The 72,089-nt window shown below is 29.4% G+C and overlaps 9 protein-coding genes across 14 annotated transcripts; 3 read left to right on the plus strand and 6 right to left on the minus strand.

The window, feature by feature from the left end:
- Window positions 1-275: 275 nt before the first annotated feature.
- On the plus strand, window positions 276-2,452 carry LOC119661863 (putative nuclease HARBI1). Its single transcript, XM_038071368.1, has 5 exons — window positions 276-420; window positions 477-537; window positions 588-1,151; window positions 1,681-1,896; window positions 1,959-2,452. The coding sequence occupies exons 1-5, from the start codon at window positions 382-384 to the stop codon at window positions 2,243-2,245; spliced, it is 1,167 nt and encodes a 388-aa protein (XP_037927296.1). The 5' UTR covers window positions 276-381; the 3' UTR covers window positions 2,246-2,452.
- Window positions 2,453-5,043: 2,591 nt separating this feature from the next.
- On the minus strand, window positions 5,044-39,000 carry LOC119662307 (nicotinate phosphoribosyltransferase). Of its 6 annotated transcripts, none has more exons than XM_038071900.1 (13): window positions 38,690-39,000; window positions 30,173-30,627; window positions 24,526-24,696; window positions 24,335-24,461; window positions 24,185-24,268; window positions 23,077-23,204; window positions 19,762-19,902; window positions 19,536-19,707; window positions 18,676-19,164; window positions 8,933-9,198; window positions 5,713-5,839; window positions 5,362-5,644; window positions 5,044-5,298 (listed from the first exon to the last, which is right to left on the minus strand). In XM_038071900.1, exons 2-13 carry the CDS (start codon window positions 30,264-30,266, stop codon window positions 5,221-5,223), a joined length of 2,160 nt encoding a protein of 719 aa, XP_037927828.1. In that variant the 5' UTR covers window positions 30,267-30,627; window positions 38,690-39,000; the 3' UTR covers window positions 5,044-5,220. The 6 variants fall into 6 exon arrangements, with proteins under 6 accessions (XP_037927828.1, XP_037927827.1, XP_037927829.1 ...); XM_038071899.1 differs by having other exon boundaries at window positions 38,654-39,000; XM_038071901.1 differs by having other exon boundaries at window positions 18,676-19,161; window positions 38,590-39,000.
- Window positions 39,001-40,369: 1,369 nt separating this feature from the next.
- LOC119662308 lies at window positions 40,370-43,398 on the minus strand. Its single transcript, XM_038071903.1, has 3 exons — window positions 43,299-43,398; window positions 40,753-40,970; window positions 40,370-40,697 (listed from the first exon to the last, which is right to left on the minus strand). The coding sequence occupies exons 2-3, from the start codon at window positions 40,963-40,965 to the stop codon at window positions 40,605-40,607; spliced, it is 306 nt and encodes a 101-aa protein (XP_037927831.1). The 5' UTR covers window positions 40,966-40,970; window positions 43,299-43,398; the 3' UTR covers window positions 40,370-40,604.
- A 2,215-nt stretch (window positions 43,399-45,613) lies between these two features.
- LOC119688148 (putative tRNA pseudouridine synthase Pus10) lies at window positions 45,614-47,310 on the plus strand. Its single transcript, XM_038102809.1, has 3 exons — window positions 45,614-45,827; window positions 45,885-46,618; window positions 46,670-47,310. The coding sequence occupies exons 1-3, from the start codon at window positions 45,708-45,710 to the stop codon at window positions 47,289-47,291; spliced, it is 1,476 nt and encodes a 491-aa protein (XP_037958737.1). The 5' UTR covers window positions 45,614-45,707; the 3' UTR covers window positions 47,292-47,310.
- On the minus strand, window positions 47,300-48,198 carry LOC119688149 (probable proteasome subunit beta type-2). Its single transcript, XM_038102810.1, has 3 exons — window positions 48,016-48,198; window positions 47,712-47,937; window positions 47,300-47,656 (listed from the first exon to the last, which is right to left on the minus strand). Exons 1-3 carry the CDS (start codon window positions 48,104-48,106, stop codon window positions 47,353-47,355), a joined length of 621 nt encoding a protein of 206 aa, XP_037958738.1. The 5' UTR covers window positions 48,107-48,198; the 3' UTR covers window positions 47,300-47,352.
- A 5,870-nt stretch (window positions 48,199-54,068) lies between these two features.
- LOC119662107 (tRNA selenocysteine 1-associated protein 1) lies at window positions 54,069-55,462 on the plus strand. Its single transcript, XM_038071658.1, has 2 exons — window positions 54,069-54,237; window positions 54,293-55,462. The coding sequence occupies exons 1-2, from the start codon at window positions 54,199-54,201 to the stop codon at window positions 55,274-55,276; spliced, it is 1,023 nt and encodes a 340-aa protein (XP_037927586.1). The 5' UTR covers window positions 54,069-54,198; the 3' UTR covers window positions 55,277-55,462.
- Window positions 55,463-58,525: 3,063 nt separating this feature from the next.
- On the minus strand, window positions 58,526-60,284 carry LOC119689128 (minor histocompatibility antigen H13). The gene is made up of 3 exons (XM_038103876.1): window positions 59,944-60,284; window positions 58,805-59,655; window positions 58,526-58,747 (listed from the first exon to the last, which is right to left on the minus strand). Exons 1-3 carry the CDS (start codon window positions 60,142-60,144, stop codon window positions 58,612-58,614), a joined length of 1,188 nt encoding a protein of 395 aa, XP_037959804.1. The 5' UTR covers window positions 60,145-60,284; the 3' UTR covers window positions 58,526-58,611.
- A 2,503-nt stretch (window positions 60,285-62,787) lies between these two features.
- LOC119662655 (ubiquitin thioesterase OTU1-like) lies at window positions 62,788-64,371 on the minus strand. Its single transcript, XM_038072329.1, has 2 exons — window positions 63,487-64,371; window positions 62,788-63,423 (listed from the first exon to the last, which is right to left on the minus strand). The coding sequence occupies exons 1-2, from the start codon at window positions 64,225-64,227 to the stop codon at window positions 62,893-62,895; spliced, it is 1,272 nt and encodes a 423-aa protein (XP_037928257.1). The 5' UTR covers window positions 64,228-64,371; the 3' UTR covers window positions 62,788-62,892.
- A 2,451-nt stretch (window positions 64,372-66,822) lies between these two features.
- Window positions 66,823-71,517, minus strand: LOC119662062. Its single transcript, XM_038071606.1, has 2 exons — window positions 70,632-71,517; window positions 66,823-68,153 (listed from the first exon to the last, which is right to left on the minus strand). Exons 1-2 carry the CDS (start codon window positions 71,400-71,402, stop codon window positions 66,954-66,956), a joined length of 1,971 nt encoding a protein of 656 aa, XP_037927534.1. The 5' UTR covers window positions 71,403-71,517; the 3' UTR covers window positions 66,823-66,953.
- Window positions 71,518-72,089: the final 572 nt, after the last annotated feature.

Below are 72,089 nucleotides of genomic sequence, written 5' to 3' on the forward strand. Positions count from 1 at the left end.
AACAATAATATTTGTTTCATCGAGAACTTAATATATAATGGTTGAAAATAAAAACTGAAAAGGGAGCAAACTAAAAATGTATGAGCACAAACTTATTCGAAAGAGCAATAATTCCCTCCGCCCGAATTGGTTCATACTTTTTTGTTTCATACATAAACATAGCATTGCCAATATTAAAAACCTTTGTAAGCAGTAAATTAATATATAAGTCTGGGATGTGAGTTAAATATATATTATAAATTACTACTGGCAATATTTTCACCAGTAAAAATTGGTAAGTGTAAAGAAACATTCAAAAACAGCTGATTTATGTAAACATCGGAATTCTTTCTTCATTGAAATTTGCAATAAGTTGAAAATAAATTTAAAGAACTGGAGAAAATGAAAAAAAGGGGTGGCAATAAAATTAATTTGAGAAAAGTAATTCAAAATTTAGTTGAAGTGAACTTTTTTGATAAATTTAATTATATTTTTAGGTACCTAAGAAAAAACACCGCATGGCAGATAGTGAAATATATAATGTAGGAATCAAAAAGGGTATTTATCCCATATTTGGTACAGTATTACAAATAATTTTTTTTTTTAAGGTACATGTATTTCTCGAAAAACTGCAGTCAGTATTTTATATAAAGCCGCGCTGGTTTTATTACGCTGTGATTCTGACACTGAATCCGAAAGCGAAGAAGAAAATGATGATGAATTTTTGTACCACCTGAGTAAATATGATGAGCTAATTGCAATTATTTGCGCACAAGATGAAATTAAGAATCATAAAAACTATATTGAAAATATTCTACAGACTTATACAGAGGAAAAATTTCGATACCGTTTTCGGTTGTCGTCAGAGGTTTTCGCAAGCATTGTAGATATGTTCGGTAAAAGCGACACGTATATAGCCCTACGCGCAGATAAACGCTTAACAGCAAAAACATATGTTGCTGTTTTCTTGTGGTTTGCTGGCGACGATAAATGCAACTTTAGAGTTCTTGCTAATCGTTTTAAACTGTCTATATCTAGTATATCAAGAATAATTGATAGGGTGACCTTCTTTTTGAGTTCTTTGAGTTCAAAAACAATTAGTTGGCCAACTAAACAAAAAAAGATAGAAACAAGTGAATTCTTTAGCGAAATGGGTTTCTCCAAGGCGATTGGTAAGTAAAAATTGTTTTTCTGAAAATATAAATTATTAATGTTAATTTTTTCTTGCCGAGAGTAACGCGTCTTTATGACGAAGAGAAACTATTTAAAAATCAAACGGAATCGAAAAGCAAAGAAAAGACAAGGACAAAAATTTATTTTAATATATTGAAATTTGGCTGACCATAAAACGCTGTTTCGGGTATGGCCAAGTACTTATCATCAGTGGTCTTAGGCAATAATCAAATTTTTTATTTAGTTTATAGTCCATGTATAATTTGTTTGGACTACAAGTGCCAGGCTTTGAGCCAGTGCCTGTCAAATTGGAAGCGGTGACAAATTGTGTTTCTTTCAATGCTCAAGTTCCAGGTTTTTTTGTCACTTTTTTATTTAATTAGTGACACTAACCAAAGCACTTGCCGTACTTTTGATCAGCTAAATTTGATCAAAGCCAAGGATAAATTTTTATTTTTTTATAAATTTTTATCCTTGGCTTTTCTTTGCTTTTCGAATCCGTCTATAAATTATTACGTTCTTATAAAGGTTGTATTGATTGTGCTCGTATCGCTATTGATACACCTGCCGATCGCAAGCATAATTTCATAGACACGGAGGGCCAAAGTACTATATGTGTGCAAGGAATTTGTGATGAGAACAAAAAATTTTTGGATGTGTTTGTAGGATATCCAGGCTCATGCCGTGATAAGTTGGTCTTTCAAAACTCAGTCATCTACAAACAACTGCCAACCAACTGTAAAAGTAAAATATCAAAATATATATACAATAATACTGATTTCAGTAATATCAAAAATGAATTACAGATTTTTACCTGCTAGGGGATTCCGCGTATCCATGTCTTGAAAATTTGATTACTCCATACAATGATAATGAGCGTTTGACAAGGATACAGAAAAAATTTAATATAAAACATAGCTATGCACGTATGTCAATAGACAATGCATTTGGAATGTTGAAACAGCGATTCCGACAATTATATCACTGCAAGTTGAAAGGAACGCAGAAGCTGTGCCATTTTATAATGGCATGTTGTGTATTGCATAACATTGCTGACGAAAATGACCTTCAGTTTGTTTATGAAATAAATTAAGAGGACCCCAAACTCTCTGATGAAACTGGACATATCGCCGAGAGATGCTACTCTAAAACAATAATTGAAAAGGTAAATGTTAGATTTCAGGCGTGCAACGTATACTTATTGCTATTTCGTAATTTGCATCCAATTTCGTGAATTAAATTAAATTTATTAAAAAAAGTGTGGGCACAATAAATTTGTAATTTAATTTTAATTAAAATGTTAAAAATTTAAAACTATTTGAGTTTTTTTTGCTTTTTATCTTATTACCAAATCTGCAATCTTGTACATTCTTTATTTGCGAGTAAGGTGAGAGGTTTTTAACGCCTTTTCAAAACCCTATCTCTTTATTAATAGTTTTCACTGGCAAAAATAAAGGACCATACCTTACAACTATATATGTTATTAAATTATATTATTAAATTATTTTATATTGTATAACAACAGTAGATTTAAAGATATAAAGCATATTCAAATGCCAAATTAAATGTAATTATTATTATGTTCATATCTAATAATAATGACCTGAGGATATCTATAATCAAAATAGACTAGAATTGTTATATTAAATACTCAGTTTTTTATATACATAAAATATGTACTTAATATTCCAAAAAATCAACTGTGAAACAACTATTCCATATGCATACCTACGACCTCCATACCTGTTCATATCTCATTGGTTGACCTGAGGATATCTATAATCAAAATTTTATTGCCAGAATCTTTTGCTTAGTAGTTTACATAGACCAGCATTGTTATATTAAATACTCAGTACATATATATATATATATCAGTATATATATAATATATATATATATATATACTATATATATATATATATATATATAATATATAATATATATATATATATATATAGAGCAATCGTATGTAATGTGGTATAATTCAAAACTTTATACACTGTTTTAGTTTTTGTTCTTCCTTCACTTCGTTACAAACATCTAAGCATACTTTAGATACATTTTTTACACTTAAATAAATGTAAAAATATTTTATGAGTTTTGGATGACATAGCACCTACGGTACTATATTGTAAGAAATATCGCCTTAGTAACATTAGCAATTGAGAACAATGATAAAGTACATTCTAGTTTTATCCTGTCCTCAAATAACAAAACATATTAACTCTTTCAGTATTACGTTCTTAGATTAGGTTCTATACATAAGAAAGAATATATAAATCATGCAACAAATCATGCCTCTTCCAACAGAATAGTATTGAAATTTAACAATTAGAAATAAAAATATAATTAATTTATTTAATTATTCTACAGCTGGTTTATGATTTCGTTCTTATATAAACACAGCTAGCGAATAAAACTTTCACAGCTAATTAACAAAACTCCAGCTTTGGGTCAGTTGATTAAGTAGCGCTGACTCTGAGCTTCAAATTTGGCAGGGTATAAGTTGGTTTCCTGATACTTCCAGTCTCAAAAAATTATTTACGAATAATTGATGATGAATTTTGCAACTTTTATTAAAATTTTTTAATAAGTCTTTAACTAATTCTTATTTCATATTATATCATATCATATTTATTTAGAGGGTTTTTGGTTTGTTTGTATATTCCTTAAATCCAATCATGTTGTTGTTGTCATAACCCACCCTTTGGTGAGTGTTGAACGGTACTTGGACGTCGCTGACGACGAGTGGCTCTGGGAAATAGACCCAACCGTTCCTGGAACCTTAATTTAATAATAACATATGGCAGCATATTATATGTATAAATATCATAAGCAGATGTATACGTGAAATATATTTAAAAAGTATTTAGCAGGGACCGAAAATAACAATTATTTCAAAAATGTTTAAGAAAAAATTTAGCAACAAAAAACTCTTATTTAAGCATATAATTATCATTCTAACAATTTTCATCCTTAATATTATGCATGCTTTATATATATGAACGTTTAAAAATAAAAATAAAAAAATAATTAAATATATAAAAATATCAGGCACGCCATGTGAGTTATATTTTGTGTTCAAAAATAAACGTTATTCCTGATTTTTATATTTTTAAGGCAAAAATAACACCTATTTTTGTGTTATAAAATAAAAATAAAAGACACAATAATTTTTTCTGAAAAATAAAAATGAAAATACAAAATATATTAAAAAATATTAAACAAACGTTTAAAACGTTTAAAAAACATTATTTCTAAAAAATAAGATATGAAACAAATTTAATTATTATTTTTTGAGTTTTATTTTAAAATGCAAAAGATAAAAGTTATTAGTTGATTTTTATGTTTTAATGATAACTGTTACGGTCCCTGAAATCAGTCATTAATATTAACAATAAATAAGTAATTAAAATAAATGGACACAGTTCAACAGTTGGTGTAAATTTATTTAAAAGATATCCAAAATCCATTTTATATATCATATTTTATTATACACAACTTAGAAAGTGGGCTTATATTTATATTTGGAATCGATTCAAAACTGTAACATATTCACAAAGTCATAACAAATAAATTAAGTCAGTGAAAAAACTTGAACTAATCGTATATTAAGATCAATATTGCACAATTGTATAATAATAGAAGCTATATTTTTTAAAATATATAATTGATTACAATATAGATTTTTTAATTAATAAAATTTCTATTCAATAATCTTCAAACAATTTTTTATATCATAAAAAATCACTTTTCAAAACTTTAAGATATTAACAAAATTAATGGAAATCTTAAATTGTGTTATTTAACGATACTAATTTTTATTTTTTATACATTTTTTAATTATTTCTATATTAATTAACACTAATTTAAGCAACTTTTGCGAATCCTTTATACATACTCGTATATAATGTCCCCTACAATATATGCAATTGTTAAAAATTATATATATTTATTATCTTATATCAGCAAATAACAATGTTTGCTTCGAGAAATTGTTCAAAAATTAATCATTTTTTTATATAAGTTAATTTCAAAATTTGATTTACATAACAATTTTTATATTGATCATGATAGCTCACCTATCGGAGCATTTTGCAACCATAAATCATGTATAAAATTGTACAAATTATCGCTGACTGCCACCTGTAATGTTAAAAATTAATAACAAAATTTTAAATATATATATATTTATACTGTGAATCATACCTTGTAAGGGGTAGGATTTAGCGTACGTTTATGATCATTGCGCAGAGTTTTTAATGAAATCTGAACTTTCTCACGCACTTGCTCCAGTGTCGGAAGTTTCTGATATATTTTACCATCTTGCCAGTAAATCTTGTACAATGATTCTACATGCGATGGAATTACGTATGCTCGTTTCGACTCTTGAAACGGATGCCTGCAAAGAACTTTCTGTCCCACTGCTGGTGGCATTTCTGTTACTTTTTGTAAAAGATCAATTAATGCATGACCATCAGCACTATATAATCTATTGTAGAGATAAAAAAATATAACCCGATATAGATATGTTTATATTTGTTATAAGTAATTTGAAACCTGTATGCATTTTTATGTCCAGGCATTGTCACTTTCTCCACATCTTGACTGAGTTTGATACGTGGCTGTCCATTTATCTCTACCAATTTGTAAACGCAACCCAATGCAGGTTGACGTTGACATGTAACTAATAATAGAAAAAAAAAATTAAATTTTTTCCTTTTAAATAATTATAATATAATATAATAAAATAAATATATTACTGTACATAAGCTTCGAAAAAAATTTCGAATCTATCATAACATAGATAGACAATATTAAAAGATATTTATTATAGTTCAAAAGTTTATTTTTTATAAACACATATATTAGCACTCGAGCTGTCTGGAGGTGCAAACAGCAAAATATTCGAACACAATATGATGTTCGCACTTTAGCTGTTATACGTATTTATGTAAACGAAATCAAAACTCAATTAAGTATGTCAGATTTTCTCAGTGTACCCAAAACGTGCTAGTATACATACAAGGTACTTCAACAATAAAATAGACCGCATCTAAGTTAGTTTGTGTGATCCAAAAGCGTGTAAATTGTGGGCTTAGATGTTACTATTGCTTTACCCATCGCTGACCTTTAAAACAATCTTATGAAAGAATGACAAGATACGTATTAAGGGATAGAACAAATTGAGGATATCGGAATGTGTTTCACAGCAACCGGTTGTCAATCGGGACAACTAAATGTCATTCCCTAACAAAAACAGAAAAAAACATATACATTTTAACTTGTGACGGGGTATGTTTTTCAGAATGTCGGGGCTAGACTTTTGAACGGTTTTTTTCACAAAACGCTTTACTTGCATTAACAAATGAAGGGTTAAATGTAAGACGTACGTTGCAAAATTAATTAAATACGGGAAGTGATATATAGTTTAAATACGATTTTTATTTAAAAAATTCTGTTCGAACCCGATAAAGAGAATGCAGCAAGCGTTTCAAAACGCCAAGATAAATTTTACATCAATTTGTTGGCGCGGTGGAACGAAGTCGTTGTAAGAATACCTCTAAGCAATCATAATTCTTCAGAAAGTAAACGCTATAATATATAAATAAATATTAATGGTTCTGTACTAGGAAAATCTTGAAATAATAATATTTTGTTTTTATAAAATTACAAATTTATTGAAATAGATGAGGTAAAATATAAATTTTGGTGTTTACAAAACATTTTTTATTCTACAATGGAATTGCTTTAAATATTAGAAATATTTGTATATAATGTGCAAATGTGCTTTTAATTTTTAGAATAAAATTTTTGGAGTATATAACAGACAATGAAACGCAGTCCAAATTGAATTATTTAGCAATATAACTAAATTTTTACTTTACACATAAATTTTCTACACTAACTTTCGCAGTGCGACCTAACACTCTAAAATTGCTCTCTAACCATATATTTTATTTTTGAACAGCTGTATCATTTTCTAATCGTACCAAATACCAGACATTGCACTGTAGCTTTATTACTCACATTAAATACGGTGTATAATTTCTCGCTGTATCTTACTGACTTAGCTCATATGCGAGCCCAAGTATTTGACGTTCAACACCTATTTAATAGATCATTTGTCAACTTTTCGCTTTATTGCCCGCATCTCGAAAACTGCTTTAGTGTTCGGATACGTCTTACCCATACCCCATTGGGTCGGTAGTGTTTACACACTTATACAACTTTTTTGACTTTATAATGTGGAGGAAGGACAATACAGTAGATAATCAATAATGTCAACGGAAGGGTTTCCAGTAGTTCCAGGTTTAAAAGTTCTATCACTAAGTTAAACAGCAACGGACTGAAAGCTGAGCCATTTACTTCAAAACTTCTCAACACATCCCGAAAAAAGTCTTACTGTGTGAAATGTGTGAAAAACCAGTTTAATCCGGTTGAAAGAAATATCTTAAGCATGGTACTAGTCACTCAAAGCTAAATATAATTCACTTTAATGTTTCAGAGATTATCATATAACACTTTCGTACCTGCAAATCAAAAAATTGATATTACGATGTATACCACGTTAAACGGATGCTTTAAAAAATTGTATGTGTGCAGTAACCGTACAATTTTACTAGTCCAAAGCTTTCATTTTTTATAAAAAATAAATTCTTTTAAACTGCTAATATCCGCTTCGAATAACTTTACTCTCTAATAACATATGTTTAATGCATTCCATGATCAACAGGGTTTTCATTCAATGAACCGGAGAATGTGCGAACAAGTTAGAATATTATAATAACATATTATTAGTACTAGCAGATTATAAACGTTTGTATTTTTTTCTTATTTGGAGTCATACCAACAATATTTTTCACTAAATTTATGGTATAGATAGATTAAGTGCGAATAGACGACTACATATCTATTGCATGCTGGGCCATTAAGACATTGAGGAAAATGAAAAAGAAGTTAAGATTGCTAAAAAAAATTCTGTGTGGCTGGCACTTGAACAAGAAACCGACATACTAAATAAAGTTCTTGAAAATCCACACAACGAAATAGACGAAATTATGATAAGGCGAATAATGGTGAGGTGAAATAAGTAAAAAAACATTATATTTGTACTGATGCTGTTACAGAAGTATTACAAACCTATCATAGGAGGCACAGGAAGTGCAAACAGCTGGAAGAAGATATAACTTTAGAAGTTTTCTTTTGTTTATGTAGACGATTTGGGAACCTTTCTGAACACTCCCTTATTTCGCAAAGTACAAAAAGAGTTTGCAAATCTATTTAAAAATTTTGTTCCTTTTGTACTGTCTTAACTCAATTTCAGTCACAACCATCCCAATTGCACCCCATTCCATGAAATTCCCCCTACTCTCACTCAACCATCACCCATTCACATTCTAACCCATTTATTGGTCGTGTATTTCTATCATATTATCTGCTTTTAAGATCCCTACGAGCTCCAATAACAACAATATATATTGATAACATTAACAAAAACGGGTACCAAAAATACACTCACTATGTTAGATATTACAAATGAGCAAACAAAGTAGTTGGCAACTTCTTCTTAAAAACTAAGCTTTAGTAACATATGGTGTACTAGCAAAATCTGTGCAGTATAACTGACTCTACTAAAATCTATTACCAAATGGACAAAATAGTGACTTAAATAAAAATAAATTAATTAAATTAATTAATGTTTGAAAGTTTTTAATTCAAGAATAATTTTGATATTTTTAGTTTGATTAAATATTTAATAAAATAAAATATGGCTCACCCAAATGAGTACCAATGCCAAAACAGTCAATCTTATGTCCTTGTTCATTTAAGCTCAAAATCGTATCCTCATTGATATCATTGGAGGCAACAATTGTGAGTTTGTTAAACCAGGATACTTTGAACCGTTCTGCGATTTTCTCGAATGTTTCGCGAGCCAAACACGACAAATAGGCCAAGTCTCCAGAATCGATACGTATGCCGACTGCATAAAAGCCAAAGTCATAAAGAGCTAACGCAACCGCGGAAAAATTTAGCAGCCCACTCCTTTATACAAGATTTGGAAATATTGAAAATTATAGCATTATTATACTTAAGTATTAAAATATAGCTTTTTATTAAAAAAATTTATTTATAATTTAAAATAGAAGCAGATATTACAAATTTATAAATGGTTTGATTAAAAAAATTTGTGGCAATTTTCAAATATCTTTTTAAACAATTAAAAGCGTGCAATTTTTATAACTTTTTTGTAGTTTTGTGAGCTCTAGAAGATTTGATATAAAGTGGATTCTTAAGTATTTGAAATCTGATTAAGGCGAGTGTACATTAAAAATGTGTTTTCTCCGAGCTAAACGTTAAATGTAATTGTTATCAAAATAAATTGCTGTTCTCTAAACTATTATTATGATTATTATTATTATTATTATTGTATTTAAATGTTTTGAAAATATTGGTAAAGTATTGCCTTTTTAATACGAAGTTAATATTGAAGCCATGCAGTGTGTTCTCTCGGACCAACGAAAAACCAAAACTTTTAATTTAAACAAAAACACACATATTTAATTTCAATTTTGAATTTAAAACATTCTAATAATACATTCTTGTACATATATAATACTTTTTTGTCGTTCAAATTATTTTTATAATTATTTTTTTTTTTTTGTAATTTAGACAAGGACATTCATCAAATTTTATAACGTATATGCTATTTAGTAATAAAACTGATGATAACTAAATGAACAAAGAAAATAATATTAATTAATTATAGTTACAAAAATTATGTCCTTTTATAATTCTAAGTATAAAAACGGAATGGGTAAAGATACAATTTATTAATGACTTAGTTTTACGTACCTCTGCCAAAATATTGTCGGGAAGTCAATTTGATATATAATATTCATTTGTTAGATAGGTTTTTATTATTGTTGCATTTGTTTTTAAGAAAAAAAAGGTTTAAAAATTAGATAAAACAAAATAAGAGCAAATAAAATATTTAAAAAATTAAATAAAATTCATAATATATGCTCTGTGTTATTAAAAAAAAAAAAACTAAACTATATAAAAAAATTATTTAAGAATTATTAAATAAATTTTAGAACGGGCGAATAAAGTTAATTCAATCATAAGTTTGGTCATACATATCATAGCAATATATATATATATAAATATATATATATATGATAAACTAACATAACAAGCAATTGTCCATACAAGATAATCACAAAATTAGCCAAGACTGATAAAAAAAAAATATTATTATATAAAATATACAATAAAAATAAAAAATATTAATAACAGTTTTAATTAAATAATTGAAGTTAATTAACTTAAAATTGAAATATATATAAATTTATGTTCTTAAAAAAATTTAATAGTAAGTAAATAATTTCTTTTGAACTTAACAAATCTGAGTGAAATTAATTAAATACTTTTTTTTTAATTTAAACCGCTAAATAACATGTTAATATATATTTTTTAAATACACTGATTTAATAAAAAAAAAAAATTTTTATACAGCACTTTTCGCTCAAACCGAACTTTAATGGAGATAAAAATAGTTTTAAGCGACTTGGTTTTAAATTAAGATTTAAATAAGAGAATTCAGGGGAAAGGACCTGGTAGTCCAATTCCTTATTCTTAGTTAACTTTAAAATTAATTTTACTGTTAACTCACAAATAAATAAATAAGAGAAATAATTATTGAAATTAGGTTCGATATAGCCAAAAGCTTGTTTTAAATTAGTTCGTTTTAAGCAAAAAATACTACATACATACATGCATACATTCCTTTTAACGTACGATAAGATCAAGGGGGAAGTATTAAAATAAAAATCTATAATAAATTTAGGAGAGAAACTTGAGGTTCCATATTAAATCTAAATCAGACCCATAACGTTAAAGAAGACTCTATTCAAAACAAAACAAAAACAAAACATATGGGAAAGGATACACATTTTTTGTTTTAATTCAAAAAATAAGTAAATAAATGGATTCTATAAGAAATTTTGATCATTTAAATGGGAGAGTAGATACATTTTCTATTATGGGAGAGTACATCTCCTAATTTTTTGTTTTAATTCAAAAATAGTTGAATTCTACAAGAAGTTTTAATAATTTGAATGAGAAAGTAGATAAATTTTATATTTCAATACACCAAATGAACAATTAAGATCTATGATCATCAATCCTCTTAATGGTCCAACAATGGTGCAGTACGAGAAAAAAATATTAGTAATTAGAATAGAGTAGAAAGAGAATAAATTCAGGAATACTAAAATTCATTTGAAGGATTCTAAAACAAGACGTGTAAATTTTTAATAAATGTTTCATAAATACATGTCAATCATTTTTTAAATAAAATTCAATTACTTAGACATACTTCTTACAGGGACGGTGCTAGACTAACATTGAACGTAAACAACATTAGCTTAGCGAACGAACCCCTTTCATATCTCAAAGTTAGAAAGAAATCTTAAAATGAGCTGATAAATATACAATATGTTTGCTAATCCAATCATGATATATAAGAAAAAAATCCACATTAAAGATAAGAAGTTCGAAAATCGTTACTTTCCAATTTTTAGAGTAACTGAAAACTTATTATTGATATATGACACATTTGCAATTTGCAGTTTCTGTTAGGAGGGTTTCGAATAGTAGTAAATTGCAACAACAAAAAAAAAATTTAGAGTAACTGAAAACTTATTACTGATATATGACACATTTGCGATTTGCAGTTTCTGTTAGGAGGGTTTCGAATAATAGTAAATTGCAATAACAAAAAAAATTTTTTTTTTTATTTATAAAAAAAACTTATTTATTTAAAAAAAAACTTTTTTATTTAAAAAAAAACTTTCCTATTTATAAAAAAAACTTTTTTTATTTATATAAAATTTTTTTTGTCACAATTCAAGACTATTCGAAACCTCTTTAATGAATACAATAGCTCTTATTAAGTAAAATAGTCACTGCCATCATAAGAGACGTTAAAACCAAATTCAATATAGTTTTTGATAGATATACCTATTGTATCTAAAAGTTTTTATGTTATAGTAATCTATAAAAATAGGATATATTTTAATGAATAAATAATAGATTATCCATTTTGTGATATAGATTTGATAGCACAGTTTCCGTAACATGTGTCATCAATCAACCATTTTATAATATACATATATTGTGTGTTGCTAAAATTTTTGCTGATTTAACGCTAGGACGACAGCGTTTGGAGGACGATCGAATTCAGTGATCACACTCATTTTGCATTTGTTGGATATGGGAACAAACAAAATTGTCATATCTGGGACAGTTAAACAGTGAAAATCTGAAAATCAAGTGATTCTCGCAGAAAGTCAATGTATGATTGGTGTTTGTTTTGAAGGTATGAACAAAAGCTGTAATTACAAGATCAAAACAATATACTAAAATTTAATCAAAAAATTTGATCAAAATCTCACTCGCAAGTGTGTTTTATTTACGTTTATTTTCCGAATCCAGAAATGGATAACCTGATTCTTTGCCAAAATAAATGTTGAGATTTCATTTTTTGTAATATTATACTATTTCTTTCGTAATCAGTTTTTTGCATGAAATCATGGATTAACATTATCATATAATCAGAATGAATATCATATTATAATAATAGGTATCGCAATAATAGTAATAAAAGTAGGTAGGTATAATAATAATAGGTAGGTATAATAATAATAGGTATCTTATATAAATTTGATTAAGCAAAATCACATTTCTCCAGTAATTATAATTAAATTTTAATTGATATGTAAAACGTTCTTGCCACTAATTCCTTAGATAAATAACCAGTCTGAACAGATAACAGCGTTACGTGGGAAGGCAATTAAATTATTTTTTTTTATTTACACTCTTAATTGTGTTATGTATTGAGTCAAAGCAATTAAAAAACAGCAAACAACATAGAAACATTGCAATTGAGTGCCTTTTGTAGTGAAAATGTGCCAAAAGTTATTCTTTGCTAGCTTTTATTTCTTGTGTTCTTAGAATATATGTAAATTTTGCTATGTGATTTGATTTTCAGAAATTTAATTTTTCAGAAATCGACTCACGTACTAAACGCTATTATCTATATTATTTAGACAGCAAAGCATGTTAACACAGAAACTGGTATTACAAAAAATGTAACATTAGGACCACAAGGCAGAAAGCTATTGAAATTGCTTAACCCATCACATCAGTATGATACCATTGTCAAGTAAATAGTATATATATTTAGGTTAAGGTAGGTTGTACCGGGATCCAGTAATTCATATTGGGGAAAAAAACAAAACAAATACAAAAAAAAAACTCAGAGTTTTAAAACCACCTCAAACCTTTGGCAGAGCTTAAAATGATATTTAATAGGAGGTCTTGCAGTTGACTAAAATTTTTAAAAACGGACGCCCTTAGAGTAATAACGATATCTCATATCAAACCAATTCTGGCATATCATTGCCAATACGTTTAATAAAACTTTTTCCCGTTTCATTTCATTCGAGTTTATGCTCTATATAGCAAATAATCTATTAGTTTATGTTCTCAGAAATGTTGACTTAATTAGAAATATTATACGAGTAGTGTGTTATCGAAATTCACAAACAATTTTAAAAAGTAAATTGGTCAACATTATTAAAACATGATAGAACAAATATATTAGATCCATATTGAATAGTTCAGATTGAATTCAAAAAATTAAAATAAATGACGAAGAACAGCGATATAGAGGGATACTGTATTACAGATGAGTTTGTCAAAAAAAGAGCTGCCAATTAAACTATTTTAGTAAAAAAAACAAATTAATGTTTTTTAACGACATATAACTAAAGATACAAAAATATATATCTAAAAAAAAGATGAAAGATAAAATCAAAAAATAATATGTACAGGAATTCATCTATCTAAAATAGGATATAGAAAAGTCCCAAAACCTTTTACAATGACATTTCCATTTTTATAGGCATTATCAATGAACGCTGAAGTCGACTGATCTCAAAAATGAATATTGATTACTATGATGAGAAGAAAGAATAAACTATAAAGCACTTTCTCTATTCTCATATACAGCGCATAAAAAAAAGTATGATAACATTTAGTTATATTCAGTTAAAGAATATATCACATATTACTAGTGTTTTAGAATTTGTTAAATTGACGAAATGGTACCACAATGAATAATGTTTTACGGCTCTTATTGGAAGTATGTGGTTTCACAATGGGTCCATTTGTGCTGAATTGATTGGCTATTAATTTAGAAAGTCAAAGACCATGCTAACCAATCCATCTACCTATGCACTATATGGAGTAACGTATAACACATTTTAAAAATAATTGTAAAACATTTGACAATGTATTCGCAAAAGTAAGAATGGTTATGATTAAAAATGGGCACGAATAACCTAATTTAATTAAATCAACTTAATCTATTTATAAAGATGCCTATATATAAAGAAAATTAAACATATTTAGGCGTTTTCTTTTTTAGCTAAATACCGAAATAAACGTAATTATTAAGAATGCACTAAAATTCTTGTAATTGGTTAATTAGAACATGCCTCTATATCATATTAGCTTCCATCTTCAATTTTACGATGTAAATGGAACTTTTGAATTAACACCAAAAAAACAAAAGGTTAAAGGAATATACACAAAATTATATACATACAGTCAAACTTTCATAGCTCGAATTTTTTATAACTCGAACTAACTAGAGTACAACAGGGTTTAGAGAGCAAAGTACATACAATTACAAAAAATTCTTTCACTTAATGAACCTTTTCTTTGCAAAATCCTACTTTAAGTTATGGAAGTTTGACTGTATATTGATTATACATATAGTCATAGTTATATATCAAAACATTAGGGAAAAATTTTTAAGATCAGACTACTATGATTGTAAAACACGTAAAACTGCCTGTAAAAATAAATTAATACAATTTAATATATATTATTCAATATGTTCAAGGTAAGTACGATAAAAATTATATTAAAATATAAATTCATTACATACAGACAATATATACAAGTCATTTCTACGAAATAAAATAATATTTAGGGAACTCGTTTTATATCAAACACCCAATTTTAAGAGTTGATAACAATAAGACAGAGGAAGGAACCTCAAAAGTTGGTAGCTAAGATATAAAAAAAAAGTTGTTGGAAACTTTTAAAAATAAAAATTAATAAAAAAAATAAATAGTGTTTTGTTTTTTTTTTTTTAATTTGAAATTTCAGCCCGGAAAAACACAGTTCAGTTAATAATAGAAAAAAATCGGATATGGAACAGATGTTAATTTGAAAATAAATTAACAAATATTTAAACATAAATCAATATAATTACATTTAAATCAAATGAAAATAAGTTAATGTGTTGAAAATTAAAATTCTTATGAAACATCACCTTTTATGTCATAATCCGCAATTTAAGTTTGTGAGACCAATTTTCTTCCAATTGTGTATCGTACATGTTTGTATTTATAAATATAAACATATTTACTTAAAAATATACAAATTATAAAATTATTAACGAAACAATCACACCACACAATATTAAATTTTAAAGGGTATACATTTATAACAAGAAACAGTCTGTTTTGAGTTTGTTAACACTTTATTACCTTTCACACAGGTAGTTATAATAAAAATATATAATATTCGTCAGTTCGTATTCGATTGCTTATTTGTACGGGCGCTACAAATTTACCCACAATCAGACGGACAGTTATCGGTAAATCGAGTCATATTTTCATAGTGATTAAGAATATATCATTTCTGATTTACAGTAATATTAGGATGTTAAAACAGTAAAAGATATGAAAGGATGTATTATAAATCAATTATTTACTATTTACTTAGCCATATGGCTGCATGTTTAAAAAATCAAATCCAAACTTTTATTTTAGTGTATAATATATACAATACAACATATCACTCAGTAAGTTCCAAGACTGACTACGAATGTATTAAAAGATATTGGTACAAAGTAAAATTTACTTATAAAGAAGGCTACGTAATTCCTATACAACTATGCCATTCCGTTCTCTTATTGTAGAACGGTTTATTATTAGTCGCAAAAAGTTGAGGGAAACCTCACTATACACTATACGATCTCTTTGCATTGTAATAAATGTATTGAATGAGGAGGAACCAATTCCAAAAAGTAATTCATCCTATCATAAACAAAGAGTTATGGCACGTAACATTCTCTTGAATACAAATAAATTTTTTCTCCATCATATAGGACCTTCTTTTTCTAAATCCGCAAAAGTTATCGCATATAATTTTCACTCCTGATGGTTTTTTCTTTCCCATATTATATCGTGCACATCCTAAAATATGGACTTTTTGTTTACTTTGAAAAAGTTTCACTAATTTTTCTTCACTTAAATAACTGACGTTTTAATTGCGCTGTTAAATAGTTGATAATCCATCTGATGGTTTCATCTGTTTACCAATAGATCACATTTGAAAGTACTAGATATCAATGTAAAACACCATATTTATTAGAGATAGACTGCTGCAATAGCATCCGAAAACGTAGACACGTAATTGTTTATCGAAGACTGTAAACGAAGCGCCTCGCTATACACATTATCGAAAGTACTGTTTGCAGTCTGATATCTTTATGTAATATGTCTGATATCTTTATGTAAGTTGTCTTCTCGAACTTTACTCTTAAATCATTTAAAATAAAAAAAAAACCAACGATTTTAGATTTCCAAAGTATTTACAGTTGTCATGTTTATATATAAACATTCAAACTCAGCAAATCACCGACAAATAGTTTGAAAGGATCAGAGTGGTCCTAACACTTAACAGATCATTGTTAATTTGCACTGTATTTTTCGCCAACAAAAAACGTATGAATTTGTTTTTATTTTATACTTTTTAAATATCAAAAGTAGCATAACTTAATTAGCTATAAGTCAACCATTATATGACTAGAAGATTATAAAATTTTTAAATACCGTTTTTGAAGGCTACCACTTTATAAAAATCATATATATAATTTATATGGATGGCGTTGCCTGGTGGTAAGTTTTGGAACTTACTGAATGAACTGAAAATGAACTTCTCATTTTTTGTAGTTATTTTAATGTACGATTTGTTTTCAACAAATGTTTAAGAATATAAAACAATTATTTTTATATATATATAGACTTTGTTAACAAACATAGAGAAAGACAAGCACACCAATTTGTCTCATTGGATTTATCAAGGTATAAAGTTTTTTAAAAAATAGATTATAGTAAGGAGATTTGCAATTTGCGAAATTCGCAAAGATTTATTTTTTGATCAAATGAATTTTAAAATTGACCGTACAGATGTTTTAGATACTACTACATATCCAACACCAGTGGACATGAAATATTTTAATTTGCGTTTACATAAAATTATTTTAAGATTTATTTAAGACTGAAACGCGGGGTGTCACAGCATTTTTCCTCTTGAATTACTAAAATTACGCTCACAATTTTTGAAATATATATATATAAACTTTATGAAAAATGCTCTCTCACAATCCACTACATCACCTTCATTAATGTGTATCAAGTGACACTCATATGAGGCTAATGAGGAAGTATTTCCTCATATAAACCTTATGCAAAATGCTCTCTCACAATCGTTTAAATCAGCGTCATTAATGTGTATCACGTGACACTCATATGAGGCTAATGAGGAAGTATTTCTCCATAAAGCGAGACTTGCAATTTTAAGTGTCATTCAAGAGAGAAAATTCATGACTGACATTCAAAACTGCAAGTGTACAACCAACTTGGTGGTGAGCACAACAATCAGCTTCTCGCCAACATGTTGTGAATGATAGTCTGTCACCCAATAACTTGTATTCCGTTAGTCAATAGCATATTTTTGCGTAGTTACACAAACACACTTACAGCGTGCACAAACACCCTTATTCTTCAAAAATTTTGCTTGAATGACTCACCTTGACTGTGAGCACGTTTAAGTTCGGTCGCCAGAATAAATTTGAGCAAGAGAGAGCGCAACTTGAATGACACTCAAAACTGCAGGTCTGCACCGCACTTAAGATTCGCATCCATTTCAAAAATCGTGAGCATAATATAGATCCTGGTTTAGTGCGTTATAACATATTAACAAATTTCATATATCATTATTCCTAGCGGTGTAAAAGGTATAAACAAAAATAAAAATACTACATATATAATAGTAAATAGAGCAATAAATAGTTATATAATACCAGTATAAGTATTTACAATATTAGATACAAAACAATATGCGGCAGAAATTAAAAACGAGACACACACCAATAGACCAGGTAACGTAAATGTTGTTATGTAAAATGTTGTTAATCTAATTAAATAGTTTGCAAACATTTTTAATAACACATGCACAATAATATCTAATGTTAAACACTTTATAATTTTGATTTCCTCGCAATCATATTTCATGTTGTTTAGTTTTCGTTAGTTTTTCTTTAATAAGAAATAAATGAATGTTGTTTGCTACAATATTTGCCCAGAAGAAAATTACCTGAATGACTTTTCGACATATTTTGGCAGATTCCAAGTAACAAGCGTGTCTGATGCATTACTAGGATTTTTTGGGGAATAAATTAAATTGTGTTTGTTTACTAATGTTGCGGCTGGCGTAACACTTCGTCTCGTTTTCTTAATATTTGAAGCCTTATGATTATTATTTTTAATCGCATTTGACGTCTGAATTTGTACGACCTCATTTATATGTTCAATCAATGATACAAAATCGTTTCCATTGTCTTGAGCAATTTTGATTGCACTGCCATTGCTACAAGTTCGGTTAACATTTGAGTTATACACGCCATTTATTTTACAAAATTTTGATATAAAATTTGGCTTCAAAAGTTCTGGATACGTTGGCTTGGATGTACTGGTACATAACTTGTGTCCATTTTTGCAGGAGCTCGTTGGTGCTACATTATTGCTTATAATCATGTTCGACTTTCGTTTCATTTTATCATTTTGATTATCATTTTCATTTCTGCTGGTAAATATACAGTAATGTTAATGCAAAAAGTTTTTTATTCAATTTAAGATATTTTTATATTTTTATATTTGATTAAAATATTTTTAACTATACAACTGAACACAGTTTTAAAAAGCAGCATGGATTAACATTCAAATGGCAGGACGGAACAGAATTACAAAAATACCATACACTTCGAAAATTACAAATGAATTTCTAAGTAACTAATACTCCTCTTTAACTAACTGTGCAAATTTTTATTCGATTAGAAACAAAAGCTGTACTGGTTTTTATGAATAAATAAATATTTGAAAATACTGAAGAAATTGTAATTAAAATTATAAATATATATGTATAGTTCCGAGAGAATCTGCCTAAAAGCGAAATACCTCTTAACATCATACGTGTCGACTAGGGCCATAAAACCGTCTGGAAAAGCAATGGCGTATGAAACCATTGCAGCTAGTTCGCCTTCACTTGACTCCTCCGTTGATACATCAAGTACGTGAGATAATGCTTGTCGGTGTTTAATCGCATGTTCCAATAAATCTCCAGTTATACCTGTTAAGAAAGATGTTCACATTTTTTCTAAAATGTTACTTAACGAATAAATACCAGTTGTCTTATGCCTAAGAAGTCGTGTTTTTAGCTCACCAATTCCAGAGAAGGACGTTATATAAGCATGTGCATGTGTTCCTTTTACAGGAATGTTAAAAAGCTTACCCGCTAAAACATTTGAGGTGCCATCAAAGCCTCCTAAAAGTTTAAATAAATTTAAAATAAAAATATATAAATATAAAATTAAATTAAAATATTATAATTAAAATATAAAAATATATATAATCAAACTTGTAACGACTATAATAAACAACGACGTCGTCACAACAATAAATTTACTATTATCAATAATTTCCTTGGGTGTAAACTTTATCACTAACAACACTAACCATTTTCCTTTGGGTGTAAACACAAAATTTGTGTTTTTGCTTTATATGCAATGAATTTGAGTTGTGCTACACACCGCAATAACAACAACCGAAGTCCCGTTAGAAGTAATCAGTATAAAAGGCAACGAAAAATCGAACAAACTTCACTTGATCACAGCACTTAGAACAGTGCGCATCGCTACAAGTGCATGGGCTCTTGATCATAGGCTGCGAAGCAGAGCACTTCGCAACTCAAAAAGAAACATTTAACCAGGTAACTAAGTAATTTAGAACACATTGATTCCTAACGTACCTAGTCGGTAACGTTAATTACTTATAAAGAAATTTTCTTGTAACCTTGGAATCCGGCGAGCGAAACCTCGACGGAAACGTTCATTACAAACTTCTATAACACGAAGTACCATTTTACAAAGTGAAGGTTCGACTTATGGATACTTCGAGCTAAAAAATTTTTTTTTGTAATTGTATGTAATTTGCTCTCTTAACCTTGTTGCACTCTATTTAGTTCGAGTTGTAGAAAATTCGATTTATAGAACTTTAAGTTATGAAATTTTGACTGTTATTATTAAATAACTACTTAAAAAATAATATATATATAAATAATATATATATAAATAATATATATATAAATAATATATATATAAATAATATATATATAAATAATATACATATAAATAATATATATATAAATAATAACAACAGTAAATAACTTAACTTTTATATGTTATTCTTATTGACTGTATACACCCGTATAGTGTTTCTCAATCCAAAACATATTGTACACCGAAAAAATATTCAAGGGTTTTTTATAAGGGCTTCAACAATATTTTTTTTTATTATAATTTTCCAGAAAATAATATCATTAAAAGCGAGAATATAGTATTTTACAGAGCGGCTAATGGCGAGGACCAGTACCATTTGAGAACCCTGATCTAGACCAGGAATGTCCAATGAGTAGCACTTTTTTCACATTTGTCTTTGTAATACCTTTTGTTATATGGTTTCTCACAATTACCTGCTTATTGCACTACATATACTAGTACAATTAAATCTATCAAATCTACCATAAGGAATTGAATTGTTTTTTAATGTTCGTTTTGACGAAAAAAACTAAATTCTTAATATAAACTATTGTTTTCAATAGAGAGGTATTTCAAACAGTATTGAATTTCAATCACAATTAAATTACAATGATGATGAGTATTGCCAAATATCCATCATCAGTGGTTTAGAATTATTTCTTGTATTTAATTAATTGTAATTAATTACGTCCCGGGCATACGTCTCGAGATCACTCCTCAATCTAAATGACCAAGTGCCGCTCATTCCACCTAAAGGGATTTTACAAGCAAATTCCTACGGGCTACACCAACAACATTATACTTGTTTGTTTTACAACACTTTCTAAGTATACGTCAGTATTCGGTTGGTTAGATAGATTCAGCGTTTTTAGCAACTCTGCTCTTATTTAGCAGTATCAGACATGTTTTTTTATATACAGTATAGAATTAGACAGTATTTCTTTCCACATATTTCAAAGGTTTATTTTTATAGCACTCTGTTTTCTTCCATTTATTTTATTTTATAAATTGGACTGAGTTCTCGTTGATTGTGAACTTTAAACCATACTGGTAAACTGTTTATCCGTTACAGTTTATCCGGTGCTCCGAAATTTTACCAGTCGCATAGAATACACATGAACGTTTATATACAAATATACATCGTCCGGATGTGATTTATTTTATTCTCTTTTACTTTATATTATATAATAAAATATCTTTAAATTGATTTTATGTTGTTATGATTTCTTTAATGTAATTATAATAAAATAACAGCATATTAATATGCCATTAATATAATATTAATAATATGGAATATATCCCTTATTCCCAGATATCTTAGTCCAATTGATTTCTAAACTCACCCTCTTGAAGTGGCTAAGTTTTTTCGGCTGGACCTGAGCTGATTTCAATTATATTCTTCCTTCTCCCCCCCACCTTTTTTTACCCCAAATGCCACCCACGTCCCAACCCATGTATTCGTCTTGTAATTTTTACATTTTATCTGCTTTTCAGATCCCGGTGGACTACAACAACAACAACTGTCAGTCAAATGGTGGTTCAATGATGGGTCATCATTTTATTCACACATCAGCTTAAACAGAAGAGTTGACATATTCAAATCTGTCTCCCTGATTTTGGAGATACTAACTTCAGAGTGGTAAAACTGTTTCGAAAATTGATTCAATCAAAAGCAAAAATGTGTTGATCTCCATGGAGAATATTTCAGAAAACAATAAAACCACATTACTGATTAACCACTTTGTTTTCATTGTTAGGTGGAAGACCTTAAAGGCAGCCCTCGTATAAGTTCATTACTTTAATTCAGGGTAATTTCAATTATATGAGCAAGAGAATTGTTTTGCCATGTCGTAATCCGAATCGGGTGGGGAAAAAATTCTTTCATATTCCATTACATCATAAGACAATAATTATTGACTATAAAACTAATCAAATGTACAGTATGAAAAACCTTGAAATATACACAACCATTTAACACGAACAAAATAAAGTTTTCAGTGTTTATAACTTAACAAATTTATTGAATATGGTTGCATGCTACCATATCATTAAATCTAAAAGAAATCCAATAGCTATAACATCAAACAAAAACAAAAAAGTATTTTTGCACCACACCGTCTATACGGCTGAATAATTGAAATTGGTGCAAATAAATAAAAGCTATTAACACAGTAAACACCTATGAAGGTAGTGGGAATATATATTCTATTTTAAAAATATTGGCACTAATAGATACAAGTAATGAAATAGGTACATACTCGTATGTTTGAATTTTATTGCCTTTGAAATTCGAATTGAATTACACATATTTAACCTTAGTTATTAATTTATGAATCGCATGATATTAAATAATTTATACAATTAAAAAGAAAAAAAAAGTTTAGTAAACACGATAAGCTAACCTGTATAAGAATATTTGGAAGCTGACAGTCCTCCATCTGGTCCTTGTGCACGACGTAATCCAAATTCGAGCAATTTTACGTGCTTTCCTGCAACCATACGATATCGCGCAGCATTCGTTGCCATTAAACTACATCAATCAAAAAATAACATATATATAAATATAAATATAATCTACATTGTGACCGAAAAGTTTTCGGAAATTCTCATTTAAAATTCGCGCGCTGTATATTTTTCGATATTTTAAGTTTATGTAGTTTGGCAGCACTGTCATTAATTACTATGCAAAAAATGAGCGCGATCTGTCAGACAGTTCGTTTACGGCAGCTGTTGAAACCAGTTCACCTCAGTAGTGCGTTGCGAAAAAAACAATGGAAAAAAATATTGAACAAAGAGTTTGCATCAAATTTTGTTTTTCGAACGAAATTTCGTGTGCAGAATCGTTGCGAATGCTACAAAAGGCTTATGGGGAATCAGTTTTATCGAAAACTCAAGTTTATGAGTGGTACAAAGCCTTTCAGGACTGTCGTACGACCGTCGAAGACATGCCGCGTTCTGGACGACCTTCGACCTCTACCACCGACGAAAACATTGAAAAGGCAAAGGAAATCGTGTTCAAAAATCCTCATGTGAGTGTTAGAGAGATAGCACGAGAGCTAGGCATCGGTCGTGAGATGGCTCGTTTGATTTTGGTGGACAATTTGTGTATGCGACGTGTCAACGCCCGGCTTGTTCCGATTCACCTCAATTTGTTCAACATTATCAACGATTTTAAGGCCAAACATTCAATAAATACCATCGAACAGCCACCGTATTCACCTGATCTTGCACCGTGTGACTTTTTCCTGTTTCCCAACCTCAAATTACCACTCAGAGGAACGCGTTTTGAATCCATAGAAGACGTAAAACAGAATTCGCAGAGGGAACTCAAAGCCATACCGGAAAGCGCCTATAAAAAATGTTTAAACGTTGGCATTTGTGTATCGCTTCTAATGGAGCATATTTTGAAGGAGATAAAATAAATATTGATGAAGATTAAGAATTTTGCGTTTTATTTAAAATTTCCCGAAAACTTTTCGGTCACAATGTATAGTATTTAACAATTCTTGCCTTGCATAATTCACTAATGTCAATAAGGTAGTTTCCAATAATTGTACTATAATCAAAGGCCCCTCAACTTTTATGATAGGTACTCTGTTAAGAATAATAACAAAATCATAAAGCCTAAAATACTAATATAGATTCGTACTAAATGCTTACCTTGGAAACGCCACCGTTCCCTCATCTATTGCATATAAAATTACGTCTCTCGCAGTTAAATTGCCTAAATAATCAAAGAATTCATTTTCTATACCTTCTGGCAAGGTCTGTCGCAAATATTCAATATCTAGTAAAAATTTTTAATTAATTATATAAACATTTTATGAGTTGTGTTATTATATGGTACTTACCACTTTCTGAATAATGAAAACTGTCTAAAAATTTTAAACATTCTTCTAATCCAGCAAATATCGTAAATTCTCCATGAAACGGGTTGTTTCTAAAAAATAAATCAAACACTGCTTGATCATCGGTTTTGCCAGATTTCCAATAAGCGTAAGCCATTGTTATTTGATAGAGATCTGTTAAATAAAACCAAATTTAAATTTAATTTAATTTAATTTGTTGTATAATTTATTATTAGTAATTAAGTGATCGTTCATTGGTGGAAATATTAACATTTGAAGAGACCGTCCCAAGATGATGGACATCGTAAATATCTTCTCTAAAAAATTCAATTTTTTTAGCAAAATAAAGTAGATAGAACTAGAAAGGTCAATAAAATCATACTAAAAAGGTAGCAATCTATTTAGTACATACGCTTAATTAGTTGTAGAACAAAACAAATCTCAGTTAAAACGACATCTTCGAAATAAAACGAAAGAAAGTACAATTTATCCATGAACGGAAGCTCAAAAATAAAAAACACTAATATGAAACTATTTCAAAATATTGGTGGACAGTGTTTGGAGTGTTTTACTTATTTTCCATAGATATGGGAAAATCTCACCTAAAACCAGGAATCTACATAAGTGTTTGGTTCTCATAATGTCATCATATCTCTAAATTATTTCCTATGGGCATATATATATTCACTAAACTACTCAGAAAATTTAAAAACATTACACCACTTAGAAGTCAGTATTCGCAGAGTTACTGCCGACAAACGGCTTGAACTTTCCGAGTAGATGTTTTGAGTAAGTGACGATGTGTTGAGGGCATGGGTTTGTATCCAACGAGGTGGATATAGGCCTGTGGTGGTGACAAACTTCAGTTTCCGAGTTAACGGTTGAACCCCTGGACCACAAATTAAAAACACAATGCGTGAGGATAACGAAGCTTCAGTTTGCTATTTGATGATTGAAGACCTGGACACCAAAATAAAAACAAAATACTTGATGTATTTTGTTCGAACCTCTTACGGCACACATATGCCCGAAATCATATTCGAACATTAGTCGTATACAATATTCTATTCTTAAATAAAAATCAAATCTTTAAAAATCACAAGTTTAGTTCTTGAGAGCACAAAAAAACAAAACGCACATAGTTTGCCATATAATGTAATTATTTTACCTTGGAAAATACGTCCGTGCACGCAACGACAAATGAGTTGAAAAGTATAGTATTCAATTGCATAATACATGCAGTACATTGTATTACCATGAATTGATACATATAACCCAATAAGTAGTTTGATAGTATTGATTTAGCTACCTAACTATCCAGCAGTAAAATAATAAAGGTGTCATCACAACACTTACGTAACGTAATTCATACGTAAGCAAAATAAAACAAGGACTTTTCGAAATAAATGATTTGTAGGTATAAGTAATGTAAATACTTTCATAACATTTTAAACTGCACTTTGAATCTAAAGAGTACCTTAGAATCTATATATATTTATCGGTGGACCTTCTTAGAGATCCGAATTTGTCGAGCTCGTTAAGAAGATTATATTATGTTGTTCAAAAAGTAATTTTATTTTTTCTAACGGATGATTTCAATGAGGAGGAGGTGACCGCAAACTCCTGAGAATAAGTACACAATGCAACATGTCTGATTGCATTTAACCTAGCAAGCGTCAGCGCAATCCTTGTCGGCCACAATCCAAGATATCTCACAGCGCTTACTTGGCATTCTTGGATAGTTACTTGACACCCGCTGGGTAATCAACTACAGTGACCCCTATACCCAGAACTTTAAGATTATGTTTTACAAAGTTTTTTACCCGTCATGTAAAACCAGCCGTTAGTGAAGGGTGTCTGTAACCCGATAACGGCTTGTTATGGGCCGTTAAGTAAGTAAATAAGGATTTCAATGTGACGTTCTTTTATTTGATAAATGATATAACAAGGTTTATTGGCCAAAAAATGTGTATTGATAAAGCACTGAAGCCAAAAATATTTGCCAAATTTTTTTCCGGAAATTTTGATATTAAAATTACGTCACGGGGTAAAAGGCCACTTGAAGCTGATAAAAACGTAATAAAGATATTGATTGATGCAATCAACTGAATAACAACTCGTATTATCGCTAAGAGATTAAATTAATGGAATTAGACTAATGATCCTAAGAAATGTGTCAGATTAATTATAAAACTCGAAATATGCTCTGTCACATAAACGTCTGTGATTTGCTTCTCAAACATTAAAAAAATTATAATGTTTTGAGATGAATAATGACTGGAGACTGCATGAGATTATGGAGTAGAAAAGATGAACTGGCTTAACGCACTTTAATGATTTATTTTTTATCAAGAAAAACTGATACATTCTGTTTTATAAATTTTCAATGGAATAAGTTGATTTGGAGCTTTTACTAGACAATACTGAAATAGTATCCTAGTATCCGTTAAAGCGCAAAATTTAAAAATATCTTAAAACATATATGCAAATATGGCACCTTAAAACAAATAGATTATTCAATTTTAATCAAAATAGTATTTACTTATAAGATATTATGATGTTTGTCAAAATTGTTATTATTTTTTACAAATAAGATAAGATTAAAAAAGTCAAATATAAAATAAACTAATGATTCTTAAGATAAACAATTTATCAACAATTAACTCAAAGATGATTTCCTAAAACATATATAAATCATCATTTTATCTTGAGTCACCAGTCTATTAATTCGCTCACACTAATGTTAATTAAGCATCATATGATAAGATAAACAAGCGAAATTCACTGCCTTGACAATGAATTTATACAAAAAATGGTAATTACAAGAACAGTTGAAAACAAAATACCTTAGAAGATTATTATAGCCTATTCACACGACAATTATTCATCTAGATCGCAAAAACTGGATTAATAGTATGGAAGAATCATTCGAATCATAATATTTAACAGAGATCAGGATATCGAAACAAAATATAAGCATAACAAATCTATCTATAAATGTTATTTGTTATGAAATTAATAATATTTTTGTAATAATTGTTATTATACAGTATAGGCGTATATGATTCCAGACGATTACCTAGTACAAGGTATAAGCAAAGTTTCAATATTTGTTTAAAGCTATTAATCTGTTAATTCATTCATTAAATTAAAAAAATAGTGCATGAAACATATTATTATTACTTATCGAGTAAGCAAAACTGTTATAGAAGAACTTTGTACATTTGAACAACAACAACAAAACTATTTATACCGATTAAAGTCTGAAAGATAAAATTAATGTAACTATATTTGCTATTATACGGACTATATTAAAAAACAGAAAAATTTCTTGCTATGATAGGAACCATAGGAAAGCCTCGTCAATATCTGAAATTCTCAAATCTGAAATTATCTTGAATTATATGCTTACTTAGAAGTGTATTTAATTTATTATCTCAAAATTTATATAATTTTTTTTTATTTATTTTTTATAAGTTGATTCGAATTTATCACGTTGATCTATCACGCAGAGTTTTTCTGCAATGGATATCAAAAGTATGCAACTTTTACTAATACGGATATTTGAGTATATTAAAGATATTCTAAAAACTTTAACAAATAATTTTTTTTATTTTCTTCAATGTTGCAAACTTAATTCATTTATAGTAACCCAAACAGTTTATTTATTTATATCGTTATAACATGTAATAATTTTTTATTGTTTTAAATAAATGAAAACAAGTGACAAATATACTATATATTAGAATTAACATACATACACTTACAGACGAAAAAAATGTAGTCGGATAGATAAAAGTGATAAATAGTTAGTCTTATTGGTGCGATTAAGCAAAAAAGTCGCGAATAAAGCTCTCAACTGATCTTTCTCCCAAAATAATACAATACTATATCATAACTTGTTAGTTACAAAAGCTAAATTGCATAAATTACTCCACACTTCTTTAATTTACTTTTAAATTCAAGTATTCTTTTATTTCAAACTCATTCGTTTGCTTGCTATTCACAAAATAGCAAAAATAACAAAAACAAAATGACTAATAGGTAGTAATATAGCAGTGCTATTAGAGAACCTACTACGGAGTAATTTTCATAACAAAAAAAATATAAAAAATTTTGTTAAACGAAAACAACAAAAGTATTATATTAAAATTTTATCCTTCCTACAGTTCATTTTTTTCTTTCTTGGCGTTTCTTACAACCAGATAGATCCAGAATCGATAATACGATTCTACAACTCTATTTATTAAATATAGACTTTTTTATTAAACTATAAAAATATAGTTTTTATAGTAGTATATATAAACTATGTATATACGATAAGGCAGACCTGCAATGATCAAAAGGACTCTACAACTCTACTTATTAAATATATCTCTAATAAGTTTCAATAAGAGCTCGGAGGTCTCTACGTATGTAGCTTATCCAGGCGAACTAGCACAACCAACGAACCTACCCACCACTAACCTACTAACATTAACATTAACAAAATAATTTAATTTTATTTTTGCTTTTTTTTCTGAAGCATCAAATTGTATATAACCCCTATACTTATATACGATGAGCACAGAAAAAATATTTAATGCTTATCACATCTTATGAGTGGGCGTAACAGAGCTCACTAAATCAAGTCATTAGCAGTAGTCGAAGAAAATTATAAAAAGAAACCAACACAACAAGCATATCAACTCTGCACTCCAACAAGGATATAGTGACATATCCGCTCCGCTGCTTGCTACACTTAGCTACGCTGGCGGTTAGTATGCATTGTTCAATATGTATTTTATAACAGTGTGCAGTGTGCACCGAGCCTAAATGTCTAACCTATTCAAATATCATTCGCAAATGATTCAATCCGCATATTCATAATTTATTTCAATCTTTCCATCTAAATTTATATATCTTTATGTTTAAAATCTATATAAATACAGAACAAATGTTATGAAATCTGGTTACAGATGAATTAATCAACTGAAGTGACTATATTCAACTAAATATATTATAAAAATTATTTATAAATAAGCTTATAATCACACATTGCAATTTAATTTTACTTAAATATGTAATTTCAGGCAGAAAAGTTGAGGAAGAAACAATATTTATAATGATTTTTAATTTTTTTCCAAAAAGTATAAAGTTCTACTGGCTATGGTAAGAGTTTCCTGCCAAGACTTGTGTTTACGTTTGTAGTCAATTATGGCGGTATAATTGAAATAGATTCAAATATGTACATTTCTGTTAATGAATTTTCTAAACACTAAAAATGAGATTTAATCATTAAACTCTTGATGACATAAATTTTCTACAAAATCAATGTTTTAATTCATAAGATAGCAAAATTTTTTGAAAAATCCAAGTCATGATCACCTAAGTAGTTATTTGCTTTATGTGCTGCCTTTAAGTGTAAGATAATAAATAAAAAGAATTCATTATAGAGTATGATCAGAAAGTAATTTAATATTATTTATTAGCATTTAATTATTTACATACAACAAGTGCACAAGACGAATATACAACCGTTTGCATTTGATTATTTCGTAACTCCTTGTTTATAAATAGAACTAGGGATGGTCGTAATTAGAAACGGTTCGAATACTAATGAATAAATGACTTCAAAGAACCAAATGAATGACTTAATATTTATACTCACCAGTCAATAAAGGTTGCACAACACCATTTTGATTCATCCGCCCGCGGTCCATAAACTGCCCAGCTGAATTACAACTTAATTCACGGTCACTCATGCTGATTTAATTATTTATAAATGCACTGCGGTTGCGTTTTTCTCACTGAAAATTGTCTGGAAATGATTCTGTTTCTCTGTAGCTGAGATTGAAGTTCAGTGCTTTTTTCTTATCTTACTTCATGTGTTGGCGGTGATACCGATATTGTTTTTATTGCTAATTTTTTTTATTTAATAGTTTTTTAATTACTTAACGTTTGAAACTACTACCGACATTTAAAAATTATCTTCAACTTCTAAATTAGTTAAGCTCATAAATCTATTTTTAAATTTAAAGTTCATAGCAATTACTCCAATTAATATTTACGATTTTTTTGTTACTAATAGTATTTATCACTGTACCAGCATAAAGGCATATATATCTGTAATATATTTATTAAATTTATTAATTTAAAAGTTGTTCCAAAATTTTAATGAGTTGTTTTTTTTTTTTTTTTTTTTGAATTGACAAACTCGATGTTCACACAATCATAACCTCTAAGCTCAATTAACAATCAGTCACTAAACGTATGCAACATATATGGTTTGAAAAGTAATTATGACAAATGCTAATCGCTCAAAAACCATTCAAAAAAGTAGACTTGCAAGTGAAAAATTTTTATAATTGATAAAACCGTCAGCATTGGCGTAGGCCGAGCACATTATGCTCTCACAAGTGATTAAACAATTAAACAAAATTACTCATCGCAAGTATTTTAAAGTCATTGCCCATAATACGTCATATCTGTCTAAACATATAACAGTGTTGGATGCGTGCGTACGACTTACTGTGTAAACAGATAATAGCGTTAAATGCTTGCGTTTTTTCCGCTCTTTGTCTTTATTTGCTCTCTTTATTCTATCAATTATTCTAGTCGAAGCACTTAGTACCCACTTTTAAGTGCTTTGGTTTTCCAAAAAGAGCAAATTCAATTTCGCTCTTGGATTATGTCAAACATAATTTTGCTATGCGATTTTATAATTGTGTATAAAATCGCTCGTTCGCTCACCCGCAAGCACGCACCCAATGCTGTTGTCTCTTTAAGCAATTAGAATAACAAAATATACAGAAATTCGAAAACAAAATCGCATAAGAAAATTAAAACATGATCGAAGAACAAAAAATTGAGAACTAGAGAAGAAAAATACTCTTTCACACTTTTACTGAGAGCACAAAAAATAAAAAAAAAGGTCTGTTCCACGAGCTACTCGTGAATAACGTTAAGTAACAGTGTGTAAATGGGAAATGGAAGCATCTGAGAGAGCGTAACATCCCTGTCGAAATTTGAAAATGCTGCACAGTCTTTACTCGTACATTTTATTTGGAATAAAATTTGTGTTGATGTGTGAATCAGCTGTTTTGGTTTGAATTTAAATTTTTGTATTGTTTATTTGCGCGGTCCTGGCGCTCTCACCAGACTTTACACAAAGCTGTGCCATGAAAATTTGTATAAAGAGCGTAATTTGGCACTTTATTTGTGTTATGCTCTCAGTTTGTACTTTACTTGTGTTTTACTCGATTTTTACTATGAGTAGCTGGTGGAACAGAACTAATATTTCTAAGTAAAATGCTATTTTAAGGGCTTTAATTCAAATAAAGTTTATCAAAGAAAGATTCTGTATAATGAAAAAGAGCAAATTTTATATAAAAGCTGCACTATACACAGCGATGTTATAGTAAATTTCAGCAAAAAGGAAGAAGTGATGTAACGATGAAACACATTCTTATATTAGGGATATTCACGAGTTCGAGTAACGAGTTCGGTAAAAGAGTAACGTATTAAAAATACAAAGCAGCAACAACAGAATACATGTCGAGTACTGAGATGCAACGTTACTACGTTAATCAAGCCTTTACTTTGACCAATATTTACGTTTCACTTTTACTATGTTTTCAATGGTATATATATAAGAAATAGAGTTGAGGTTGCTGGGTCTGGGTCTAACAAAATGGGTCTGTCCGAGGAGATAGATTGTCGACTCTGTTTAGAAGCAGACGAGACTTCCAGTCACATTCTCTGCGACTGCCCAGCCTTCATCTGTGCCAGGAGAACTACTCTCCCCTTCTGACATTAGGAGGAAATCAGTTGATTAATTTATAATGAATTGAATTTATTTATATGTACGCTCTTTATATGATAAATTGAGCAAAACTGCCTAAATGGGCAAAATGGAAAAATGCAATAAAACCGATTTTCAACTATTTTTGCATATGTAATTTGTCATTGCTCAGCGGTATTTTTTAATGAAATAAACTTTATTTGTTTAGGTATTTGTTTTAGTATATTGAATATATAAGAAGAAGAACTAATGAACTCTATCGTAATCTACAAGTGCTATGTTACTAAAAAATGTGTAAAGTTTTATGTTTGGATATTCAAATTAAAGTTTATTACAATATTACAAAAATGGGCTGGAATGGGTTACTACTAATTGCAATGAAATAAATTGCTATTAGGCAATAACATAGGGAATTCCTAACTGATTTCTATAGTAAGAAACCTATTCAATTCCTTTTGAAATCAATGGGGTTAACTTTGCCTATTTTAAGCATAAATTTAAAAAAAATGTGTAATAATGTAAATGTATTCCCGTAGATAATTCAAGTAAAAATCTAATAAATTTAAAAATAGAAATAAACAATTTCGCTTTTAAAAAACGCAAAGTACTGTATTTTTGTTTATTTGAATTTTTGTTATTGTAGTTCACTACTTTTCGAAACCTCTCTATTAAATAGAACAATTTCTATTAAGTAAAATAGTGTCTACCGTTACATCTAATATTAAAATCAAATTTAATTAACATATTTTAATATCTAACTTTATTATAATTATGGATTTTATATATTATATGTTATATATATATATATTTTCCGCAACAGTATGTGTAAATTATTCCATATATTATTAACAGAATAATAACTGATCAGCAGTTTTTTAATCTGATTTGAATTTTATTTGAACAAATTTATTAAATAAAATTATAAAGTTTCTACAGAACAAAATATTAGTTCCCTCTGACTAAAAACTCTCTTCACTAGTTTTTAGATTTAGTAACACAAAATAGCACTAAGAAGAACGGTCCTATGCTCACTAGGGGAAACGGACACTAAGAAGAAGACAAAACAGCAAAATTTAAGCAACTTTTCGCTTAATATTTGCTATAAATACGTACAGAAATAAAAATAATATAAATCTATTCTCGTACTGCTGTATATATATATATATATATATATATAGACTTGATAATTTAAAAAAAAAAAAACAATTATTGATCGAAATTACTTTAAAAATAACTGATCAGCTAATATTGTTTGCATATTATTATTCAAATAAAACGTTTTTGCCATTTAGAAAATATAGATATAAATTTATTTAGAAGATTAGCAAATTGTTAGTTAATACATGTGATAAAAACCTGCTTAGTATCGTAAATTTTGTTCCATACATCAGAGCAACATTACAATTACAATTTAATATAACCGCAAAACTATGATCTACGATATTACTACATTTAGTTGTATATTAAGTTTTAAATCTAAGAATATATACATATATCATTTGCGACGTCCTATAACAGCATATCTGTGAACCCCTCTTGTATTTTGTTGTTTTATGCTATTGTCTATATTGATTATAAAAATGGAATGGAAGCGGCAACTATATACTTTCGCTTCTAATAGCTAAAAATCAATAGAAAAGAAACTCAAAGAAAAAAGACACAACTGTGGGACAGATGCATTAAATTCCAAAGAATATAGCAAAGATACCGAGCGATAATTGGTATCAATAGGTTTTGGGCAGTCCAACGGTTTATTCGTTTTGATTATCCAAATACACTTAACACAAAAGCGCAGATTGACAAAGCAACGGCAATTCTTGATATATAAATAATTCTTAATGCTAATTTATTGCTAATTATCAGCCCAACGAGAACCAGACAGCTACTGAACAACTTTTTCCTAGTCGCGGTAAGACGACGTTCACAACAAACATTTGATCGAACCTAGCAAAATATAATATTGAAATGTACTCAATCTGCGATAAAACGAATTAATATTAACTTCAAGGATAATGGTTTACAGACCTAGCAAAAACGAAGAATTATTACAGAATTTGTGATTTCTTTAGTAAGTATCTACTGCAATGGGTTTTTATGATTGTGTCACCATTATATCAAAATAAAGCGTATACATGGATACTTTAATTTGCGGTAATTTTGTAATACGGTAATTTTGTAATACGGTAATTTTGCTAATGAATAACAATGCTTTGCCATTGCTATCTTTTATGCATAATGAAATACTATGTAGCTAAAAATGATATCAAGCTCGAAATTGTAGCAATTTCTAAAGATGCATCCACACCAAAGCGAACGTTGGCAAACCAACGAACTTTTACAGGCACGATTACCTGCGAATTTGCTTTGGTGTGGATGCACTTTAATAGATACGAGGGGAGACAATAATTGGCAATACCAGAAAAGACAATAAAGTATATAAACAGAATAAATAAGATTTAAATATATTAAAGATTTTAATATGCAAACTAAAACTTATATACTTAGTTTAAAAACATCAAAAAACAGTTTGATATGCAATCTGATGCTATAAGATTAACATATAATGAATTTATCCTTAATGTAAAGTTGGTTCCGAAAAGAACATAATGCGAAGCTAGATTATGCTTAACTACAATGAGCATTCTACAAGTCATGGAGTGAATCATACATAATCATACATATGCCTTACAATGTTCACCCAGGAATTACATCATAAACACAAATGAAAAGGCAAACCACATTTTGTGTCTCTAACCACCATAAGAACCTATTCATCACCTAATTAAATACTTACTCTAAATACGTGAATAACTTTCTTACGCAACTATAATATATAACTTAGTTCTGACAACGATTGTGTGAAGTTTTAATAAAAGCTATATTTTATGTATAAAATAATGATTATAAACATATAATCACGCTCTCAACTTTAAAAATTTTGAAATATACAAGGTACTTAAGAATCAGCGTTTTCACGCTATCTGAGAGAAATGTATGCCTACAGTCAGAACGAACGACTCTATGCCAACTATAAGTCCGAAAATAGCACTATAAGTTATGCGCAAAATATCAACCGCAATTAAAACAACCTAACATTTTTTAAAATTACTTAGAAATCATTACATAGTTAGTACTGATTTGAATGCAAAAAAAAAGTATTCTAAAAACTCTGAGATATTACAAGGGAATTCGAGTCGCTTTAAAAATACTGAATAAAAACCTACTGCGGTTAACAATGGAAGATTAAATTTATTTCACTTCAACTGTTTATCCAGAAAAGAAAACTATGCAAAATATAGAAACAATATTTCAATAAGAAACAAAAACTCATCCTATCTATACCTATACAGAACTAGTAGTTAAAATTGAAAAGGTTTTTGCTCATAGCAACAAAATAAATAAACTGTTCACCCTACAAAACAACTTAAGTAATCCAATAATCCATAATCCATAAACCATAAACCACCCATTACAACACAAATAAGCACCTGAGCAAGGACGAGGCAAGGAAAGAAGCTAATACTAAGGACATAATTACGAAGAGGCGCCCAATTATATGAAATTTTGCACCAGTGTTACGATAGATTATGACTTTTTCATTTTTTTTAAAAGCTGTTACAGTTTTTTCAAAGTTTTAATCAAATATATAAGAAAACATAAATTTATGTTTAAATAAGAGCACTTAAATCCAACGTTTAACCAAAAGAGATAACTTATCTTTGCAATTTTCAAACATTGTTGTTACAAATAAATCAATTATTACTAATTAAGATACTTCTTTTCAGCTATATTACATTATGCAGAATTTAAAATATTCTGTCCATATTCTCCTTTGGTAAACTCTATACTTATACCTTGTAATGAAAAAAGAACGAGAATTTTAATTTTTGTATTCCCGCGCTTATCCAATCGGTACATTTTTTTTTATATTAACGCTGGCAACACTATTATACATATTCTGTCAAAGTTTAACGCATATCGTACGATTAGTTTTTGGAAAACTCATGGATTTTACACCAGGATAACGTACCGGCTCACACAGCGTTGGTTGTGTCGCAGTGTTTGGCCAAAAACTCCACCAATAGCGTCAACCAAGCACCGTACTCTCCAGATATGACCCCGTGTGACTTTTTTCTCTTCCCCCGACTTAAATTGCTATTGCAAGGAAAACGTTTTCACGCAGCGAAAAAAAAATTCGCTGCGTGAACTAAAGGCCATACCTTCGGCGGCCTATAAAACTTGTATGGTAATTGGATCAAGCAGTGGCATACATGTATTGCCGCAGGAGGAGAGTACTTTGAAAGCGACAATAAAGAAAATTATTAAAAATTAAAATTTTGCGTGTTTTTTCAACTTCTCGTTCTTTTTTGAACAAATGGTATATATAAATAACACAAAATTAAAAATTCCGACCTAAAACTCCTTATATAACATATTATTAAACTAACTAGTATAATTCTAGTATTTAATTACTCGTAAATAATATTTTTGAGACTGCAAATACCAGGAATAGAAATCATGTCCTGCCAAGTTTTTTTAAAATTAATACATAAACATTCTTTCTTTAATTTTTTGGCGTAAATATTGAATATTACTGGAGTCTTAACATTTATAACAGTTTTTTTTAAATTAATACAAAAACACTCTTCCTTTAATTTTTTGGAGTAAGTAATATTTTGGAGAATTTTATTAAACAAATTATTTGCAATGAGAATTTAACATTTCAGAGCAAAATACAATGTTTGCGTTTTTACGTCAAATACGTTCTTTTGTGATCCTCTCACTTCAGAGCTAAATACACGCATTGTAATTTAAGCAGTTGCAATAAATGCGTTGCGAGCCAGAGAAAACGCAAGCAAACGCAAAAGGTCACCAAACTCCAAATTTTCTTTGCGCTTTTTGCGTGCAAAATTTTGTGTGACTAAAATTAAAACAACGAAAATATGTGTTAATTTGAATGAATTAAGAATATTTAATTTATTTATAGAATTTTGTAGAATTATAAAATAGAATTAATTTTAAAAAGAAAATATATGTAAAGAAAATTAATAATTCTTAATTATTATTGTTAATTTCACAATATTTTGTTATTTAAGTTTAAACTTAAAACATTTTTTTAACACAATATACAAAAATGTAAAAACGTAAAAACGCATTCATTGTAACTTGTTTTTCTCATTTTCCAAATGAAAATGCAAAACTTAGAAAATCAACATTTTTGCGTAAAACGTAAGTACGCAAAAACGTAATCATTGCACTTTGCTCTTTAAAAACAACAAAAACAAGCATTCAAACGTTGCTCAACACAAAAAATATGATAATATAAATATAAAAAGTTCAGTATTTATAGTTTATAGAGGATTTATAGTTTAAAGAAATACGCCAGTCACAATAAATAATTTGAATATTAATTAATAAATTAAAAATAATTTACGACTTTAATAAATTTATTAAAGTAAAGTTTTCGGAAGAATAAAAATTGGTTTTTTATGTATAATCTGAGGATCGCTTCACATTCACCACAAATTCAAATAATTAATTGTATGGGACGGCAAGGATATGCAAATATTTTTTTTTTTTTTTTTGTGGTACTAGCGCTAGCATGCATTTTCTAGGCAAAAGTGCATGAATGACAAGTGCGTTACGAAATTAAAATTAATATTTTGTAAATAGATTTCGTTAAGCCGCAAAATTTAATATATTTCAAATTCATTCTTTTTCATCTAATCATCTAGAGTTTGGCTTTAAGCGCAAGTCATTTACTTATAATTGAGATTTTTTTATCACTTTTAATTATAAATTTATTTTATGCACAAAAAAGCAATTAACTTAAATTATATCTTTCAAGTACTGATGTCATTTTACTTTTTTTTCTTTATATACTTTCATTATATTAACGTTGTAATTTCGAAAGAATATTCTAACTTTTGTATTAAAATATTTCCGAATCAAGTTCAACAACACTTAACTTATATTGATATCTAAAATTTTTTAGTACAAAAAAAAAATTTAACAACAAATAATATGGAACAGGCAAATCAGCTGTTGATTTGTTGTCACGGCACTTGAAAAAAAATTATTAACTAAACCTGATTATATTTGATTCACTGAATGAATGATTAAACTTCACTTAAAGAATCCAGCATAGTGACTGTGTTTATAACTTGCCGTTGCCGTATTTTTATTCGAGCTTCGATTAAACTATTAGTAACTTCATTTGGCGCGTTATTTATTTTTGGTTACTAAGATACCAAACACTGTATATTGTTTTTAATTTCATTTACTTTTAATATTGATTACACATGTGAGCCTGATGGTGAAGGTTGTGTGAAGGTCGGAGTCCACTACCATTCGTGTTCATTGCTTAGAGCATATGGAACTAACACGTGCACATCCGCCGCAACCGCTTATAGTATTAAATTCTTTTGGCCAAAGAAATATAGCTATATGAGTCGACTAGTATAAGCAAACACTTTTTTAATATATAAGTAAGGATTGTTACAAATGGCAATATCAAGTTTAAAAACTAACAAATTTAAAATATATTTGTAAAGTGCACACTTTTGTTGTTTTAATTTTAAGTTTTATTGATATTGTTAATATCACGTATTTATCTTGATTCTAATTCAGATTTCATCAGCTCATTGCAGTTTTCCGCATATCTTAACCGCCACCGATGCTCTAAGTAGCAGCAAATAATCACCAATTTATGATAACAACAATGTTGCCAGATTGCGTCATTTAAAAACTGACAATAAAAAATCGATAAGGTAGTTCAAATGCCTAACTTTTAATTCATCATATGCACGTACATGACTGAAATCATTTTCCATATGTATGTAAAAGTATTATTTAAAATTCTTTCAAAACATTTATTAAATTTTCTCTGAATAAATTGTTTACAAAATGTACATTTCAAATGTTCTACAAATCTTGTACAACACGAACATTGCTTCTAAGAAAGATACATACACAATAATACGCGGCTAGAATTAAAAATGACCTCCTACTTCCTCTTTCACCTCAATATTTTCGTTTCGTTTATTTTATCAAGAAGAAACTACTGCTTACGTCAATAGCTTTCTGAAAGAAAGTACACTGTATATATATTTTACTATACATTATCGAAATCATGACAAAAGTAACAAACATGTAACATCAACTTTAAGCATTTCGAAAATAATAAACTAAAGGCGTAATAATGTAATAGTTTGCATTTTATCATACAATGAATATTTTGTTGAAAATTAAACCTAATTATCAAATCTTTCACTTTTAAAATTACAATCAGAAAAACGTAGATATATGAATCATACTCCAACAGTTTTTTTAAAAAATATAATACAGAATTTAATAATAGCTATTGGAACTCCCTGCATATGTGAATAACCCTTCAACAGCATGAAAAAGAAAAATTCTATAACTATTTTATTATATTATACTTGAAATTTTAAATTATTCTTCAAACTTTAAAAATATTGGTATATTACATAAGCAGAGAAGTCAAAGTTAGTGTTATTAAATAACAATTCTATTACAATTGAAGTTTATGTCAGCTTTCTATTATAGGTTGGTATTAAAATGATTATTTATATTAATTATTAAATAACACATCTTCTATTATAATTGAAATTTGTGTAAGCTTCCTATTAAAAGTTAGTATTGAAATCTTTATTTATATTAATTATCGAACAGGCTAGTCATAACTTATGATATATCATTATATTTTTGCCAATGCCGTTGGAATTTTCCGCATATTATAAATGACATACTTCAGCTATTCTAGTGTTCGTATAAACAGCAAATAGTAATTCCGCTTTTTTTGAAAAATCTTTCTAATTCATATCACGTTGTATTTGATCTTTTAAGAAGTTATCCAAATCAATTAAAAGCAAGAAACAACAACATATTCCACCCACCCAACAATCCTCTCCTAATTCTTAATAATTCCCTTTCTTACATCCACTCATCCACATCCTAATCCATGTATTCGTCCTGTAATTGCTTTCATGTTGTCTGCTTAATAGATTCTTGCCAGTTACAACAATAAGAAAAAAACAAATAATTCTACATTATAATATTATTAATATTGATAAGAAGCCAACTTCATTTCAGGATACTTGTAAGTTGTCTGTCAACACAACTGGCTGGGATGTCTTGAAAAACACATTCCAGTATTCACTAATACCCAAGAAATAGTTTTTACAATTTTTAAAATTTTGAAAGTGCTTAAAAGTAAAGCACAAACATTGAATTTGAATTAGTTTTAATTTATTTTCAAAATCTTCTTTGTTCCTAATTAGTAAGCATCAATTTTTGGCGGCGGAGCAAAGGCTTCTTCCTTCGGACGTTCTCCTTTCATGTTTTGCTTAAACCGTTCAAATCTCATAGCCTTTATAAAAAAATTAATTTATTATTTTAAAATTAAAATGTCTTTTTCAACTTACATCATAACGTTTCATTTGTTTGGTCTTATTGGAACATTCAGTGAAATCTGCAATAAGATCAGCGCACTTTTGTCGTCCTCTATCTAAACCATAAGCTTCCATGCATTCCATCATATTCATTTCCATTTCGCCACATGTTTCGTAAGTTTGATGATTTATCAAACATGCTGTTAAATCGGTGAATGGAGTACGTAAGAATGGTGACACCGCCATATTGCCTACAGATAACCAAGTAAATTTTGTATTATAAATTATGTTGTCAATTGTAAAATTATAAGTAATACAAAAATCATAAAACTTTTTATGCAATCTTGTATACAGATGACGGCGCCAAAAAAAAACTGTCCGTCAAAAAATTCTTAATATTTCAAAAAAAAGTGCTTGCGTCATAAATCAATTATTGAAATATATTCGAACTTTCTTAGGAAAAACCCTATTTTTGCACAATTTTTTATTTTTTTTTTAATACATGCTTATTTCTCTACTTTATTTCTATAAAGATTATTTTTGCCTCGACAAAAAATACAATTTTTTTATTACTACTTATACGCTCTAGCAAAACTTGAGACGTTGCTTAAAATAAAAAATTGACTTCTCAGCAACTTTGATATTTATATATAAATATAATATATATATATATATATATATGTTATATGCGAATGCATACATACAAACTTTAACACAATATAATATAATAACAAATTATAAATTCAAAATTATACACAAAACTTGCAGAGTCATTCTAAAACTAACAAACATGTATGTGGATATATCAGAACTAAGCAACGAAATTTTATAAAGCACTCTAACACAGCGCTTATTACGCTTAAGTCACCAAAAAATTTTTGTCAAAATGCAATTTACAGAAATGACTCCATGTGAAAGAAATTATAATATTAAGGGAATTATATCGAAAGTAGTATTTGCATAGCAAGATAATGTAATAAGACTGTGAGGGATACGATTATGATACGACAAGAGTTAGAAGATGTGATGGAAAAATTGAGTCCAACCTACACGAAAGTTTAAGAAGTTGTGGAGTGGAATAACATATATATGAAGCTGATTTGTGTGTATTATGAAACAAACTACACTTTGAACGCACATCAGGAACAGACTATCTTTTAAAAGACATCATTAAAACTATATATACAACAGGAGTCACGAGTTAGCGTCAACAATTCTATCACTGAAAATAAATTCTTTTACAGAAAGTTTAAATTTAGAAGCAATTAACGATTTAATAAAATGAAAGTGAAAACAAAGGTGATATACTTAAAGTTAATAAAAATCGTTCCTCAAGATTGGGAGTATTTTTATATTACAATAAAATAATCACACATATAGTGAGATTTAAAACTAGGAATCCAATAACATACGGATGATTCGGTTTTGCGAAATAATTTAGAGCGATGATATAATTTTTCTAAAACTGTTTTGATTGGAACTTTAATTCAAATATTTCAAATAATGCTATTGCAGTTGGAATTAGTGCGATTAACTCTCTAAACGACGTCACATATTTGCTAAAACGTAGGTCCATGGATTTCGGGTATTTTATGAACTTCTTTAAAGTGCTTCTCTTTAAATGTCACTAATTGGCATATTCAGTGCCTTCACTGGTAGTTTCCTGAACCTGACGTAGTTGTCTCACACAAATGCAAATGAAAACACTTAAATGTCTTTTTCGCGTGAGTTAATGAACGCAAAGTAGCTGCTGCGGTAGAAAAATTTACATTTGAAATTTAAACTTTTGTTAAAATTTCAAGATATAAGAAAATGTATCCATTAATATAAAATAATAATAATTACATTTAATTTTGAACACTTTCTGTAACCACATGCCGCAGCTACAGTGTTCTCCACAGTTGAACTTAATTCTATGCTAGTAATAGTTTAAAAGCATTTTTATTGTCGAAGTGAGGAGCAGAGCGTCAAGTTTAGATATCTTTTAAGCGAACCCATCGCGATTTCACCGAATACTAGAAGACATCATACAAAAGACTTGGGATATTCCGCCGAAATACAATGAAAACAAATGCCACTTTCACGTTTATTGTTAACGCACAGCGTCAGATGAAAAAAGTCAAATTTGTATAATTATTTTACAAGAGAAATTTCATAACATAATTACCAACAGTGCCTCCTTAACACTAAGGAATATAATGAAACCAAACAACCACTTTACTGCTAAATCTTATAAATCAGCTTCTCTGCAATCACGCTATTTTAGATAGAACTGCGAACAGTTAAGACTTAATTTTGCTGTTGTAAGCACAAACAGTTAAGAACTATATTAAATATTGTGTATAAATTTATTACAAATTTGTTTATTAAAAAAATTGATTCGAAGACTAAAATCCAGAAAATCTTACATTTATGTGATTTTTTGTTACATGACGTAACAGTCCAGAAGAGCATTTATAGTTAATACTTTTTCCTTTGCTTATATTTTGAATAAGCTTCATTTTAGCTAAGTTTTTATACATAATATATTCTGACCTACAAATTAATATATAAAAGTTATTATATCTACCGTTACTCACAAAATTAAAAGCAAAAACCACCAAGTTCCAAAACAATTATTGAATGTTGATAAAAATTAAATAGCCTGAACACAATATTTCGGTTATAGAAGTACGAAATGAAAATGAAACATTTTGACAACTAGCATATGTGTCAAAACATATATATGTATATGTATACTGGTAATGCTATATGGGGCTGTTCAAGTATTACGTAACCACAACCTTTGTCATATCAGACGTCTCTCCCTTCTGTGAAACTATATTACAAATTTGTATACTCCTAACGTTGCATAGGTATTGTTCTGTTAGTCCACACCTAGGAAATTTCAAGTTTTAAAACTAATCCGCGTGGTTGGCGCACCAGATCATTTCTTGAGATCCTCGTTTTATGACTTTGAAGACTTCCATAGACTTGACAGGCTTGAGCATTTGTGAAAAAAGTTATAAGTTGTATTTTTTCTCCGTTTTGCAGTTCCTATAATGCTTGTGAAAAGGGAAGTTTAATTTTTTGCATTTTTTTTAGTTCGGTTACTTCGACATTCTCATTACTCGGTAGAATTTTTAGTCTTGCTAAATTGTAGTCTACCCTTATTATTTTAAATTTTTCGCAAACTATTATAGTTGCCATTTATTTTTATTGTTCTGTAAATCATAGAAAATGATTATGAATGAATATGTTTTTGGACACATTTCTATGAGATCAGTATGTATTCATCTGTTGATGATAAGTCTGTTATGATCGCTGCCTAGTTAGTTTTACGCAATTTTATTTTCTTTTATTTCTTGGTGCCCTAGATCCCAAATCAATGGTACTATTCACTGCTTACTCACTGACCTCAATTGAATTTTATACCTTTTACTAGCTTTTGGTTGGTACAAGCGAACCTTGTTATTAGCGTTATATAGACAGCGCGAAGTTAGCATTGAAAGACACTCGCAAAATAAAAGATTCTCCTTATATCCTTTTTAGTTAATCATATTTGTGGTAATATGAAAGAATCTAACTCGGAAGTAATGATATACATTTTGTTTGAAATATCTCCCGTTTGTAGAAAAATAACTCACATACATAATACAACCAACAGACTTCTATTAAAAATAATTTCATAATTAATATTAGCCCTTTTCTTTTGTAAGCGTATCACAAAAGAACAACTGATTATTGTAAAAATAACAAATGACACAAAAACATTGCATGGTTGCCAACACTAAAAATTCGTCTATTGTGAACGAAGAACATACGAAATTTCCAGTTATCTGTCAATGAATGATTTCATTAGTTATTTGAATTTCGTGTCTTCATTGTTCGTAACAAATATGTTATATGTTTTATGTATTATTTTACTAAGCACGAAAAATTATATTTTATTTATAATCATATAAATAAAACTATTCTCATCAATAATTGCAAAGAATTATTATTCATTTTCGAAATTTCAACTTTAAATTTTATTACACGTTTATTGCCAATGTAAACCAAACAAAATCTGCATTTTGTCCACATTTGCCACAGTAAGTAGTCCTTATTTTATTAATTCTTTTGTGACATTATTATTATTTGCGCCTATTATTATATTGTATTATATTATATTATATTATATTATATTGTATTATATTATATTATATTATATTATATTATATTATATTATATTATAATTATATTATATTATATTATATTATATTATATATTATAATAATATTATAATATTTTATATTATTATAATATATGTTATAATATTATTATAATAATATAATGTTATCTATTATTAAAATATTATATATTATATTATATATTATTATAATATTATATATTATATTATATATTATTATAATATTATATATTATATTATATATTATTATAATATTATATATTATATTATATATTATTATAATATTATATATTATATTATATATTATTATAATATTATATATTATATTATATATTATTATAATATTATATATTATATTATATATTATTATAATATTATATATTATATTATATATTATTATAATATTATATATTATATTATATATTATTATAATATTATATATTATATTATATATTATTATAATATTATATATTATATTATATATTATTATAATATTATATATTATATTATATATTATTATAATATTATTATATTATATTATATTATATTATATTATATTATATTATATTATATTATATTATTATTATGGACTTATAGTTATAAATAATTAATAAATTTATGTTCAATATTCAATTGTTGTACATGTGAAAATAATTCAATATCGTTTTGATTATCGATAAGTATCAACGTAATCGATTTTCATTGAAATGTTTCTGACAGCAAACTCTAATTGTCAAATAAATGATGGCAGTTAAAATTTCACGTGTGATAATTTATTAAAACAAAACATACTTTATTAGAAAGTAATTAAAATAACATGAGCAATCAGGACTTGGTCAATTATTTAACGGAATGTGGTGTTTGCCAAATGTGTCAGTTACGCTACTTGAAATCTAGAGGCAATGAGTACCAAGATATAAAGCAATCCTTTAAAAATGTTTGTTGTATATAATTCTAATTATAATATAATAAGTTAATGGGTTTATTTCTTTAGTTAGATCTCAAGTATAGTGACATCATTTGTAACAATGACGATGAATTGCCAAAAAAGAAGCAACGCTCGAATGTTTGCACAACATGCCTTGGTTTGTTTTCAAAGGAGTTTCAAGAAAAGCTGATTGCCGCTATACTAAAACAAGGTTTAGAAGAACATGAGTGCTCTTCTATAGTTGTCGCAATAAGTACACCAATAATACTACAAGTCCGGCAGCTATCCATGTGGTTTGCTTTACGTCAGAAATTTGAACATATAAACACCGAACGTCCGCCAGATGTGCCTTTAAAAGAAGCAATTAAGTTGATTATAAATCCAATCTTGTGTGAAAAACTACATAAAAATTATGATGTAAATGGTATAATGATAAGTGTAACTTTAATGCATAATCAAAATAGTGAAGAAATTTCCAATTTGGAGAAATTAAATAAACATTTGTATCGGGAGAAGCACGAAAATCAGCAAATGTCACGTGTGTGGATAGAAAAGCATTACACTCCTGGAATTGTCGATGTAGATTTATACAAAAAATTCATAACTGTGCCACCTCCAATACCGAACGATTCATTATATATAACATCCATTTCGGTTACCGGACCTACAGTTTATATTGCTGGACGCTATAGGAAATTATCACGCAAGTTATCGCATACACCGTGGTTATTGAATGGAATTCGTGTAATGGAAGACAGTGTAGAAGAGATTATCATAAGAAGCATCGTCCCACATTTTTGGTACATTTTGCAAATTTTTGTTTTAATTATATTAATTTTTCTTGTTTACAGCGCGGAACAGAGTAAGATCATATTTATGTCCAGTGGACGTGAGGATGTGGACGTACGTTGTCTTGGTAAAGGTCGTCCATTTGTGCTTGAAATACCTAATGCTCATCGTACAAAGTTAATTAAAAAAGATGCATTTATGATGGAGTCAAATATTGAAAAATCACTACAAATTTCAGTGCGTGACTTGCAGACTGCGATGAGAGAGGAAACGGTGCATATTAAAACTGGAGAGGAAAAGAAACATAAATTTTACCGAGCATTATGTAAATTGGAAGAACCTGTTACAATTGACGTTTTAGAAAAACTTAATTTGCCTGAAGGATTTTTAATTGACCAGAAAACACCACTCAGAGTACTGCATCGCAGACCGTTGTTAACAAGACCGCGGAGAATACATAGTTTAAGAGCACGGGTCTGTCAAAATAATCTTAAAGCTGTCATACTTGACGTAGTTACGCAAGCAGGAACTTACGTTAAAGAGCTTGTACATGGAGATTTTGGACGCACATCTCCTTCAATAACCTCCATTATAGGAAAACCGATCGACATTATCTCGTTAGATGTAATTGCTGTAGGCTTAGAATGGCCAGCAGAAGTAGATAATAGTTTAATAAATGATTGACAATAAAATAATTTACAAAACTGAATTTTTATTTATTTCATATTAAAATACAATATAAAACTTAGGCCGCTTCTGAATGCTCTTTCAAAGATTTTGAATTAATTAGCTCCAAATTTTGTATTCCGTCTTTATCAACCATTGCCACTTTAAAGTTGTTTAAGCTTACAAGTAGGCGTTTTTGTATTTCTATAACACACTTCTTCATTACGTCGTAAGCTTCTTCCCTAGTTATATCTGCGTGGTAATATCTATCAAATATACTAGAGCAAAACATGCTGCCGTAGCCGTGCCCAGCAAAGTTAACCGAATTAGCGCTGGCCAAGTAATCAATGAACTGGAGTTCGGGTCCTTCTTTTGGGTCAAATCTGTTAAAATATTTATTTATGTTGATTTATCCAGTTCGTAAAATTTATAACTCACCCTGCTACCAACATATTCACATGAAAAGGAGTATGACTACGCAGATAATCTGCCAAATTCCTACGAGTGTAGTGAGCCGCAGATTTTGGAGTCAACTCATAACCATTTGACATTTTGTATAAGGCAACATTTTTCTCAATAAATTCGATGAACTGCACACAGTCACCTGCGTCACCAATAGCAGCCATCAAAATGTTGTCAGACACATTAAAAATTTTGTTCTCATCTAAAATATTTATAATATGAAATATAAGTTGTAAAGTTTTTTGCCGATTGGCAAAATTTAATATTGAACCACATTTACCTTCTTTCATAACAACAATTGAACGAGCATAAGTGGTGTCAGCAGCCACCATAACAAAATCGCGTCCCTTTATTCCTAGAACAGTTTCCATCGTAAATTTATTCTTAAGTTTCTGCTTTTTAACTTGAAATCGTCTCAGAAAAGAATGACAAGCGAGAAAGTTTGTTTAGCACTATGAAGTTAGCTGCAAGTTTTCGGCTTATTTTGACAGCAATTAAATATTTATTTGCAAGGTTGCAATTAACACAACAAAATATGTTAATTTTTAATTTATATTCAAATATTTTAAAAATACTTGTGAACGTTTATGGGTTTCTGAAACTACAAGTATTATCAATTGTGAACACTTTCAATAAGGGGATATAATAGTAGGTCTGTTCCACGAGCTACTCGTAGGAACTTTGAGTAACATTGTGTATACACAAGCGCATTTCACCAGCAAATTTTCGAGTAAATGAGAGCATCTGAGAGAGCATAACATCCTTGTCAAAATTTGAAAATGTTACACAGACTTTACTCGTACATTTTATTTCAAGTAAAATTTGTGCTGATGAGTGAATCAGCTGTTTTGGTTTGAATTTAAATTCAAACCTAGAGAGGAAAAAAGAGAAAGGAAAATGAAATACCAGAGAAACATAATGCAATTATAATCGTATATTGCGTTCGAAGAGTAAATTCTGTTGCGATGAGTAACGCAAATTTATGTGATAACACATTTGTTAGTAATATATAATCATTAAATCAAATATATTTGAATAAAATGATTTTTTAATTGCCAAAAATATTATTATTTTTATTTATTGAATTTAATTTAAAAAACGATATGAAACAAATTTTTTTATTTTAGAATCATCAAATTTATCAATTTATATTATTATTATAATTGTTCAAGTACTACAAGTATATTTTCTATACTGTTTTTATATCTCTGTATTCAAATTCTCATAGCTTTGTTTGTATTGAAAGGTTATTACATATTATACCTAATTGCCAATTTCGTGTGCTAATGTTTAAAATTTAACCAACGTATGTCATGCAGGCTGATGAAAATCAAAATATTTTTACTTTTCGACGGTCGACGATTTATCTTCATTTTTAGACGGATTTTTGAAATTCTGATTTCAATCATTAAGACCGTGTGCAAGTTCAAGTAAATTGAGGTAAAGTAAATTAAAATTGCCTGGGGATTTTTTACACGTGCACTTAATTTAGGTTAAAAGTTTTCAAATTTATTTATTTATTTATTACACATCTTATAAAATTTTCACAATGGTAACACCTAATTTACCTAATTTTTATCTAATTTACCCTTCTTGAAATTCTGGTAAATACCAACATCCGCTGCCATAACGATATATTTTACTATTTCACTCAATTTTCCATCAATTTACGTATGCGAGTACGCCGTAGGAAGGCGTGATAAGGGACTGGTCTACCCCATAATCACTTTTGTTGAGGCTCTGAGGATGGACGGAGACTATGTTCCATCTCATGAGTCAGTGCCCTTCTTTATCAACGATATTCCTGCGGTACCACAATGGGCCATTAGTTTAGCTCAAGTGTGCTTTCTTGAATATATGATCGCCACTCCAACCTATCTCCCAATACAGCAAATGTAAAAAAATTACGAAATGGTAAAGTCTCAAAAGGTGGTCTTTGCAGAATTTCTAACTCTTGTTTTCTAAGGTACTCTTTTTGCCAGTCTGACGACATATTTTCATTTTCCTTGCATTTTCCTTTTTTCATACGGAGTTTTATGAGGATCTGCAATATCCGCGTTCCAGGGTTATATATTCTCCATGTTTCAATGGGCTTGCAGGGCTGTTGTAAGTTAAGAAGTTAGGTTCATTGCTGGATTCACTAATTATTCAATTTCAAGGATAAAAACATCATATCATATTTCATGATATACTTTGGAATTTTTTTTGCAGCAAAATCTGTAAGCTACGTACCAGGGTAAACAGCGTTGATGTGAGCAGAAAATTTAATTTAATTTTAACTATCTTAGCCCTAGCCATCGTGGAGGGCCATGGGTCGTAGCTTCACAACTGAGACACTGCCAAGGTGCTTAATATAGTCTTCTACTCTTGATACCTATCTAGGTTTTGAAAACCTTTCTGTTTCGGCATTTGGACAAATCATGTTTAGAGTCCACACAAAGGTGTGGAATATGTGCAAAGTGTTACTGGTGGGCTGACTTGAAATTTATTTGACTTTCGCTTATGTATATGTATATCCAGATTACATCAAAACATTTAATTTGAGACATTATACTATAAGCGTTTTCTACATCAAACATAGAGCATCAAAAATTTTTTTTGTCAATATTTGTTGTAGATTTTGTGCCAGGTATTAGTTACGTGGAGTACAACGTAATATTGAGTAAGATGAAGTTATGACTGCATTCAAGCAATGATATATCTCTAACTACTGAACATTTTGCTAAATATATAATGAAATTAAGCCTACCAGCACCGTCCGAGGGCGTGTACTGATATAACTGTCAGCACTCAAAGATACTTTTATAATTGCCTCGGATAAGTTAGTTACATTAAACGTTGCTATTTCCTGGTATTGTCCTTGTTAAACTTATTTGATCTTCCAAATAATAAGTCAAGTCAACTTTCGGTATTTTGTCAGGCCAGTAAGGAAACGATCTTCAAAATACTAAAGTCGTTTTGTCTGTAGTCTTGAGCAAAGAAAAATTTAATATTAAGAAAGTGATTAATTATAGTGGCTTCTGCACAGTTCACATGTCGAAATATACCACTATTGAAGTATCGGAGCAATGGCACAGTGCCCTGTTAGTACTCCAGTGAGTTCATGAGGTCCATTTTATCCTGTCTAATCTGAGTAATAAGCTTCTGGTAACCTCACAGTTCACAATTTCTCTGTCATCACAATGATGAATTCTTCTATGCTCCTAAACAATTCAAACAACTTGGTTTTGTACCGATAAGTCAGCTTCATTTATATATATTTCACAACCACTTTTTATAGAGAGACTGTGATCTTTGTGATGGCTGTGATATTCATAAGTAAAGCGCGATATTTCATTCCAATACTTTATTTCATCATCTTGGATTCGATTGACTTCATGGCTGTCTACACATGTAGTGATATTTGAAGTATGAGTTGTACTTGCTTGAATTTTTCGAATGCTGGGTAAAATGTCAAAAGATGTACAGTTCTATAGACCAATAAGCCTATTACCGAAAGCTGACATCTAGATCTAGATTTATCTAGATAATATAATTTATATCCCTAAGTTGCTGTAAAACTATTATTTGCATGTGTTGACTACAATAAGTATGAGAAACCTGACATCACTTATATATATATATATACATATATATATAGTGGACGGACAGACAGACGGATTATACAAAAAATTCATCAAAACTAGATATGCAATATTATTCATTTAAATGTTTAAATGTTAAATGAATTCATTTAAATGTTGAATTTTGCTATATTGACACATAAATTAGTGAATTCAGTTGTTGAAGTTGTATGATTGGTTGCTGTGGCTGATTAGCGTATGCTATTCTGCTTTTTATAAATGCCGATTATTTACCGTTCTAACATCATATAGCCACATAGTTCATGTCAGTTAACACTTCTTGTTAATTAACAGTCCTAAAAACTGTCAAAGAAGTACTACACCTAAACACTGTTCCCTCTGATTGTCACCTGAAATTTTTTGGTCATTATAACGATATTACAAACTCGTTGCTTAAATTGGTGGGATCTAAACTAAGTGGTGTTCAATACTAAAAGTGGTATACTTCATCTACTTTTGCTGATATAAAGTATTTTTGAGTAATTCGACTAAACTATTTGAATTGGTTGCCATTGATGAGTCAATTCGCACTGAAGTCAGAAGCGTCAGAGATCCAGTTTCCTTTAGGTTTGATATTCGCACAGCTTCATTTTGTATTTGTAGTTATTTTAGATCATCAGGTTAGTTGAAAAATATCTGTATTTTGCAGCTGCTTTTTGAAACTCTGGACAACAAGTGCTACCGGTCCCATAGTCGTGTGGGATTAAGTGATGTCATTGCGACATCACTTGATACTAGCAATCCGCTTCTCAATCGTCATAGCGACAGCCTTTAATGCCCCTTAACTCGCCATAGTCAACTATATAACAGTTTGTCCAGCTGATACAAGATTTTTAATGATTTCTGTATTACCTCCCAACAACTTGACGAATGCTGTCTGTAGCCCACGTTGTTTTCTGTTAGGAATATGGACCACAGTTTTATCTGGTTTGCAAACGCTTCCTTTTAGTATCCGGTGTCGTATTTACTTAATTGAGATTCTTTGCTGACTTCCTTAAAACGTTCACAGTTGCTTACTTAAGTACAGCTTTTCTTTTGATTTTCATCGCTAAGAGTCCGCAGAAATTTATCTGCTTTGATAAACTTGAAAATATCAGTGCAACTACTACCTGTTGTGTACAAAATTATAATTCCATCTAATATGGCTCCAGTACATTACCTTTTTTCTGTCAGGCGACTCCGGGATATCTTGCTTCTTGGTTGAATTCTCCGGGTTTGAGGTCGCATTTTGTGGGCGTTTCGCTTGCACAGCCTTTAGTTCCCTACCATTCTCTCGAAGCCTCTTGTGGCTTTCTTGTTTCTTGTACTTTGATAGCCTCAATCATGTCCGACATTAGATTGCTTACTTCTACTTTCCGTCAGAACATATCTTGTTCAAGATCTTCACAAGATGATTAATTTTACCTCCTAGACTTAGGGGCGCGTCATTGAATCTCTCTACTCGTTATATTGAGGTAATGTTCTCTGCTACCAGTGTTATTTGAACTATATGCTGCTCAATAAGAAATGGGGACGTCGGTGTAGGACTAAGTGGCCGTACTATCAACGATCTACAGAACAGATCTAAAGATTAAGGTGCTGTTCTGCTGTTGTTGCTCTGCTGTTGTTAAATTTTTTATACAACCTACTGTTGGTGTTGTTAATGTTTTTGTCCATTTTGTTAAATTCTCACACTACCTCGTTGTCTTATTCCCGGATGTACAGGGAATAACAAGAAAAGAAGACCTGTAGGATAATCGCTCTGATGAAACTGATGACCAAAGTTCTGAAGCTCCTTGTTCTAGTGTCGCCATACACTCTAATAAAACCCCGCCATTGCTGTTTATACTTCATACCTCTTTCCCCCTTTTTTTACAATTTCCTCAAACTGGGGCAGTTCCATGCTGGACTAAGCATAGCAAGAATAGTAATAGAATAAAGATCTAAATATAGACTTGTGACGAATGTTTTAATTAGTTGTTTCTATTGGTGCGTGTCGCATTTGACTAATTTTTGAGGATTAAAATTATTTTTCATAACATATTTTGCACACTTTACTACATGGATTGAGAATTGTGCTTTGATGCTGTTAAAAAATCGTGACACCAATACATGCACAATATTTTTCAACTGTTATTTTTTGATACTTTCTATTTTACATTTACACAGGTATGTGTAAAAGTGAACAATTTATATGTAATTCGTTAATGGCAAAAAAATGTTAAATTACTTTTCTACCATAGAGAGTTCATGTATACACATTTTTAAGAATTTGCAGAATTCTTTAAGTGTAGCAAACATCAAAATTAATGCACTAAAATTAATACTCAAAAATTACTAAAGGCCGCGTGCGAGCTCGAGCAAATTGATGGTAAATTGAGGGAAATAGTAAATTATGTCGGTATGGCAGTGAATGTTGGTATTTATCAGAATTTCGAGCAGGGTAAATTAAATTAAAATTAGTTAAATTAAGTATTACCATTGTGAAAATTGTATAAGATATTTAATAAATAAATAACCATAACTTCTACCAAAAATAATAAATAAGTGCAACAAATAAATAAATAAATATTTACATAAGTGCAGTGTAAAAATCCCTAAGAAATTTCCATTTACTTTAACTTAATTTACTCGAACTCTTACACGGCCTAAATATGGCTTTGAACATTGAACATACACCGCGAGTTATGTCCATTCTTAAAAAGTATTCTTTGACTCAAAGAACATTATTTCAAATGTCTCTTCGGCTCATGTCAAACAACAAATATAACGGAGCGTTTTCTGCTTATTCTTGTGAAGCGGTGTTTTCGTGTTCTAATTTGCTTTATTGACAAACAAGATTTCGTAAACATATTGGAAAGATGGCATCTGCAGTACATTGTCAACTTTGGATGGGCAGCGTAAGTAATAAATAAAACTTATCATTGCAATGTATTTAATCCAATATTAAAACAGTTAGAGTCCTATATGACTGAAAATTTCATAATTGCTGCTTTTCGTAAAATGGGTGAGGAGCCGACAACTGTGCGCCTGATGCGCAACAAATATACTGGTGAGCCGGCAGGTTACTGTTTTGTCAACTTTGCCACGGACGAAAGCGCGTTGGATGCAATGCATAAACTGAATGGAAAGCCGATTCCTGGTACTAATCCAATAGTACGCTTCCGTCTAAATAGTGCAACAAATTCATATAAGCTACCTGGTAACGATCGCGAATTCAGTGTGTGGGTTGGAGATCTTAGTTCTGATGTTGACGATTATAAGCTTTACAAAATTTTCTCCACAAAATATACATCAATTAAAGCGGCTAAAGTTATATTAGATAGTTCTGGTTTCTCAAAAGGTTACGGTTTTGTGCATTTTGGTATTGAAGATGAACAAAAATCTGCGCTGTATGAAATGAATGGATTTATCGGCTTAGGTGCTAAACCAATTAAAATATGTAATGCTGTTCCTAAGCCAAAGAATGAACTAGGTATTGCCTTGGGTACAAATAGTAACTATGGTTATGGTGGCACAGTTAGTGAGACATTATCCTCAGGCAGTACAGATTATTCTCCATACTATGACCCGAGTGCTGTTTATTGGCAAGGTTATAATTCTTGGCAAAATTTCTACGAAACAAATTTAAGCGCAGATGGTGCTGCAGCTTATTTGCAACATGCTATTACTCAACCTCACTCGGACACTCAAACGTTGCAACAGCATGCTGAGGCTTGGAGTGCTCAACGCAATGCAATGTATGAACAACAGCAAGCTGCAGCCGCTGCAGTAGCAAGCTCAACAAACGGACGCGGGGATGAATATACTCTGGTTGAATACAAACAAGTATTAGATGTTGATAAACTTAACCGTGAAGCTATGGAAACCGATTCTCAACTCTATGATGCATTAGAAAGTTCAAAATGGATGGCTATTGACCAACTGGAAACTTTTTAAAAGTACTATGTTAAAACAGACTTGCTCATCTCATGTACAAATTTCGTTTTTCATAATTTCCTTTTTTGTAAAGCAAATTTTAAGAATACATTTAAGCTTTAAATACTAAATACTATAAAGAATGTTATATATTTTTATTTTCTTTAGTTTATTAATGTTTAAGGGGCAGACAGCGTCAAATACTAAAATACCATAAAGAATGTTATATGTTTTTATTTTCTTTAATTTTTAATTGATTCAGAGAAAGCATCAAATTAGACCAAGATAACGTTAACTTTGTTATTTTTATTTATATGTGAGTTAACACTAAAATTAATTTTAAAATTCACTAAGAATAAAGGACTGGACTACTAGTTCCCACGTCTTTGTTCTTTTTGAATTAAATGATTTGCTTGAAAGTTGAAATTTTTAATAATTATTATACATTTTGTTTAGAAAGCTTTCATCTATTTGTTTACTTGTCTGTTCTTTTTCTTGATGTGGATCATGTTAAACGGTAAAATTAAATGTCTGCGAAGAAGTAGTTTATGATCGACGGACAATCATTCAAATTCTCTAATATTGCGAACCGTGAAAAATAATTAAAATGACACACTGTGGTGTGGTCGTTGGCTGTTTGAATTTCTATGAAAACAAAAATAATTTATTTTTATTACAGTTTGTTGTTACAAGTGTTAAATGCTAAACTTCATAATTAAACACATCATTAGTATAGTGTACTAATGTTCAATGTGCACTTAATGTGTCATAGTAAAAATTATGATTGCTTCTAACATTTGAAAACATATCAAATTTCAATGGGATAAGATATGTTCCTACAATAATTGTTTGTATTTTACATTGCTTGATTTCTTTAAATCAGTCAACAAATGTTTTCTTCCATTAATAGAGTTTTACCAAAAGCGATCTGATTAAAGAAGCCGCCATATAAACAACAATTTCTTGATAATTATGTTCTGGTCTTGTTTGCTTTAACAGAAATTTATAATTTCTGTTGACATCATACTAACATAATATATAGTATTAAAAAATTATGGTTTATATTGATTTGCTAGAGTAAATTGTCGTTGCGAACCTCTTGATCACCCACTTGGAGATAAACATAGACATCTTACCATATTTATTATCTTTGCTAATTGTCATTTATTGTTATTTCATTTCTTTATTTATATATAATTAATGAATGTAGATTAAGGTCTGTCTGGTAGATCATCTTCATTGTTTCTAACACAATCTGTATTTTAACGAACCAATAAATAAACAGATAACAATTCGTTTTTTCTTATATTGATTGATAATGTTCATTTCATATATATAAAACAAATCATATACATATAAACAAATAATTTTAATTTAAATAAGTCAATAAATTTTTTAGTTTAATTTTAATCAAATTATTGTATAACTATTTAATGTGATTTAATTTCTATTTAACAATAATGTAATGAAAATGTAAATAAATAAATTTTTAATATTGATTAATAAAAAAATTAAAAACCAATATAGCTTAGAACTTAAAAAATAATAAAAAACCTTTAGTAGAAAATGGGATAAATATTTGTTATTTAATCGTATCTCTTTTGTCATATTTAACTGAAATAAATAAAAAAATATATATTTTTAAAGACATATACTAAGTTATTGGTCTTTTCCTTAGAACAGAGATATGTAACTTTGAGCAAAACCTTCCGTGTCATTTTTAAAGTTAATATTTTAATTACCTCGAATGTCTAATATATATAGAGCATTTTAAGAAATTATCAACGTCGGTGGTTTAGATACTTTTTTATGATATTTCGAAATTCTTCGAAATTTAGTGTGTGATATATCGTAGCACAATAAATCGACAAAGCGGTTTTTTGATCTCTAGGTTTAAATCATCTCTTTATACCATGCTTATGTTCAGCGATTCTCATGCTTACTTTATTCTTTTTTTAGTATACTTGCAGGCATAGCTTGGACCCCTCGCATCTAATGGAGTTCTCCGTATTAACCATCCACTAATTACTTTAGCAATTATTACTTCTTTTATTAAAGAACTGGTGTTTTAATGTATTTTTGGCTTTAAAAGATAATTTTATGTGTATAACCCTTATAACATTTTATTTTCTTAATAGAAATTAAAAGATGGTACGACATTGCTATATAAAATTAAAGCTGAATATTATAGTTTGGTGTACATAAAATTAATATTTGTTTTAGTAATAGATAAATATTCTTTTTAAAAGCAGTTAAGATTTAATTTTTCATAAAAAATTTAATCAGAAATTCCTGATACCTTGATAAGACGTGCATTTGGAATTTCCGATTTCGAAGCTGTGTTTAGAACTGTATGGTAAGGACATTCGTTATTACCATTTACATTAATTAAAATTAACTTTAATTAACGCTAACTTTAATTAACATAAACAATTACCAACCACTGCTTGAGGGTTTATAATACCCATGTATTCACGTTGTAGCTTGCTGGAACCTGCTTGTGTAGACCCTTTGTGGGGAGTCGAACTGCAGTGGCTCCGAGATGTAAACCCAGCCGTTCTTGAAACTCACTCATAGCTCATTTCTTCGTTTAATTACTATTGTGTTAACAATAGTATTTTATAAAGAATTTTATAAAGAGCTTAGACAAAGCTTAGAATGCTATTCAGAAGAAGGTCTTGCAGTGCGCCAAATACTTATATTTTTAGTATTTACGTATATTTATTATACCATAGATATATGGAACCTACCTATTTAAATAATTAGAAAAAAGTGTTTTGAATTTGTTTAACATTTTATTAAGGTTCGGTCAATGCATATCATCGCGTGGATTGTTACTTAAAAATATCTTAATTTTAAGGAAAAACAAAAAATTTAACGAATATTAATAAAATATTGGATAATAGTTGCATTGCAGCTTAGAATATGTAATTTTAAAAAATATTTTTAATCGATACGATTGGGTTGACCTCATTTACACACTAATAACTTATATATTATGCAGTTATTATTTACATAAGGCTTAACCGTTTGCACGATTATTGGAAGTTCGAAATTTAATGTCTGATAGGATATCTCGAGTAAAAAATAGTTTTGTTTCAATATGTTTTCTCTTAATTACTTGTAGAATTAACAAAAAAAAAAAAAAAAAAAAAATAAAAAAAAAAAAAAAATTTAAAAGTAATCAGTGCGCAATCAGTGGTAGTGTTGAACTTGTTAAATTTCGCTACTTTTAACAATTTCAAAAAGATGTCTTGATCCAATTTTAAATACATTAGTTTTAAATTAGTTTTATTTGAACGCGGAAGTTTTACGGAAATGATCTTTAGCAATGACTTAATGACTTGATTTCTTATTTATTTTGCCTTCCTAGATTCCTTTTTCTTAGTATTATTGTTACCAGATGGTTTGTTGCTATTGTTACCATTATCTGCACTTATTTGTTTAGTATTGTTTTTGTTGTTAATTTCTTCTTCTGGGTGATCTTCATATCTGTTAAAATATAAAGATAATACATAGAAATTGCGAATTTAATTTGGTTTAACTTACGCAAATAATGTTTTCAGCTCTCCACGTACTAGTGCTACGAATAGGGGTGTGCCCATGCAAGCGGGTACCAAATACAATAGCGCTGGCTGTGCATGCTTAAAGACATGCATGACGAATATGGTGGTCAGCAGACCCAAAAAGTAGGCCGTTAATGTGGCGTAAAAATAAATGCGACTTTTACGTTTGGTACTGTGATCAAAACGCAAAAGCAATGCAATAAAAATTCCGGGAATAACAATATCTCCCAATCCCAACATAGCAAAATTTGAAGCATTTAAGCCATTTGTTATCAAGTCTTGGGGAAAGACTAGCTTAATAGGTGCTTCAAAACTTTTAGCAACAGTAACCATAACGTTCGTTCCAAATACCCAGAAAATATCGTAGAAAAATAAACCACTAAGTAGTATGCAGCCAGTTACAATATTATTTAAGTGCAACAATTCTACACCGTTCACCGCAAATGCTAATCCGAACAAATTGTTGGCAATCCAGTGTTTCTTCAACAGGTACCATATGCCAATAATTGAAGATAATTTCAGACAAACAACATCATGTGTAGAAAATTTGTAATTGATTAAATCTTTCTTGTTGCGACCTTCGCCTTGAGTAAAATGTATGTGGAATGGTATTTTTGGTACAGCTGCTGGCATCAATGAATTAACTATGGGACTAAGTAAATGTGCCAATGCAATGACTCCGAGAAAAAAGAAGTATCCAGTCAACAAAACATTTATATGATCTTTGGAAAATATTTTAAAGAACATATATAAACCAAAAAGCGCACCGGATGCAATTATTGGAAAGAACATAGCGTCTTTTTTCGTCATTGTGTCAGTCTTTTCGCCGGTGGCCTGCAAATATTGAAAAAACGTCGACATATGTATATATAATATGCGCATGAAAACTTAAAGTAAAAAAAAACGTTTATCAGTTATTTAAAACATCTCTGTTTGTGCTCAAAAATAATTTAATTAAAATGTATTGAAAATACATATAGTGTTCATGTATTTCATTTGGCGAAAATTTAAATTAATATTTTTGAAGTTAATATTTAAGTATCATCAGAAGTGATGATGTGGTTTTAAAACAAATGACGTTTAAACAAAAGATGTGCGCGGCATATTATTTAGTTAATTTACCTTTTTTATCTGGTGAAGTTTTACAGAGCGTATAGATCCAAATACTATGGGCAGCATAGCCATGACAACAAGGCTGCCGTAAGCCATGGCCATTCCTTCAGGAGTGGAAGGAGTCTTTTCATTTGTTATTTTACCGCCCGTAGAATTTTCGACAGCATCTACAACTTTTTCAGCTAGTTGCTCCACAACCTCACTAGACATATTTGATATTTTTTTAGTTTTAGCGTACTTAAGATTACGGTGTTTTCCAATTAATAATTAATCAACTATTAACCACAGCGTAAGTTAAGAAATGACACGCACTCAAAACTTAACACCACATAGAAAAGAAAGTGACAGAGTTATTCATTGACAGTTTAACAAATAACATTCATCTCCGCCAAGTTGGCATCTTTGATGCAAGGTACAAAATAGGAACGAAACAAAGTTTATTCATCGCTACACTGGCGAGACTTCGCCACGATTTTTATATTACAAAACCTTATACCATGTTCAGACAGCCAAAATTCCTTAATTCCGTACAAATGAAATTAACTTAATTTTGAAAGTGTTCATACTGCCTTAATTTGAGCCTTCGTTTTGATGAAATTAAGGCAATTTTCCTTAATTTCGTTCTAACCTTAAAACTAAATTTTGTATGGAAAAAACTACAAGTAGAATATATAAAAATTACGTGCTTCATAAAAAGCTTCATAAAAAAATAAAATGAAGAACATCTCAACTTTTATTTTTTAATAATTACTCCGTAATGTTATGAAATTGAAGTGTCAAAGCGACTAATTTAGTTTTTGATGGTTTTCTTTCACAAAAAAGCATTAAAACGGTAATTGAGAGTAATAAAAGTAAATTAAAATATACATTTGTATTTAATATTTTTTTATCAACATTTCTTTATATCTTCAAACAATAAAAATTCAATTTAAATGTTGTGCAATATTTCATAATAATAAAAATGAGCTGAATACCGGAAAAGTTGTCAGAGTTATTGTTTTGCTAATTCGTTAAGTTGATCACAAATTTTACGAAAACAAGTACATACATATATATAAAATTATCACATTACCGACTTACCGATTATTCGGTAAAGTGATCAAATATATATATACACAATTAATATTTAAAAGAAATGAGTAATAAACATATTGAAGACCTAGATTTTGATTTGTTCAAATTTATTTAACTTACTTGTAGAACTTAAACTGTGTTTAATTGGACAAGAATGATTCTTATGTTTTCAATTTCAAAATTATTACTGTATATAAGATTTATATTATATACATTGAGGGAAATAGTAAATTATATCGATATGGCAGTAAATGTTGGTATTAAACACAATTTGGAATAGCGTAAATTAAATAAAAATTAGGTAAATTAGGTGTTACCATTGCGAAAATTTTATAAGATGATTAATTAAATTTGAAATCTTTTAACAAAAAATAATAAATAAGTGCAATAAATAAATTAATAAATATTTACATAAGTGCAGTGCAAAGAATCCCTAAGAAATTTCAATTTACTTTACCTCAATAAGACCGCACACGGCCTTATTAAAGATACATTGCAGTTTGAGTTCACAACTAAAAATTTCATAATGATCGCGAATAAAACAAAAACTAGAATTAATTTTTATACTCGAATACGTAATTTTTCGAAATAATGTAACATTTGTTAGTGATTGCATATATGTTTGTAAATAACTAATATTAAGGACGTGTGCGAGTTAGGCTAAGTTGATGCTAAACCAAATGGGAGATTTTTTGGGATTTTTTGCACTGCACACATTTTGCCATTTATCAACACGTATCGACACATCAATACATTATCGACACAACTTAGAATTTCCCTTATTTAAAACGCAACTTAGCCTAACTCGCACACGACCTAAGAACAAATAAACCTAATAAAATTGCCTTACCATATAATTTATGTGATAATAATATTATTTTATTCATTATTTCATTAATATTTGATAAAAGAAATGATTAAAAATTATTTCAAATTTACTTTATTTTATAATTCTGGTTTAATTTCATATATAAACTTAATTCACAAGCAAATGCATACAACGAAGGAGCGTCAGATACAACGTAACATCCCTGTCAAAACGTCAAAAATGTACATAAAACTAGTTTAATACAGCGTTCACAATGTGAGATTTAAGGTAGATTAAAACAACAATCGAGATTAAAGTACTAATCTCTTTGTATAATCTCAGATTTCTCATGCAAACGTTAATGTCCTTTTGGTCAAGATTAATTTTTAATCTTCTTAAAAATGGTAATTATTTTTCTGTGCAACTCTGCAATTAGCTTAATATCGTGGATTTTTTACGATCTTAGAAGAATTTGAAAAAAACTGTCAAAAGCTATTCCAAGCAAATATTGATAATTTGAAAATGCCGAAGTGAGTAAATTTTTAATAAATTTGTTTAATAATAGTTTTACAACTAAAATTTGTTAAATTATTGTTATAAAACTATTTATTAAATTCTCATAATAATATTCTCATATATGATGGAAGGATAAGGTGTCGAATAACCAGATTGTATCTTCGACGTAGGAAGGTCATATCTGCAGAAGATTCAGGATTCTTCATTATAATTCCTACTACTTCCTTGTAACAATTTTTTCATTATAATGAATGCATACGATGAAAAGATGAGGTGTCACATGATCTGATGACATTAGGTGCTACCAACTCAAGATAGTCAATCGCCAATCAGGTTTATGGACGTTCGACAATTGCTAGACAATTTTTCATATCACTCATATATTCTTATAAGTTAATTAGAAAAAGTATTTGTTTGATTTATTAAAAATACGTTAATAAATTAAAACTCTACTTATTAATAAAAAATATTTAAAAAAGACTATATATTTTTAAGAACTCTTCATGTCGTGCTGCTTAGTATGAAAATTCGAGATTTACTGTGGGGAAAGCGTAAAACGATTATTGAAAATGGTTAACCGCTTTTTTTAGAATGCTCTTGGTATGACCGACTTGTTGGAAATGACATTGTTTCACAGATGTTTGCACAACTTCTGTCTCCTCTTCAACTTCCTTTACACAGCTTTCATTTTCCACATACTGATGTGAAATTTTTGATTTGATAATACAATCCTCAGAGGCATTTCTATCTTGCATGGAGTAACTATATTGTATTAGAGCTTGCTGTGAATTAGCGTTGGTGTTTTCTCTTGTATTTGGTGTTATTAAGCTGTCATCAGTATCTGATTCTTCTACGTTAACGTCTTCACTTTGACTTACAGCTGTTTGCACACACTCAAGGCTTGTTTTAGTCTTTTTGAAAAGATTGGTCATTTTCACTTCACTTAGTTTGCTACGAACATGGTACAATGTGTCGTTTCTGAAGCGAAACTTTTGATTTCGCTTTTGGAACTTCTTCTTCTTTGCAAACTTAAGTGCTTGTGCGTATACGCCAACTTCGGTTATAGGAAAAAGTGTTCTGCGCAAGGAACTCTGATACAAAAAATAAATTCTAAATTAAATGACAAGCAAACAAAAATATATACCTTCACTTACATTAGCATAAGTCATATAGAGAACATCATAATGAGAGTTTTTTTGAGTAAGGAACATACGACGAGTAAAATTGAGACGTTCCCCAAACCTATATACTACTCCTTCATTTACATGCACAACATCGATTTCCGTCTTATAGTATTCTGCAAATATACTACACTCCACCCTACCGCCACAAGAGCTTGGATTCAATATCCATTGACGATAATTGACATTCGTCATTCCCAATGCTTTTCTATTAAATCTTTCAGGTTGAGAGGCGATTTTTAGTGCAACCATTTCCCTCATTTCTTCAGATGCTTTTTCATTAATTCTACCAGTGATGGCATAGCGTATGCTAGTGAACAGACTCGATGCATTTCGTGCTATTTGTTGACGTACGAATAACCCAATAGTTTTCTTATCAGTAAGAACCATTCGATCGGGTAAAAACAGCTTTTTCCTATGCATTCCCATAACCTCAGTATCTTCAAGTTTTACATCCTCATCTTCAGGCTCCATCTGTTCCAAGACTAACGTTATGTCTTTGTTTATTCCTAAAGAATTCAGGTCATCAGCATTTCGAGATAGATCCAGCAAACGTGGAGGATAACCCATGAACACCAACAAATTCTTCACATTTTTAAATACAAGTAAACCAATACGCAACTTGAAAATTCCGATTGTAGTGTTCTTCGTCAAATTATCAAGGATGTGAGTTTTATTCTCAAACTTAAGCCTCACAGAAAACGATTTAGGCATTTTAGATATCACCCCTTTATTCCTTTTAATCAATAATTTTGCGAATCAATCGGGTATAAAAATTTTGTTTATCGTTAAGCTCAAGTATTTTATCTAACTTTCACTGAAAATTTTATAACAAATTTTTATAACAAATTTTTTGAATTGTACACACAAAAAAAATTTATTTATGTTTTTTAAATTTAACACATAGTTTATTTCAAATTCTATTTTACTTCAAAAAAATCTGACAACTAAATCAAAGCTATTGTGTTAGTAAAAAAAAGAAAACTAAATTAGAAATTTATTTTTCCCATAAACACATTTATGTGCTAATTCTTAATATTTTTTTCTTTATTTCACTGTGGACGATACGAGTATACATTTGAGTTGAGTTGAGAAAACCGGCGGTCAAGAAGCAACTATGCAAGTGCCAGAATTATGTAAAATAAATAATATTTATTTATTTATTAACAAAGTTATAACGTAATTATAAATAAAATCTAACTAAAATTTATAGAAGCTATAGCTACTTGGCCTTAAGGTTACCGATTTGGAAAAGAAAGAAGGGTATTATAGTTAAGAGCTAGGATGACAGTATGATTAAGGCTTAAGTGCCTTGTTTTATTTATTTTATTATTATTATTTTTTTTTTAGATAGCGAAAGAGGGGTTTGTAGAGAAGACGGGTGTAGTGTTTGAGGCTAAATTAAGGTATACATATATTTTTTTTAAGTTATATTGAAGATACTTAATTATAAGCAGAATATTTGATTTTGAGGGGTCTACTAATAGATTGATCGGATTGTGTTTCCAAATATGGTGTTTCTGTGTTTCCAGAGATGCGAGTTTTCGATAAGTATATATTGTATTGAATATAAAATGTTGCAGAACCGACAGGAGGGTGGTGCTGATCTATTAAATAAGTGTGTGTTAAATTGATACGTCCTAGTCTTAATCGGATGAGTTTGGTAAGGTGTGCATGTGGAAATTAATGTTGATGTTAAAAATAATGTATGGTATATTGTAAGTTATTGCTGATTTGCAAAGGTAATACTTGTTATATTCAAAATATTTTTGTTTGGTAAATGATGCAGATACTTCATATTTAAAATTATTTTATAGCTTGATTTAATACACAGATTTAAAATGGAATACAGAAAAATTGCAACTTATTTAAATAACTGAGTTCTGAAAAATGTTCCGAACAGCTAAACTCTGTTACCACTGATAAATAAATATACAGTATCTTTAATGAATTGATTAATTTACATCTAAACTAGCTTGGTTAGCTTAGATTGGCATCAAGTTGCCAAGCTTACACCTCTGGGACTTTAGCGATACAAATTAGAAAAACGTCTGATAGAGTGGTTTTATTGAGAATTGTATATTCATCTTGTGGGCGAATATACATTCTCCCGTTGATTAGGATTGCAAGGTCTTCCTAATTCTTTGTTTGTTTAGCAAAAAGTATTTGTCTTATGATTCAAAAGTGTACGACTTAGTGTTTAGCTGCATCCACAACATTTCAAAGTCAGTACCTTACATATATACTAAGTGTATTAAAGTTTTCTTTGCGTCAGGCATGTTTCATGTCCCACAACTGTTATATTCAGCCAAGTACATCTTAGGGATGTGTTCATCTTTAACAGCCAGTGATATTTGTACATCAATTAATATTTCTTTGGATAAACAATTTAGCGAACTTCCTATTGGGAAACTTACATATAGTTTGATGACCTTTTCACCATTTATCATTTCTTGGATTTCAAAAAAAGTACTAGATTATTGAGTACATATTTGATAAGCATGCTGATATCAATGTGATTGTGCAGTACTATGCTCACCTTTATCTCCTTTAAAGCATTTAGTAGGTCAGTGGTGTGTGTTCATTTAAATACGCTTCTAGACGAGCTTTTGAAGGTTAGGTTAGATTAAGAAGCCGGGTGTTGACAGTTATCAGCATTTCCACTCGGCGAGAAAATTTCACTTTGAAGGTACAGTGGTGGTTCGCTAATCAAAATTAATTTTTAATATATAATTGCGAACAGTACACTGCATGCCGTTTATATATTGCAACAGTCAATGAAAGAGCCGAATATGATCAGTCGAAAACTGATCTTTTTGAGCATCTACACGTGCTAGATTTTGGCAAGATTTTTATGTGCGAATAGAAATATGTATTATTTTCGAATTTTATTTGTGAAGAAAAGTATGCCTAAATCTTTCCAAAGCCTACCCAGTGTAGATGCTGGGTTAGTATGTGTAACATACTGCAATCAGATCTAACTTATAGAGAGTGATCTCATTACGTAATGAATTCAGTTTGCTAACTTACTAGAAAGTTATTATATTACATATCGTTAATTTAAAGATCTCTTAAAATTCTATAGTGTTTCTGTTATCCTTAATATTTACGTGTTCACTTTAAACGCGACAAAAGTAGTCTTTAATGTCCTTGAAAAAAATGTAGCACGAGATAATATGTCCATAGACAAAACCGATATTTACTATTAATGCAGGAATTTTTCGAAATTTTAAATATAGATTTAAGCAGATGATACTTTCAAGATCTTAATTACTATCGTATAGATTAAAAATAAAAATTAGAAATCAATTAATTCAATTGCTCAGCAATAATTGTTTTTTATTTTAAATAAGCAACGTTCATATATAATTGTTGCTTATTGACGAGGAACAAGATTTATATAAATATACATTTAAAATTTAGCTTACTAATTGTAATTATTATGTAAATGTGCGACTACGTTTAAATTTTCCTACGGTCTCTACCGGTTGACACAAAACAGAGTCAGAAGACACACAATATGTTTTCACAATTGCTTTAAAGTGCTTAATTTGATTCGATTTAACCTCATTATTGAATTCGTTTGTAGCATCTCTTTCAGTTTCTTCAGCACATCTCTCATTTCTGAAAGATTTAATTGAGAATTGTGATGAGGTACTAGATTTCATAAGAAATCGTTCCGAAACATTAGTGTTGTACTCTGAACATTCAGTCTTAGCAGGAATTTCTTGTATATTAGCACTATTGACTTGCATTACATCAACTTTGTTTGTAGGATCTCCTTCGGTTTCTTTAGCACATTTCTCATTTTTAAAGGATCCAATTGAGAGTTGTGATGAGGCACTGGATTTCATAAGAAATCGTTCCGAAACATTAGTGTTGTACTCTGAACATTCAGTCTTAGCAGGAATTTCTTGTATATTAGCACTATTGACTTGCATTACATCAACTTTGTTTGTAGGATCTCCTTCGGTTTCTTTAGCACATTTCTCATTTTTAAAGGATCCAATTGAGAGTTGTGATGAGGCACTGGATTTCATAAGAAATCGTTCCGAAACATTAGTGTTGTACTCTGAACATTCAGTCTTAGCAGGAATTTCTTGTATATTAGCACTATTGACTTGCATTACATCAACTTTGTTTGTAGGATCTCCTTCGGTTTCTTTAGCACATTTCTCATTTTTAAAGGATCCAATTGAGAGTTGTGTTGAAGTACTGGATTTCGTAAGAAATCGTTCTGAAACATTAGTGTTACACTGTGAAGATTCAGTCTTGACAGGAATTTCCTGTGTATTAGCACTATTGTTTTTCCTTACAACGAATTTGTTTGTATCATCTCTTTCGGTACTATTATTTTTCATCACACATTCTAATGGAATATCATCATCTGAACCCGAATCTTCCGTTTCTATACAAGCATACTGATTTATTGCAGTTTCCACATCATCAAACTTTGCTTTAGCCTGCTTACATAGTCTAGCTAGTTTGTCCTCACTGTGTCTGCTACGAACATACGAAGTGTCTTTTTTGAACCGGAGTTTGTGATTTTTATTGTGCCATTTTTTTTTTCTTGCAAATTTAAGTGCTTGTTCATATGGACCTACTTCGTTAATAGGGAAAAGCGTTCTGCGTAAGGTACTCTACAGATAAAAAGAAAAAAGTGTATTAATATACGCTTGATATAGAAATAAGTACAATATTTGTGTATTTATGTATTTATTTATATATATACTAAAATAATGGATAATGAATTCAAATAATATTCAATCCGATCGAACCTTCAAACTGATCGACACGTCATGCCGCACGAAGACGAAGCATGAAGCATTTTTATGTCCAGTCATGCTTAAACATTTTGCTCGAGCACAATATGCCTTTGGAAATATAAGGGAAAAAATATGTAGTTCGAAAATTTGCTGTACTACGTATTTATATAAAATAAATATAAATATGAAATTAAACATTCAAATTTACGAAAATTTTTCTTAAAACATTGGAACGAAAAAGTATTAATTTTCGAATTTTTTATATACGCTTAATAAATTATTCTTTATTACTTGTATTCGAATATTCGAATATTGCTATATATAATATTTCGAACACCGGATAAGTTTCCTAACGAAACCACCATAAATATAATAATTATACCAAAGTATTCAAAAAGTATTACAAATTCGATACAAATTAGAAAGCTATAGTTTTTTATCGAAAATATTATTGTTCCTTTAGATTTTGCAGCATATCTATAGCAGTTTTGTTAATTAGAATGGAACCGTTTACTCTACGTCTATACTGACGACTTTTGGCTGGATTTTTACTCACACTTTTACTTACCAATATATACGAATTTCCATTTATAAATAAGAATTGATAATAAAATGTATCTACATTCGAACATAAAAATCTTGCCAAAGTAGCTAAACTTTCAGACGTCGAATAAGCTATTTAAGTAACTTGAACGCTTGGAAGCAATTATAGTATTGAATCCATATGTTGACACTTGAGTATACTCAAGCCGCTCAAACACCGTACTTCTCAAATACTTCGAAACAAACATTTAAAGTATTATATATTTTAATAATTTTAACCCGTTAAGCTAATTGGTCAATAGTTAAATAATATACTTTTTTAACAATTTTTTGTTTTTTTAAAAGATTTTATTTGAATCGATATTTCGAAAATAGTCTATAGTCAGAGGCGAGGCGTCAAATGGTTCAGAGTGTTCACTGAACACCTTAACAAAGCTTCCTTTTTAGATCTTTTTTTTATTAGGTAAATTTTCGCGCTATTTTGCTACTTAACATTTTTAATAGTAGCTTTTCCAAACAGATTAACATAAACACAAAACGTACAATACAAACAAAATTTCACATATGTTAGTTACACCCAACATTACTTATAATTAATAAAAGAAAAAACACATTCCTCTTAAAATATACTAAGGTTCAGAAAAAAACTGCACCGCGCTGCTTACAAAGCATGCAAATGAAATAACATTCACATTGGGACTATGTTCAATATTGAATAAACATAAAACATACAAACAAATACAAAAATAAAAGAGAAAACAAGCCCCGCAAAATATGTGTGTAAAATAATCATAACTCTTAAATTAATGCGTGCAAGCGGTTTAATAAAAAAAGTGAACCTCCAATGTTATGCAAAGTAAATACAAAAGAGAAAAGAAATGACTGAGCGAAAATCGCTTTACATTTGACTAGAGGTTCAGTCGACTAAATTGAACCGCAAGTTCATACAAAGCGTACAAAAACAATCAAAGCCACGGTTGCCGTTTTATATGGACAAATGGTTCAGTAAAAAAACTGAACCGCGCATAGTAAATACAAAATAAAAGAGTAAATGAATGCATGAGAGTTTCTTACTCTTATGTAGAGGTTGGAAATAAACCAAAAACAAAGTCATTATTGCAATTTTATACTAGCAAATGGTAAAAGTAAAGAAAAAAATTAAAGAAATTTGAAGTGAAAAATAATATTTAGAAATGGATAAAAGTGTGATTAAAGATTTGATTTAAATATCTTTTTTTAAACGATCTTCTGAAAAAAAGGTTTTAATTCATAAAATGACCAACTCCAGATATGAAAAATTTGGTACCTCATGTAAAAATGTCGAAATATGTGGTAAGTCGCCGTTTTCCTACAGCTATTTACCACAAAAACCAATGGATCACAGGCTGTGAACATTTAAATAAATTGTTTTGTTGGTCTTGTATGCTATTTGCTTGTGGAAAGGACAAAACTCAGAAGTAGGGGGAATACGTTATAGTTGGAATTCTGTTTTGTTCAAATTGTAAACACCTTGCCAAAAAGCTGACACCTTGCTACTGTCTATAATTATCATTAGGGTGCTATATAATGCCAATACAATGCAGCCATATTTTAGTATAAATCATAAAGAAATACTTATACAATACATTAATATTATAGTACCCTGATGATGGCTATAGAATATAGTCGAAATATCGGTTCAAATAAAATCTTTTACAAAAACAAAACATTTTTTTAAAAAGTGTATTATCTAACTATTGACCACTTAGCCCGCTAAAAACCAATAAATTTTGTTTTTAAATGCAATTATAAAGAAGTACTTATACTTACATTGGTATGAGTCATATAAAGGACATCATAGTGGGTGTTCTTAAGAGTAAGAAACATACGACGAGCATAATTGGAACGTTCACCGAATCTGTATACAATGCCTTCAGCAATGTGAACCACATCAATTTCGGCCCTGTAGTGTTCTGATAATATAGCACACTCAACACCACCACCACAAGTTGTGGGGTTTAGTATCCGTTCGAGATAATTGGCATTAGACACTCCGAGTATGCTTTTGTTGAATCTTTCTGGCTCGGAGGCAAGTTTAATTGCTATTATGTGTCGCATTTCCTCATCAGCATTTGCATCTATCTTACCCGTCATGGCATAGCGTACTGCCATAAAAAGACTAGAAGCATTCCCTGCAATGGGTTGACGTACCAATAAGCCAATATTTCTTCCGTCAATTGCTCCACTATTAATGTCAGCAGCACAAACTTTCACAGAGCAAAACAATTCTTTTTTTGGGCGAATTTCGGCCGGTACTTCAATATTTTCCACCTGCTTTTTATGTTTCTGTTCAGATTCTTTCATTTCAAGAACCAAAATCACATCTTTCTTAATCCCTATCGAATCAATACTATCCGCGTTCCGAGACAAATTCAACAAGCGTGGAGGAAAACCGATAGATATACGCAGATTACTAACATTTTTTATTATGGCCAAACCAACACGCAATTTAAATATACCGATTGTAGTGTCCTTTGTCAAATTGCTGAGTATATGAGTTTTATTTCCATTTTTTAACTTCACACTGAATGATTTAGGCATCTTGAAGAATAAAAGCCAAGGCTTTTGCAACGTTTTTTGTGCTTTTTGCTAATAATTTTGATGATTAAACAGGAAGCTCAAATTTTGAAAGTTGTTTGTTGCAATATCTTTTACTTTTTATGATCAAAGTTAAAATTTTATTGAAGTTTTATTTGAAACATGAAGATAGCATTTATTTCAATGAAACTTTGACATTTATTAAAATATCTAAAATAATTTTTTTTTTTATTAATATATGACCAGTTCCTGCATAATATAGAATGGATATACATAGTGGTTCATTGCTTAGTTTTAAAGGTGACGAAGTTTTCTTTTCCATAAGAATGGCGCGTAAGTGCCATACACATCTTACCACACATCTGAAAATAAGGTTCTAAAAAGAACCTTCCATCCAAACAAGTAAAGATACAAACAAAAATAGCAAAAACCGGAGACGCAATCAAATGTTGTGGGTAAAGAAAAGTCGTGAAATTTGGGTTAAAGACTTCATATAAAGGCTTGACTGGATCATTTATGGTGTGACTAGCAATCGGCGCAGACAACCACGGGTTATTTATGCCTTTTACCCATTATCTGAGATGGAGCAGCTACTTCAATTATCGATTTTTTTCTTATACACATTCAATACATTATCTAGAAAAAAAGTATATATAATATATATTATTTTATATGCTTGTGACTTACTAT

Source organism: Teleopsis dalmanni, chromosome X (assembly GCF_002237135.1).
Source record: "Teleopsis dalmanni isolate 2A chromosome X, ASM223713v2, whole genome shotgun sequence".
Taxonomy (NCBI): Eukaryota; Metazoa; Arthropoda; class Insecta; order Diptera; family Diopsidae; genus Teleopsis; species Teleopsis dalmanni.

Coding starts and splice junctions, on each gene's coding strand:
- LOC119662308 (XM_038071903.1), bottom strand. CDS start 40,965: ATGGCGGTGTCACCATTCTTACGTACTCCATTCACCGATTTAACAGCA. Junction 40,698..40,752: donor AACAAATGAAACGTTATGAT/GTAAGTTGAAAA, acceptor TTTTTTATAAAG/GCTATGAGATTTGAACGGTT.
- LOC119688148 (XM_038102809.1), top strand. CDS start 45,708: ATGAGCAATCAGGACTTGGTCAATTATTTAACGGAATGTGGTGTTTGC. Junction 45,828..45,884: donor TAAAGCAATCCTTTAAAAAT/GTTTGTTGTATA, acceptor TTATTTCTTTAG/TTAGATCTCAAGTATAGTGA. Junction 46,619..46,669: donor AGCATCGTCCCACATTTTTG/GTACATTTTGCA, acceptor TCTTGTTTACAG/CGCGGAACAGAGTAAGATCA.
- LOC119662062 (XM_038071606.1), bottom strand. CDS start 71,402: ATGCCTAAATCATTCAGTGTGAAGTTAAAAAATGGAAATAAAACTCAT. Junction 68,154..70,631: donor TTTATATGACTCATACCAAT/GTAAGTATAAGT, acceptor TTTTATCTGTAG/AGTACCTTACGCAGAACGCT.
- LOC119662107 (XM_038071658.1), top strand. CDS start 54,199: ATGGCATCTGCAGTACATTGTCAACTTTGGATGGGCAGC. Junction 54,238..54,292: donor GTCAACTTTGGATGGGCAGC/GTAAGTAATAAA, acceptor ATATTAAAACAG/TTAGAGTCCTATATGACTGA.
- LOC119661863 (XM_038071368.1), top strand. CDS start 382: ATGAAAAAAAGGGGTGGCAATAAAATTAATTTGAGAAAA. Junction 421..476: donor ATAAAATTAATTTGAGAAAA/GTAATTCAAAAT, acceptor TTATATTTTTAG/GTACCTAAGAAAAAACACCG. Junction 1,152..1,680: donor GGGTTTCTCCAAGGCGATTG/GTAAGTAAAAAT, acceptor GTTCTTATAAAG/GTTGTATTGATTGTGCTCGT.
- LOC119688149 (XM_038102810.1), bottom strand. CDS start 48,106: ATGGAAACTGTTCTAGGAATAAAGGGACGCGATTTTGTTATGGTGGCT. Junction 47,938..48,015: donor AATTGTTGTTATGAAAGAAG/GTAAATGTGGTT, acceptor TAAATATTTTAG/ATGAGAACAAAATTTTTAAT. Junction 47,657..47,711: donor GTGAATATGTTGGTAGCAGG/GTGAGTTATAAA, acceptor ATATTTTAACAG/ATTTGACCCAAAAGAAGGAC.
- LOC119662655 (XM_038072329.1), bottom strand. CDS start 64,227: ATGCCTAAATCGTTTTCTGTGAGGCTTAAGTTTGAGAATAAAACTCAC. Junction 63,424..63,486: donor TCTATATGACTTATGCTAAT/GTAAGTGAAGGT, acceptor TTTTTGTATCAG/AGTTCCTTGCGCAGAACACT.
- LOC119662307 (XM_038071900.1), bottom strand. CDS start 30,266: ATGAGTGACCGTGAATTAAGTTGTAATTCAGCTGGGCAGTTTATGGAC. Junction 5,840..8,932: donor TGGCATTGGTACTCATTTGG/GTGAGCCATATT, acceptor TTCTATTATTAG/TTACATGTCAACGTCAACCT. Junction 5,299..5,361: donor TAAATCCTACCCCTTACAAG/GTATGATTCACA, acceptor TTAACATTACAG/GTGGCAGTCAGCGATAATTT.
- LOC119689128 (XM_038103876.1), bottom strand. CDS start 60,144: ATGTCTAGTGAGGTTGTGGAGCAACTAGCTGAAAAAGTTGTAGATGCT. Junction 59,656..59,943: donor AACTTCACCAGATAAAAAAG/GTAAATTAACTA, acceptor CAATATTTGCAG/GCCACCGGCGAAAAGACTGA. Junction 58,748..58,804: donor GAGCTGAAAACATTATTTGC/GTAAGTTAAACC, acceptor ATATTTTAACAG/ATATGAAGATCACCCAGAAG.